The sequence below is a fragment of the Artibeus jamaicensis genome, unplaced genomic scaffold (assembly GCF_021234435.1).
Source record: "Artibeus jamaicensis isolate MK-2021 breed Jamaican fruit bat unplaced genomic scaffold, CSHL_Jam_final contig_476, whole genome shotgun sequence".
Classification (NCBI taxonomy): domain Eukaryota; kingdom Metazoa; phylum Chordata; class Mammalia; order Chiroptera; family Phyllostomidae; genus Artibeus; species Artibeus jamaicensis.
This window is the reverse complement of record NW_026521853.1, coordinates 801,515-873,603: the sequence shown is the minus strand read 5'-3', so window position 1 is coordinate 873,603 and position 72,089 is coordinate 801,515. Positions and strand designations below refer to the sequence as shown.

General features: G+C 38.1%; 2 pseudogenes; both read right to left on the bottom strand.

The window, feature by feature from the left end:
• Positions 1-37,683: 37,683 nt before the first annotated feature.
• LOC119039051 (mRNA (2'-O-methyladenosine-N(6)-)-methyltransferase-like) lies at positions 37,684-38,773 on the bottom strand (annotated as a pseudogene).
• Positions 38,774-55,564: 16,791 nt separating this feature from the next.
• LOC119039050 (rho-related GTP-binding protein RhoN-like) lies at positions 55,565-66,167 on the bottom strand (annotated as a pseudogene).
• Positions 66,168-72,089: the final 5,922 nt, after the last annotated feature.

Sequence of the window (72,089 nt, the reverse complement as noted above, 5' to 3'; positions counted from 1 at the left end):
TTGTGTTTGTTTTTATTTATGTGATGTATTACATTTACTGATTTGGGAAATATTGAACCATCCTTGAATTCCTGGGATGAATCCCAATTGGTTATGGTGAATGATCTTTTTAATGTATTGTTGGATGTGATTTTCCAATATTTTGTTGATGATTTTAGTATCTATGTTCATTAGTGATATTGGCCTGATGTTTTCTTTCTTTGTTGTGTCTTTATCTGATTTTGGAATTAGGATGGTGCTGGCTCCATAAAAAGAGTTTGCGAGTTTTCCATCATTTGGGATTTTTTGAATAATCTGTGAAGAATAGGGGTTATCTCTTCCTTAAATGCTTTGTAGAATTCTCCTGTGAAACCATCTGGTTCAGGGCTTTTGTGTGATGGGAATTTTTTGATTACTACTTTAATTTCATCTGCTGTTATTGGTCTGTTCAGGTTTTCTTCTTCTTCTTCATTGAGTTTTGGAAGATTATATTTTTCTAGAAATTTGTCCATTTCACCTAGGTTTTCAAATTTTTTGGCATACAGTTCTTCATAATAATTTCTTACAATCCCTTCTATTTCTGTGGTATCAGTTGTAATCTCTCCTTTTTCATGTCTGATTGTGTTTATTTGTGTCCTCTCTCTTCTTTTTTTGATGAGCCCACTTAAAATCTTGTCTATTTTGTTTATCTGTAAAAAAACAGCTGCTTGCCCTGGCTGGTGTAGCTCAATGGATTGAGCGTGGGCCTGCGAACCAGACAATCGCGGTTCGATTCCCAGTCAGGGCACATATCTGGGTTGCAGACCAGTTCCCTGCAGGCCAGTTCCCAGCAGGGGACGCACTAGAGGCAACCATACATTGATGTTTCTCTCCCTCTCTCCTTCCCTTCCCCTCTAAAGATAAAAAAAAAAAAATAGCTGCTGGATTAGTCTCTATGTCATTTAATTCTACTCTGATCTTGGTTATTTCCTTCCTTCTACTTGCTCTGGGCTGTCTTTATTGTTGTTTCTCGAGTTCTTGCAGGTGTAGGATTAGGTTGTTTGTTTGAAATATTTCTATCTTCTTTAGGTAAGCCCTTATTGCTATGAATTTCCCTCTCAGGACTGCCCTTACTGTGTTCCATAACTGTTGTTGTGAATTAATTTTCATTTGTTTCCAGAAACTTTTTGATTTCTTCCCTAGTTTCATTCTTGACTCATTCATTGTTTAATAGCATGCCATTCAATCTCTATGATTTTGGGTGTTCGTTTTTTGTTGTTGTTTTTTTTTCCCTTGGGGTTGGTTTCCAGTTTCAGTACCTTGTGGTCAGAGGAAATGCTTGGTATAATTTCAATTTTCTTGAATTTGTTGAGGCTCGTTTTGTGTCCTATCATGTGGTCTATCTTTGAAAATGTTCCATGTGCATTTGAAAAGAATGTATATTTAGCTTCTTTATGATGAAGGGCTGTCTATATGTATATATAATCAGTTAAGTCCATTTCATCTTGGGCACTGTTCAATTCCACACTATCTTTCTTGATATTTTGTTTCGAAGATCTGTCCATTTTTTACAGTAGTGTATTAAAATCCCCTACTATAATTGTGTTGCTGTCTATATCTTTCTTGAATTCCTCTAAGATTTTCCTTATATATTTTGGTGCTCCTATGTTGGGTGCATATGTATTTATGATGTTAATGTCCTCTTGGTGGATTCTTCCCTTGAGTATTATGAAGTGACCTTCTGGGTCTCTCTTTATGGCGCTTTTTTGAAGTCTGTTTTGTCTGATATGAGTATTGCTACCCTGGCTTTTTTTTTTTTTCTTGTCTGTTTGTTTGGAAATTTGTTTCCAGCCCTTCTCTTTTAGTCTGTGTAGGTCTTTTGTCCTGAGGTGGGTCTCTTATAGGCAGCATATGTGTGGGTTATGATTTCTTATTCATTCAGCTATTCTATGTCTTTTGATTGGAGCATTTAATTCATTTACATTTAAGGTTATTATTGATAGGTACTTATTCATTGCCATTTTTACAGCTGTATTCCTCTCTGTCTCTCTTTACCTTTCTTAAAGCAGTGCTTTTAGCATCTCTTGCAGAGTTGGTTTGATGGAAGCATATTGTTTTAGACTTCTTTTGTCTTGGAAGCTCTTTATTTGGCCTTCTATCTTGATTGAGAGCCTTGCTGGGTAAAGTAGCCTTGGTTGTAGGTCTTTGGTTCTCATTACTTGGAATATTTCTTGCCATTCTCTTCTTGCCTGGAGTGTTTCCATTGATAAGTCAGTAGCTAACCTTATTGGGGCTCCCTTGGATGTTATTTCCTTTTTCTCCATTGCTGCCTTTAAGATTCTCTCTTTGTCTTGGAATTTTGCCATTTTGATGATGATGTGTCTTGAAGTGGGCCTCCTTGGGTTCCTCTTGATTGGGACTCTGTGTGATTCCTGGATTTGTGTGACTTTTTCTCTCATCAAATTAGAAATGTTTTCTCTCATTACTTTTTTGTATAGATTTTCTGTACCTTTTTCTTCTTCTTCTCCTTCTGGTATCCCTATTATATGGATATTATTACATTTCATCTTGTCTTGCATTTCTTTTAATTCCTCTTCATTCTTTCTGAGCCTCTTTTCCTTTTCTTGCTCTTTCTGGGAATTGTTTTTCTACTTTGTCCTCTAAACTCACTAATTTGATCTTCTGCTTCATCGATTTTTCTTTTGATTCCTATTACTGTGTTCTTCAATTCAGAAATTGTATTCTTCATTTCCTCTTGTCCCTTGCTGATAGTTTCTATTTCCTTTTTTCATGTCGATATAGTTTGTGGTGAGATCATTGTAGCTCCCCTGTATTTACTGGTAGCTCATTGTGAGCTCTTTGAACTTTGTGATAACCAGTGCTTTGAATTCACTATATGATAGTTGATTAGCCTCTATTTCATCTAACATTCTTTCTGAAGCTTCTGCTTTTTCTTTCATTTTGGGATTGTCTCTTTGTCTTCCCATTGTTTGTGAGACTCTTCTTAAAGCCTCAGCTTCTTAAATTGATTTGTTATAACTTCCTGGATTTATGGTGTGAACTTCTGTGGTTGAATACCTGTGAAATTCAGTGGTGCAGTCTCCTTCAGTTATCCTAGGTTTCTCTCCTTCCACCTACTCCTTTTTTTTATGATCATTTGGATGGGGAGGCTGAATGGTTTATGAGAGTGAGAGAGTATTTTATGATATTTACATTCACAGCCAGTAGAGAAGAGATAGAAGATCTTTAGGCTCTATATAGTGTTAACCATAATTTTCAACCCAACTTGCCAATTTTAAGAGAGGATAGACACAAGATAAGACTCTTGTTGCAGAGGGAAGGCTAGTGAGTTGGTTCTAGATAGCAGTGAGATTGCGGTCAGTCAGATTCTGGGGCAATGTGAGAGTAAAGGATAGTAAATAGGTGTCATGTATGAGCAAATAGAATTAATTATTCCAGTAATAGAATTCAGGAAACTGTAAAGTGGACTAAGACCCAGGAGATGTGTTGTGTAGTACTTACAGTTTTATAGAACAGCTATTATTTACAATAATATTAGAGCAACAAGTATATAACAGACTCTATGTGATCTGTCTGCATAGGGGGTGTAGAACTTTGGGTAGTATGCTAAAGGAACACAAGTGATGTGAAGTATAGAAAATTAGCAATACACCGTGGAAGAGAGAACAGGGGAAACCTGTCAAATGATACAATATAACCAGCCAAGGAAATGAAGCCTATACAGAAAGAGGAGGAATACAAAGATACTATTAAAATATAAAAGAAGTGAGAATAGTGAAAAAAATAATTATTATTATACAAATATGCAGGAACTTGTGGCTTCTCTGCTATGGCAAAGTGAAATTTGTCTCTCTGACTCTATTATTGAGAAGCCTCTTCTTTGGGTCCAGCTGTGGTCTTTTCGCTGTTCCAAGTTGTTTGTGTCGCTTGTGGGTAAAAGAAAAAAAAAGGCAGGAGAAGGGAGAAAAAAGCGATAAGTTTGGAAAGACAGGAAGAAGGAATTAAACAGAAAAGAGGAAAAAAGTATCGACTGATAAAAATAATAAAATTAAAAAAAAATAAAAGATTACTTTAAAAAAATAAAAACCATCTCTTTTTGGTTTCAAACTGGCTAAACTGGTTTTTCTGGCTGTAGCAGGCTGAGGGGTGATTAGTGTGGTCTTTCTAAGAGTGCTTTCCCAAGAGCCAAACCAGCGCCTCTCCCTAGCACCCTAGGACTGGGATCTAGGACTTCCTCACAGAACTCTTTTCCCAGGGGTTACCACCATGGGCTGGGTTGTGGGGCATTTGCGCTGATCGGCCAGGCTGCCTGCTTCCTGCAGGTTCAAGTGCAGACCTGTCCCAGTTCTGTGGGGGAACTCCAGGCCCTATGCCCAACCTTGGGTTCACTGCCAGGTTTGGTGGGGAGCATACCAGGTGGCTGTGACTATTGGAGTCAGAGCCCCACACTGTGCCTCTCAGTTTTCTGGGGCTGGAGACCACAGAGTCCGCAGCTGATCTTGGCCCTTTGTCCTCAGCACCCTCTCTGCGAACTCTAGCAAAGAAGTGTCTCTTGGTGCCCAACCTTGCTTGGCCAGGGAGGGAGGGAGCTGATAACCCAGCTCTCTCCCAAGGACCCTTTGGTAGGCCCAGAGCTCCCAAAGAGTTCAAGGGAGATGCACCAGGAGCTGTTCTGAGCCCTGGGTATCAACTCAGGTGCGCTGGGCGCCTGCTGAGGTGTGCCAGGTGCTGTGCACCAGGCACTGGGCCCCAGACTGTGCACTGGCCGAAGTCCCTACTCCTCCTGTCTTTTCTCAGGTCCCTGAAACTCCACTGTACTGCCTCTGTCTCCCTACTGTATGGATCCTCTTTGACCATCATGATTTTTGGTCACTTATTTTCATTTGTGCTAGGAAACTGCCGACTGCCTGTGCTGCTCCTCTGCCGATCAGCCAGGATCCTCCCCCATGTGTACAAGGAGATGGAAACTGCTCCATCCTAATCGGTCACCATCTTCCCTCCCCCTAACTGAGCATTTTGAAATAATTTTTATACAATAAGGTTTTTTGATATTACAAGCCAGCTTTGGCCACCAATTATTAATTAAATGTTAATGTATATAAAAAGTTTTATACATTTTAAAGCATGGATCTTTTCTTCTTCATTTGTAATATCCTGTATTGTGTTAGTACTCTCTCTCTCTCTTTCTCCCTCTCTCCCTCTCTCTCTCTCAGAATATGGCTTAGGAAAATTGAGAGAGAAGAGAAAGAAATGAGAATATTTATCAGATAGCCCCAAATATTTCTTTATAATAACTGCAAACTCATTTTCTTTGAAATGCCCTCAGCAAATGTACTATCTGAAATGATTTCTGTTTCAATAAGCTTTGTTCAATAATAAAATGAAACTTTCACAATACTCAACCCTTATTAAAATTTATGGATAATTACATATTTGGCTAGCATAGTAATTCCTTTGAGGTTTAAATAATTTATTTGAAAACTTGGATTTTTCTTTTACTTCTGGCTTGAAAAACTTATAAGAAGAACATAGAATGTCATGCACAAAACCTGTAGACACAACAAAAAATGTAATGTAGACACTGTACAACAAATATGAATTATAGCATACAATAACCTTTTTTGCAAAATTAAAATAGGTAAATTTGCATTGATAAATGTCTCTCACCCAAAAAGTATTCTAAAAACTACATACATGTTTACCATATGTTTATTCTTACCAGTCTTTTTCGTTTGTTTACTTTTATTTATTTATTTTTTATAATTAATTTTATTTAGTTATTTTTCAAGTACAGTTTTTTTTTGTCTATTTTTCCCATCCCAGCCTCCCCCGCCCCTTGCTCCCCACCTCCCTCCCATTTCCACCCCCCTTAGTTCTCGTCCCTGTGTACTTCCTATTTGTTCCTCCAAATCCCTCCCCCTTTTTCCCCTTAACTTCCCTTCCTTCTACCCTCTGGTCACTATCCCCTTGTTCTCTATTTCAGTGTCTTTGTTGTTTTTTTTTTCTGCTTGCTTGTTTGTTTTGTTGTTTAGCTTCCTGTTAAAGGTGAGATCATATGGTATTTGTCTTTCAGCACCTGGCCTATTTCACTCAGCATAATGCTTTCCAGTTCCATCCATGTTGTTGCAAAAGGTAGTAGCTCCTTCTTTCTCCCTGCAGCATAGAATTTCATTGTGTATATGTAATCAAAACAGCCTGGTACTGGCATAAAAACAGGCACATAGACCAATGGAACAGAACAGAGAGCCCAGAAATCAACCCAACTCTCTACAGTCAATTAATATTCGACAAAGGGGGCAGTAACATAAAATGGAGTAAAGATAGCCTCTTCAACAAATGGTGTTGGGAGAACTGGACAGCTACGTGCAAAAAAATGAAACTTGAGCACAGACTTACACCATACACTAAAATAAATTTAAGGTGGATAAAAGACTTAAATGTAAGTCGTGACACCATTAAAGTCCTAGAGGAGAATATTGGCAAGAAAATCTCAGATATTTCACGCAGCAACTTCTTTACTGATATGTCCCCTAGAGCAAGGAATGTAAAGGAAAGAATAAACAAATGGGATCTCATCAAAATATTCTTACCCGTCTTAAAAGTACAGTTGCAAGCACTATGTTATATTGCATTAATTATAAAATTTCTGCATATATATATGTATGTTTATTGGTCATTTGACATAATTGGCAACAAAATTATAAAACAAGTGATTCTATATATTGATGAATAATTACACTCCTGAGAAATGAAAAAATTCAAATGAAACACATAGATTGTAATCAGTCAGCAAATATTAATACAAAAGCAAAGTGCCAGTCACAGTGAAAAATTTATATAATTAGAAGCATATAAATTTGGCATATGAAGAAATGTATACAATGATTTCTAGAATTATTTTAAGTCCATCATTTTATTTTTCACTGTGTTGCAAAATACACAAAACATAACATTTACCAACTTAATTTTTAAGAGTTCAGTCCAGTAGTTTTAAGTATATTTACATGGTTGTGCAAACAATCCCCAGACCTTTTTCATCTTGTAAAATCTGAACTCTTTATCCATTAACAACTCCTCATTCTACCCTACCACCAGCCTCAAGAAACCACAATTCTGCTTTCTGCTTTATTCATTTGATTACTTCAGGTACCTCATAAAAGTGGAATCATACAGTATTTGTCCCTTTGTGACTGTCTTACTTCACTTAGAACAATGTCCTTAAGGTTTGTCCATGTAGTAGCATGTGTCTGAACTTTCTTTACAAGATTTTGAACAATACCTCAAAATGTGTATGCAACATTTTGCGTATCTATTCATCTGTCAAAGGACACTGGGTTGCTTCCTTCTTTTGGCTCTTGTATGTTCATGTTGCTATAAACACAGGTGTAAAATATATCTTTCAGATCTTGTTTAAAATTAATTTATACATTTATGTAGAAGGAGAATGCTATTTCATATGGAAATTCTATCTTTATTTTTTTCAGCAGCTACTATACTGTTTCCTATTGTAGCTGCCACTGTAAATTTTCATCAATAGTGCACAAGAGTTCCAATTTCTCTACAACCTTGCCAACATAGTTATTATCTTTTTAATAGTGGCCATCCTAATGAGTGTAATTTTTTCACAAATTAAAAAAAGTATTAACAGATATTTTAGGTACAGGATAGTTGAAATAATCTGGCTGAGGAAAATTTACATGAAAAAATAAGGAAATGAAAAAAATTTTAGAAAAATGTAATTAAGAATAAAAAGAACACTAAAAGACCTCTGTAACCATTACTGGGGTGTTATAATGTGATGTGAACACAATCTTCCAATGACATATAAATTCACTCTAGAAACTTAAACATCTCAAAATAAATTGGAATCTCTGAGACAATAGGACTAAAGGAGCTATGTGGTTTCCTAGGCCATCACAGACAATCAAAATGTGAGATTATTTAAAAATTGCTAAACATTTTAAAATGTGTGTGGTTTTGAAACTAGATTATGGAGAAAAAATCTTAGCTACAGAATTATATAACTTGCCTTGTGCAAACTTTATTTCCAGCTAATTGTAGAGCCAGTGCTCACCTCTATGAAGAAGTGAAAAAAATGCTGGCATTTTCTTTAACCATAAAAAAATAAAGATAAGTAACTTTTCCTCCCCTGAAGTAGCTTACTCTGAGGTCAAGGTTATATATATGTATGTATCTCTAAGGCAATTGCATTGCCTGCTAATGGTATTTAGTATTTTGAAGCTTGTCATATATACATCGAAATTAAAATATATTTTAGATATACTTTACATTGTCTATATACCTAACCACATATTAATAAACCACTTGTGTTTTCCAGGTTCATTATGCAATTTAATACCGTATATAGTCTTGTTGGTGAATGGAATTTAAGAATTCTATTCTAAGAATTTATTTATTTAGATGTGGTAGCTATACCAGACATGACACTCTTTTACATAAAAGTATGTAAGTGCCTTCAAAATTATGTAAAAGAAATGTTACAGGAAGCCCGCATAAAAATAACTAAAAGTCATCTATTAGCCACACCTATGAGATAACTAATGTAACTACTTTTCCCTTTGCATCACCTCTCACTAGTTTCTAGATTCCAAATACAGAGTTTAGCTGTGTCTGCTCACACTATTCTCCATAATCAATCCCAGACATTCACACTCTTTCTCTAGTTCCCTGACTCCAGAGTTATCCTGGTTCTAAACCTGCATAGCTCCTCCTTACAGCAGGTAGAGCATATATGACTAGATGATGAGTAGAGTATAAACATTAGAATCACTCCCAAGGCAGTCTCCAAAAGAAGCACTTTTAGAAAAGATGAGAACATTTCTTATCCTATTTTTACACTGTAAAATAAGCACTACCTTTTACCAAAAAAAAAAAAATCTCAAAAAGTAATGCTAACTTCAAAAATTCATGCTATAAGACCGGAAGTCTATTTCAATAAAAATAATTAAAGAAGCCATGAAATTTTCCTAAAGCAAATTAAATCCTAAATAAAATATGCAAGTATTTCAGATATAGGTAAGTCTTTTTGTGGGAAAAAGAAATACAAATAAAATAAAATTCAGAATAACTTAAGTATAGATTATAATAGATATTTATTCCAAGCTTTGTATTTTAATGTTTTCAAGTTTAGTTAATGTTAAAATACCACAACCAGACATGTCCTAAAGGTGGTTAAGATGACTTTCCTATAGTAAATGGTTCCATGTTAGATACACTTTTTAAAAATGAAACCAGCTGGGCTAAGCTAGTTCCCATACAAATTCGACTTACTATGCTTTATTAATTCTGGCTGCCAAACTCTTGAAAATGATTCACAAAACCCAGGTACCAAGATTCAGATATACTGAGATGTTTTCTTTAAAAAAAGAAATAATGGTTAAATTGAGGATATTTGAACTGTCTTTATGTAATAACCATGAAGTACATTATACTGTTCAAATAGTATAACAATAAATAGTGAACATAAACATTCAAAGTTAATTTCTAATTTCTCTTTATTAAAATGGTAAAAAATCCAGTATGACATATCTTCTACATGAATTATTCTATTAAAAATATTTATCAAATATCTTCTTTGCCCCAGGCACTGTTTTAGGCACTGGGGATAGACAATGGATGTTCCTGGGACTCATAGTGATTCTTCTCATTCTTGTCTTATCCTACTGAGGCTAATCTTGTCATGTCAAATTTCACTTTCACAGGATGTTTTCTTATTTCTGTCACATATTACTATTTACAGAACAATTTAATCTCTATATCTGAATTTGTTCAAAGTTAATTTGAACTACAAAGTCTTCCTCAACTCCTGAAGAGGTTACCACTAACAACACTCTAAGAAGGGCCTGTGTTAATGACTTGCTGTCCTCTGAAAAGCTTCCTTTATGTTTAAATTTGCAGCAATTCTACCCTTCAATCCAAGCTCACAGTTCTTTGAAAATTATCCTCTGTTTCTTTGTGACATGTTCATACTGTAAAAATGGAAGGGATATTATTTTGCTGGCTCCATTATTAGAGGAACAAATTCCTGCTTAGGATATGAGTTGAGAACATGTTCAAACTGAACATAACCTTGGTTGCTATTATATCCTGTGTGATACCATAAGACATGACTTCATGAAGGGGTTCAACAATGTTTCTGTATAAGCACTGAGCCCCATTCTTACATGTGCTATAACAGCACATTTTGATAGCAAGAATCAACAATTATAGCCATCATGTTTTTTGTTATAATTTTTCCTGAAGTATATTATTTTGACAAAACTAAACAAGTTAAAAATACCAAGTAAAATTGAGTTGCAAAAGCATTCCAATGGGAAGATCATTAAATAAAATATACCCTCCAGGTGGGTAAGGAAAAGACCTTTGCTATAACCCCAGAGAGCAAATAAATGGACAGGTCATGGAAGAATGAAGCCAAGTTAGAGGACTTACATGATTTTTTTGTAAATTATATGTACTAGAATATAGTTCTTCCTCTTTAAAAGAGGCTGGATGAAATGGTTCTTGTGAATGTGTGTTATTTTCAATGGATTACCAAACAGGATACCTATAAACTGCTATCAGCATTAAAATAGGGGGAAAGTCAGAAAGAGTAGTAAAGTGGAAATAATAGAAAAAATTTAATTTTAGTCTAAATATTTGCTCTTTTTTCTAAACTATGAAATTGGCCAAGGAACATTTTGAAGTAGCTTCAGAAGACAACACCAGAAAAAATGCTGGAAAACACCTGGACCAAGACAAACCCTTAACTGGAAATACACAAAAAGAAGATAATAACACTTTCTAGTGAAACAAAAAGAAAACTATAGGTACATTATTACTCTGAAAAGAAAAAAGAAAATTATCCTGCAAATCAACGCAGAATTAATATTATAAGTACTGAATTATAAGCACACCTAGCAAGTATGTACCTAAATCAGACCTTTTCTCTATATAACAGAAAAAATTTAAATTTCAGTTTTTCAAGACCTATTATCCTATTGTAAATTTTTAATAAAGGCTATTGATGTGAACTTAAAAAAATGGACTTTTAGAGCTTTAAATATTGTACAAATCATACTAATGAAGTAATTCTTAATAATATATCAAAAATTACTCTTATGATTTTTAAATCTTAGCTAAAGTTTGTATAATTCATCTTTCTTTGTAAATCTAATTGACATTAGTCTGGGCAATAATTTGTTGGGGTAGAATACCAAGAGCACAGGCAACAAAACAAAATAAAAACAATAAGACCACAAAAAGCTAAAAAGCTTCCAAACAGCAAAGGAAAACAAACAAAATGCAAAGATAACCTAAGAATGGGAGAAAATGTCTGGACGTGATATATCCAATTGAGGTTAATATCCAAAAAAAAAAAAAAAAAAGAAAGAAAGAAAGAAACTCATATAACACAGTAGCAAAAAATCAAATAAACCAATTTAAAAATGGGCAAAGAACCAAAATAGACATTTTTTCAAAGAAGAAATGCAAATGTCCAACAGATATTATATATGTAAAGGCTCTCAATATTACTAAGCATGAGGGAAATGCAAGTCAAAACCACAATGATGTATCATTGCACATCTATTAAGAACCAAGTATCAGAAAAGACTAGCTAACAAGTGTTGATGAGGTGTGGAAAAGGGAACCCTTGTAAACTTTTGGTTGGAATGTAAGTTCATTCAGCCATTATGTAAAATAGAATGAATGATCCTCAAGACACTAAGTATAGAACTACCATATGACCCAGTGGTGCCACTTCGGTAAAAGAAATCAGTGGTTGAAGAGATTTCTGCACTACCATGTTGATTGCAGCACTATTCACAATAATCAAAATATGGAAACCTCAGTGTCCAGTTATGGGTGACTGAATTAACAAATAAGTCAGTGCGTTCCATGTTTCCATGCGTCTGGTTTTACTTTGCTTGTTTACCTTTGCTCTTTAGGTTGCCCTTATGGGTGAGATCACATGAAGGAAAATGGAACAACTATAACAGAATAAAAATTAAAAAAAAATAAATCAGTCAGAGAAACATAAATACCATATGATTTCACTTATATGTGGAATCCAATGAACAAAATAAACTAACAAACAGAAACAAACTCATAGCAATCAAAGAAATAGGGTAAAAGAGCTGGATGTAAAAGGTAAGGGGAATAAAAACATCTAATAAACAGACAACAATGTGGTCATTACCAGAGGGAATTGAGGGTGGGGAAGGAAGGAGAGGGTAAATGGGGGATAAATGGTCATGGAGGCATGATTTGGGGTGGTGGACACGCAATGAAATATATGGATGATGTATTATAGAATTGTACACCTTAAACCTATATAATTTTACTAACCACTATAAGCCCAATAAATTTAATAAAAATCACCTTCTGGAATCACAAAACAAAAATTTAAAGTTAAAAAACATGATACAAACACAGACATAGTTATTTTATTCAGCTCTATAAAAGAAGGCATTCCTGTCATTTCCAAGAACATGAATGAAATTTGAGGACATTATTCTGAGTGAAATAAGCCAGACACAGAAAGACAAATACTATGTGATCTTACTCATATATGTGTGATTTAAAAGAGTCAAACTCATAAAACAGAGAGTAAGTAGACCAGTGTGTACCAAGGGTTAGGGTAGGGGAAGAATGGGGGATGTTGGTCAATAAACATCAACTGCCAGTTACAAGATGAGCAAGCTCTGAAGCTCTAACATACAGCATGGTGACTATAGTTAATAATATTGTATTTTATGAATATACTTGAAATTTGCTAAGAGAGCAGATCTTAAATGTTCTTACCACAAATTTGATAATCTGAAAGTTTAGGTGGGGCTAATTTCCTTAGAATTGCTATGGAATGCCTTATGGAGATTAAAAAGTGTCTTGCATATGAAGTAGCTGAGTGGCCAGAGACATAGCCTGGAACAGGTGCTCTTTGTGAGGCAGCTTCTCCATTATTTGAAGTAGCATGCTTAAAGGTTTTGAAGCAGGAAAGAGTACAGATTTTCCAGGAAAATAAATAAATGGGAAGTTACTGATTTAGTGGTCATTGGGAGAGTATGAGATGAAGTTAGGGAGAAAGTTAGGGTTAATATTAAAATCTAATACACCTTGATAGGAAGTGTGACTACAATTATAAGTACACTGGGAGCCACTGATGTTAAGCAGAGAAGTGAAGCGATATAGTTGAGGTTTATCACTTTTGCTGCTTGCTGCATGGGAAAATAGATTAAAGAGGAGGGCAAGGAAAGAGAAAAGGACAGTTAGGGGTTCTTCCAATAGTTTAAGATCATAATGGCCTATGGACAGAGGAATTGTTACCAAACAGAGTTGGGGGGGCAATATTTGGCCCACCGAGGAATGCCAAAAACTGCTACAGAACAACAGGGGCCCCTCCCAAGGGTGGTATACTAATACCTACTGGGCTCGTCTGTCTGCTGTCAGAGGAAAGACATCTCTCAATGCCAGAGATTTGTGAAAAGGAAAGGAAAGGTTTATTTAAAGCTGTACATACTTCAAGTAGTGAGCTGATGTCCCCATAAAAATATCAAAGTACTTTACGATAACCACAGACGCCCACAGTGCTTCCTTCTCCCCCTGCCCTAATTCAGGGTACCGTATCTCAGAAAAAGAAGCACAGGTCTGTGTTTCAGGCTGCTGGCACCGTCAGCTGTGTTGCTGTCCAGGCAGGATCTCCAATTAATCCAAAGTCATGTGGCACCTTCTCATAGCTTACTGGCAAAGAGTTTTTGCACCCTTCTTCCAGGCAAAGTCTCTCCTGCTTCCCATGCCACATGGCCCAAGGGAGCACCTCAAAGCCGCATGGGGCTCTTCTACCAAAGCTGCAGGGGTCACCACTCTGACCAAAAGCGTGTGGCTTTCTTCTTCACCTGGTTGCAGGGATCTCCATTCTGGCAAAGCTGCGTGGCTCTCTCTTTCACCTCGCCAAGAGGGGGTCCTCTCTTTGCCCCAAACCGCATGGCTCTCTCCTTTCACCTGGCTGCAGGGGTCTGCATTCTTCCAAAACCGAATGGCTCTCCTTTCATGACTGCAGGGGTCCTCACTCTGTCCAAACTTCATGACTCTCTCCCTCAGTGGCTGCAGCGGTCTGCACTCTTCCAAAACAGGGTGGCTCTCCTTTCCTGACTCCAGGTCTGGGCTTAAATCGCTGCACCAATCCTTCTTTGCAACCCCATTTCTGATTTCTCCCACAATCAGTTACACCTGCCAATATTTCTGTATTATTACAAGTTTACTGGGCTGCCATCATATGGCCCCATGGCATAGAGCCAATCAACTCCAAGCTCTCACACAGGCACTGTAACTCGGGGGACCTGCCCCCTAGTTACATCTGGGGTGGAAGTCACTTCTATCCCCCTGGCTCAGAGCATGGCCACAGCTATTTAACATATCTATGAAACGAGTTAAAAGTTATAGATATGTTAAATGACCATTCTAGAGGTTAGCTGTGAAACTGTTGCTATGCAAAACAGCTCTCAATGGCCCTGCTCTATTTGTCCCTTCCCCTTGGGGAAGAGTGAGGACATCTTAATATTTTCTGGACACCCTAAGATCTGGACCCCATTACAAATTCTTTTTTGGGACCTCCCCTCCTGGCTGTGTCCTGTTACAGAATGGTAGTACGTAGGGTGATATATTTCAGATATATCTTGGAGGCACATTGGACAAGAGAATAAATAAAATTCACATGAAGGTGGAGGAGCGGAGAAACACAGAGTGACTACTGGTGCATGACTTAAAATATTTCACTATTAATGGTGCCATTTACTAGGAGAGGAAGGTATTTATGGAGAAGAATGTCATAGAAAGGGGACGTATGGGTAAGAGTAAAGTAAGCTTTTTGGAGAAATGTACTCACTTAATGAAACTGAGTAAAGGGCTTAGATTTGGTATAGCTTGATTCACCAAGCAACATTCTCCAATAAAGAGACTATCTTCTCTACTGCTTTACATATTTGTAAGCAATGGGTACAAAAAATATTTTCCTTATCACCAAATTTTACAAGTTTCCTAGTAAAGGAAAGGGCTCAGGTATTGGCACCTGATACTCTGAACCAAACTTTTGTTTATTAAACTCCTAACAGGGCAGCCAAAATGAGCATGCAGAGCTATCTGAATCTGGCTTTCCTCAGGAGTAGAGAAAAGAAAAGTATGGAAGGTACATAGGGTATGCAATAGAGATGGCAAGTAGAAAACAAAACATGGTAAGAAGACATCTAGGTTAATAATACACATTTGATATATACTATGTGAAAAAACCATAGTACTGATAGTCACAAACAGAGATGAGAGGGTTCAAAAGACTTTGACAAAGTTTAGTATAGTTAGAAGAGGAATGTCTGAGAAAAGAGAAGAGACTGATGAATTAGAAAGAAAACTTCAGTATATTTTCATGTAAAGTGAGAGTTGGGGCTTCAAGATGAAATTTGAGGTCAGCTGTATGCACTGCTGTGAACATTTTAAACTAATAAGACAGAATTCAACTGCTTACCAAAAAATGTTATTTAGTACTAGACAATTCAATAGACTACTGAAAATCGTAGGATATTGGGATTCATTTAGGAGCTAGAAAAATTTAGGCTTTAAAAATATTTCTTACTAGAGACCTGGCTGGTGTAGCTCAGTGGGTTGAGAATGAGCTGCAAACCAAAGGGTCGCCCGTTCGATTGCCAGTCAGGGCACATGCCTGGGTTGCAGTCCAGGTCCCCATTAGGGGATCCATGAGAGGCAATCACACATTAATGTTTCTCTCCCACTCTTTCTCCTTCCCTTCCCTCTCTCTAAAAAATAAATAAATAAAATATTTAAAAAATATTTATTACTAGAGATAAACTGAAGTCTTTATAGCTCAAAAATATATTCTAATGTTTGTCAGCTAAATAAGGAAGTTTAAAATTAAGTAAACATTTACCTCGATTATTTCTTTTGCTTTTCCTCTTATTATGATATTTGACCTCACTAGCTCTTGGTCTGAGAGTAGAATCTAAACTCATAGGTCTTGAGTTCCTTAGGCTACTGCTTGATATTCCCTAAGTCACATTAGAGTATTTCAAAGGACCAGTGACTTACATAATTTTCTCATGGGCCAGGGACCATTAAAATAAGCGTTGTAATTTTACTACATTTATGTCAATCTAGGCAAAATATTTCATTGAAATTCACATATGGGTTAATTTTATCATAAGGCTTAGGAATCAAGCCTTATGTGCATCTGTATCATAAGGCTTAGGAATGAAGCTAAAAAAATTCAGACATTGTGTATAACGATGCCCTTTGAAAAAAACCTCACTTAAAATTAATGCTATTTTAATAGCTTATGTCCTTCAATTGTCAGCATAAAAACCACACACAGTTTAGGTAAACTTCCAATACTAAGATGTTAAAATTTAATTTTATTTATTTATTTATTTTTTAAATATTTTATTTACTTATTTTTCGAGAGAGGGGAAGGGAAGGAGAAAGAGTGGGAGAGAAATATCAATGTATGGTTGCTTCTCATGCGTCCCCTGCTGGGAACTGGCCTGCAACCCAGGCATGTGCCCTGACTGGGAATCGAACCGCGATACTCTGGTTCGAGGGCCCGCGCTCAATCCACTGAGCTACACCAGCCAGGGCTAAAATTTAATTTTAAACACACAATTATTTGGTATTCATTTTGATGAATATAGTGAACTGTGAATTGCTAATAGCTACATCTCTCTAAAAAAGATTCACATTTGCACTCAAATGACATACTGAAGCATAAAGGTTTATCCAAATGTCTACTTTCTGAAATTAAACCTGTCTTAGTTTTCAAATAAAATAAATATAGATGGCTACCATCTTTGGTGGATTAACCAACAATGGCCAAAACGCTCTAAAGGAGACCTGGGTGTAAGATTAGTAGTACGAGGATAGCCTTAGTTATCTTTAATGAAGAGAAACATATTGAAGCAAAGGATTTATTGGACTCTATTGGATGCATGAAAGGGATAATGTTTCAAGAAGGAAAAAAAGATAGCAAGTGGTTTAAATAGGTAGCACAGTTTTTGAAAACTAGATAAAGACAACTGAACAGATTGATATTAGACAGCATACTCAGGAAAAAATGGGGAAGAACATGCATGCTGAAAAAGCAGCATTGTTTATTAGGTTCTACCACATGGAAATTGAAAACAATAATGGACTAGAATCTGACAGTGAAAGCTAAAGGAATGAACTTGCGGGAAACTAATGGCCCCTGTTTTGCAGAAATTCATAATGTAATCTGCATAAATGTTTTTTTCACAGTTAAGGCCCCACACATATACAAAAACTACAAAGTAAAATTATCAGTTGGGATTGGAAACCTATTAAAACTGACTGGGATTTTACTGGCGAGGAGAGGTTAGGCATTACTTAAATAACCAGAGCCCACTGGTAACACTTGTCTCTACCTCCCTGTAATATAAAACAGGACATATGATTATGACTACCAAAGACTAGAATCCATAATTAACTGAGATTTGCTCCTTCATGTAAATCCCAATCCAAGATAATGTCATATTGGTAAGGTCTTATTTTGTTGGAAGCTCAAGTCTAATTAATAAAATAATTGTTACTTTGTATAATTCTGGTTTAATTTGTAATATTATTTTTTAATAAAACTTCTAATACTAGTAATATTGGTCATATCAGATATCCTAGGATATCATAACCAGAGGCATTTAAATAAAGAACAAACTGACAGTAACCAGGGAAGGAGAAGGGTCATCAAGGAACATGTTTAAAGGACACATGGACAAAGCCAAGGGGGGTAGGATCAAGGGTGGGGGGTGGGGATGGGTGTGGTGGGAGGGAGTGGTGAAAGAAAATGGAGACAACTATACTTGAACAACAATAATAAAATAAAATGTACTGAAAAAAATAATAAAGTGAGTCTCTTGTAGACAGAAAAAAAATTCTTTCAAAATGGTCCCTGGTCAGAAGTTTGTCACATGGCCAAGTTTTACCAGAAAAGATGTTGAAATAGATACATTTTTTAATGAGTACTTTCAACAAAACTGAGATGCTACTAGTAAGAGTAAAATAAAGTTTATGAGATAGGCATAGCAGTGCCTGCCACCATCATAGCCACCAACAGAGCTAAAAATGGTAAAAATAGAAGTTAGAGACAATGGAATATAGTCATGTGCAGCTTAACAATGGGGATATATTCTGAGAAATGAAACATTAGCTGATTATATCAACTGTATGAACATCATACAGTGTACTTACACAAACCTGGACTATGAACATCATACAGTGTACTTACACAAACCTGGACTAACCTAGTACACATCTACACTATAATGCTATATACCACTGTCATGTATGCTATCCATCACTGAAAAATTATTCAGCACATGTCTGTATAATAAAAATGCTGAGAAAGGATGACTTTTGCTTTCTAGAAGGATAGAGTAGTTGATAGTAAACTCTAAGAAGTCTAAAACTCTCCTGGTTAAAATGGAAAAATTATGTTTGAGAACAGCATACAGATGTGGATATCAGGGAAACTGGAGGACCCGAGACCCCAAAAAAGGGATATCAATTTGTTAAACACAAATTAGCTTCAAATTTTACCTTTGAAGCTATTTCTGTAGTATTAATTTGTATGCTTTTTTCCTTCCACAATTGATTCTATTCATATGCACCCAATATCTGAGCAGAATAAAACAAGGACTGTAATTGCTAGTACATTTATTAAATTAAACTAATACTGAAATGTTATCTGAACCAACAAATGCAAAAAATAGAATATGAAAAAAAAAAGCATTCTGGATAAGATTTTATTTCATCTAATTTTAAATATATATTAATAGACATACCTATAGCTTTAATTTAATTTATTAAAACTAAATGCAAATTTACTTATATTTTAATAATTAAACATAGCCTAAATTAACTTTGTATTAATAAAAGATTGAACTTTTTGTATTAAAAAAATCTTTTTACTGTTATTCACTTATAGTTGTTTCAAATTGCCCTCCATTATTCTCCCCTGCCTTACCCAACATCCACCCATCACCTTCAATCATCCCCCCATTGACTTTGTCCATTGGGTCCTTTATACATTTTCCTTGACTTTACCCTTCCCTTCCTTTCCCCGTTATCTCCCACCTTTCTCCCCTTTGGTCACTGTCAGTTTGTTCTTTATTTCCAAGTCTATGATTCTATGATTCTGTTGTTCATTTGTTTATTTTTTTCATTAGGTTCCACTTATAGGTGAGCTCATATGGTATTTGTCTTTCACCACCTGGCTTATTTCACTTAGTTCTCCATTTCTATCCATGCTGTCATGAAGGGTAAGAGTTCCTTATTTATTTCTGCTATGTAGTATTCCATTGTGTATGGAATACACAATTTTTCCTTAATTTTATTTATTTATCTTTAGAGGGGAAGGGTTAGGAAGAGAAATATCAGTGTATGGTTGCCTCTTGTGTGTCTCCTGCTGGGAACTGGCCTGCAACCCAGGCATGTGCCCTGACTGGGAATCGAACTGCTATCCTTTGGTTTGCAGGCCCATGTTAAATCCACTGAGCTACACCAGCCATGACAATATACCAATTTTTTTGATCCCCTCATTTACTGATGTGAACCTATGCACCCCTTTGTTCATAGCAACATTATTTATAATAGCCATTGCTGGAAACAGCTTAAATATTGCCTTTTACTTTACAAAAGAATTAAGATAATGGACTTCCAACCACAGTGGAGGCATAGGTAGATACACTTTTCCTCCTTGCATAACCAAAGGAGGGACAACAACAAATTTAAAACAAAAAATAAACAAAACTGCCAGAAAATCAAACTGTATGAAAGTCCAACAACCAAGGAGTTAAAGAAGAAACATTCATCCAGACTGGTAGGAGGGACAGAGATGGGCAGCCACAGCAGGGAGGACTCACAGCAAGGCAGCAGCTGAGGATCAGGGTGGGCCAGGTGGCTACTAGTGGAGTGGGTGGTCCCACATTTTTGGGGGATAAACTGAAAAGATCAACTGGGGAGCCAGATAGACTGCACAAACCAGGGTTCCAGCATGAGGAAATAAGGCTTCAAAACTTCTGACTAAAAATATATGTAGGGGTTGAGGCAGCAGGAGAAATTCTCAGCCTCACAGGAGGAGAGTTCATTGGAGAGACCACCATATCCTAGAATGTATGCAAAACAATCACCTAGGAACCAGCACCAGAAGGGCTCAATTTACTTGTGGGTAGTGAGGGAAATGACTAAAAGACAGCTGAGAGCTGAGCAAGCATCATTGTTCCCTCTTGGACCCCTCCCTCATATCCCATGCCACAACACAATGACAAGGGTCCCCCCCTCATGAATACTTAAGGCTCTGACTAACAGGCACACCAAGGCAAAAAAAAAATGCACACATGAAAGAACTAATTAAAGCTCCAGAAAAAAAATACAACTAAGAGATGAAGAGATAGCCAACTTATCAGATGCACAGTTGAAAACACTGGTAATCAGGATGCCTACAGAAATGGTTGAGTATAGATGCAAAATAGAGGAAAATGTGAAGGCTATGCTAAGTGAAATAAAAGAAAATGTACAGGGAACCAACAGTGGCGGGAAAAAAACGGACTCAAATCGATGGTGTGGACCAGAAGGAAAAAAATAAACATTCAGGAAGAACAGAATGAAAAAACAAGAACTCAAAAGAAATAAGGAGAGGCTTAGGAACCTCTGGGACAACTGTAAACATTTCAACATCTAAATCATAGAGGTGTCAGAAGAAAAAGAGGAAGAGCAAGAAATTGAAAACTTATTTGAAAACATAATGAAGGAGAATTTCCCCAATCTGGGGAAAGAAATAGACTTCTAGGAAATCCAGGAAGCTCAGAGAGCCCCAGAAAAGTTGGACCCAATGAAGCACACACCAAGACACATCATAATCACATTACTCAAGATTAAAGATAAGGAGAGAACCTTAGAAGCAACAAAAGCAAAGAAGTTAGCTGCAAAGAAGTTCCTATAAGATTATCAGCTGATTTCTCAAAAGAAACCTTGCAGGAAAGAGAGGGCTTGAAAGAAGTATTCAGTGTCATGAAGGGCAACAACCAAACTTAAAAAAATAAACACACAAAAAGAAACTAAGCAAACAACTAGAACAGGAACAGATTCACAGAAATAGAGATCACATGGAAGATAATCAGCAGGGAGGGGGAGTGGAAAAGGAATAATGGGGGGGAAGTACAGGGAATAAGAAGCATATTCCCATCTTCTTATGGTAGGTACAAAATAGGGGGGGTTAAGAAATGTATGGAAAATGGAGAAGCAAAAGAACTTATATGTATGACCCATGGAAATGAATGAAGGTGGGGGAATGATGGGGGGGGTACAGCATTATGGGGAATAAAGGGGAAAATAAATGGAACAGCATAATCTGAAACTGGAAAAATAAATGGGACAGCATAATCAATAAAAATATTTTAAAAGTGAATATAATGCATTGTATGTGTATATTCTCAAATACATTATTCATCACATCTTCATTTTTTCTTTTAAAAATTGCTTTTTTAAAATTGAATTTATTGGGATGACACTGGTTAACAAAATTACACAGGTTTCCTGTGCATAATTCTACAAAACATTATCTGTACGCTGTACTGAATGTTCATCATCCCAATTCAAGTCTCCATTCATCACCATTTATCCTCCCTACACCCTCTTCCACCTCCCACCCCAGGCAATCACTATACTTTTGTTGGTGACATGAGTTCTTTTTCTTCTTTGTTGTTCAGTCCTTCCACCCTCCCAGCCAGGACACCTGCCAAAGCTGTCAGACTGCTTTCTCTCTATGAGTCTGTTTCTATTTTGCTGGCTTGTTCATTTTGTTCTTAGATTCCAAATATGAATGAGATCATATGGTATTTGTCTTTTTCTGACTGGCTTATGTCACTCAGCATAATGCTCTCCATGCCCATCCATACTGTTGCAAAGAGCAATAGCTCCTCCTTTTTTTTTTTTTTTTACAGTCAAGTAGTATTACATAGTGTAAGTGTATCACAGCTTCTTCACCTACTGATTTATCAATGGACACTTGGGCTGCTTCCAAATCTTGGCTATTGTAAATAACACTATAATGAACATAGAGGCATATATATTCTTTTGGATTAACATTTTGGGTTTCTTTGGATAAATTGCGTGAAATTAAACCACTGGGTCATAAGGCAGCCCCATTTTTAATTTTTTGAGATAACTCCATAATGTTACCTACAGTGGCTGCACCAATTTGTATTTCCACCAATAGTCCATGAGGGTTCCCTTTCTCTACATCTTTACCAACACTTGCTATCTGTGTAATTATTAATGATTAGTATTCTGACAGGTGTGAGGTGATATCTCATCATCAGTTTTAATTTGATTTTCTCTGATGATTAGTGATATTAGCATCTTTTCATATGTCTATTGGTTATCTCCATGACTTCTTCTTTGGAGAATTTTTTATTAAAGTCTTCTGCCATTTTTAATTGTATTGTTCATTTTTAAACATTTATTTAATTAATTGTTGTTCAAGTAGAGTTTTCTTTTACTCCTATCCCAGCTCATCACCCAAGTACTCCCCATCTCCCTCCCATTTCCACCCCCCTTACTTTTTGTCCATGTGTCCTTTATACTTGTTCCTATGAACTCTTCCCTTTTCCCCTGAAAGTCCCTGCCCTCTGGTCACTGTCAGCCTGTTCTCTATTTCAGTGTCTGGTTATATTTTGCTTACTTATTTGTTTTGTTCTCTAGGTTCCTGTTAAAGATGAGATCATATGGTATTTGTCTTTCACTGTCTGGCTTATTTCACTAAGCATAATGCTTTCCAGTTCCATCCATGCTATTGCAAAGGGTAGGAGCTCCCTCTTTCTTTCTGCTGCATGGAATTCCATTGTGTAAATGTACCATAGTTTTTGGACCCATTCATTTACTGATGGGCACCTAGGTTACTTCCAACTCTTGGCTATTGTAAATTGTGTTGCTATGAACATTGGGGTGTATAGGTTCTTTTGGATTGGTGTTTCAGGGTTCTTAGGATACACTCCTAGCAGTGGAATTGCTGGGTCAAAAGACACATTTATTTTTATTTTTCTGAGAAAATTTCATACTGTTTTCCATAATGGTTGTACCAGTCTGCAATCCCACCAACAGGGAACTAGGGACCCCTTTTCCCCACAACCTGTCCAATATTTGTTGTTTGTTGCTTTGTTTATAATGGCCATTCTGACCAGTATAAAGTGGTATCTCATTGTGGTTTTAATTTGCATCTCTCTGATAGCTAACGATATTGAGCATCTCTTCATGTGTCTCTGGATATTCTGTATGTCCTCCTTGGAGAAGTGTCTGTTCAACTCCTTTTCCCATTTTTTAATTGGGCAAGATGTCTTCTTAGAGTGGAGTCTTTTTATATTTTGGAGATTAACCCCTTGTCTGAGGTATCATTGGCAAATATGTTTTCCCATACAGTTGGTTGCCTTGCTAATTTAATACTGTTTTCTTTAGCCATGAGGAAGCTTTTTATTTTGATGAGATCCCATTTGTCTATTCTTTCCTTTATATTCCTTGCTTTAGGGGACATATCAGTAAAAATATTTCTGAGATTTTCCTGTCAATGTTCTCCTCTAGGACTTTAGTAGTGTCACAGATATATTTAAGTCTTTTATCCACCTTGAATTTATTTTGGTGTATGGTGTAAGTCGGTGCTCAAGTTTCTTTCTTTTTTTTTTTTTTTTTTTGCACATAGCTGTCCAGTTCTCACAACACCATTTGTTGAAGAGGCTATTGTTACTCTATTTTATGTTACTGCCTCCTTTGTTGAATATTAATTGCCCATAGAGACTTGGGTTTATTTCTGGGCTTTCTGTTCTGTTCCATTGGTCCATGTGCCTGTTTTTACACCAGTACCAGGCTGTTTTGATTACAGTGGCCTTGTAATATAGATTGATATCAGGTATTGTGATCCCTCCTACTTTGTTCTTCTTTCTGAAAATTGCAGCTGCTATTTGGGGTCATTTATGGTTCCATATAAATTCTTGAAGTGTTTGTTCTATGTCTGTGAAATATGCCATTGATACTTTAATAGGTATTGCATTGAATCTGTAAATTGCTTTGGGTAGTATGGGTATTTTGATGATGTTAATTCTTCCAATCAATGAACACAGTATATGTTTTCATTTGTTTGTGTCTTCCTTGATTTCTTTCTTCAGTGTTGTATAGTTTCTGTATACAGGTCTTTTACCTCCTTGATTAGGTTTATTCCTAGGTATTTTATTTTTCTTTTTGCTCTACTGAATGTGATTTTTTTCTTGATTTTTGCTTCTACTGTTTCATTGTTGTTATACAAAAACACCTTCAATTTCTGGATATTAACTTTGTACCCTGCTGTTTGCCAAATTCATTTATTAGGTTGAGTAGATTTTTCATGGAGTTTATAGGATTTTCCATGTTCATTATCATATCATCTGCAAACAGTGACAGTTCTGTTTTTTCCTTTCTGATTTAGATGGCATTTATTTCCTTTTCTTGTCTGATTGCTGTGGCTAAAACTTCCAATACTATACTGAACAGAATTGGTGAAAGTGGACAACCTTTTCTGTTCTTGATATTAGTGGAAAAACTTTTAGTTTTTTTTTTTTTTACATGGAGTATGATGTTGGCTGTAGGTCTCTCATATATGGCCTTTATTATGTTGAGGAGTGCTGCCTCTATTCCCACTTTGCTGAGTGTTTTTATTATAAATGGGTGGTGTACCTTATCAAAAGCTTTTTTTTGCATCTTTGATATGATCATGTGATTTTTGTCTTTGCATTTGTTTATGTGATGCATTACATTTACTTATTTGTGAATATTGAACCATCCTTGCATCCCTGGGATGAATCCCACTTGGTCATGGTGTATGATCTTTTTAGTGTATTGTTGGATTCAATTTGCCAATATTTTGTTGAGGATTTTAGCATTTATGTTCAGAAGCACCATTGGCCTGAAGTTTTCTTTCTTTGTTGTGTCTTTATCTGGTTTTGGAATTAGGATGATGCTGGCTTCATAAAAAGAGTTTGGAAGTCTTCCATCATGTTAAATTTTTTGGAATAGTCTGTGGAGAATAGGGGCTAGCTCTTCCTTAAATGCTTTGTAGAATTCTCCTATGAAACCATCTGGTCCAGAGCTTTTGTATGATGGGAGTTATTTGATTACTGCTTCAATTTCATCTGCAATTATTTGTGTATTCAGGCTTTCTGTTTCTTCCTCATTGAGTTTTTGTACATTATATTTTTCTAGAAATCTGTCCATTTCACCTAGGTTTTCAAATTTCTTGGCATACAGTTCTTTTTTTTGAAGTTTTTAAAATATATTTTATTGATTATGCCTTTACAGTTCTATTTCCCCCCTTCATTTCCCTCCACTCGGCACACCCCTCCCCCACCATTCCCCTCCTTTAGTTTATGACCACATGTCTCAAGTTCTTTAGATTCCATATTTCCCATACTATTCTTGCCCTCCCCCATCTATTTTCTACCTACTGTCTATGCTACTTATTTTCTGTACCTTCTTCCCCCTTCTCCTTCTCCTACTCCCCTGTTGCTAACCCTCCATGTGATCTTCATTTCTATGGTTCTGCTCCTGATTTAGCTGTTCTCTTAGTTTGTTTTTGTTTTTGGTGTGATTCTTAATAACAACTGTGAGTTTGCTGTCCTTTCACTGTTCATCTTTTTTATCTTCTTTTTCTTAGGTAAGTCCCTTTAACATTTCGTACAGTAAGGTCTTGATGATGATGAACTCCTTGAATTTGATCTTATCTGAGAAGCACTTTATTTGTCCTTCCATTCTAAATGAAAGCTTTGCTGGATAGATCAGTCTGGTTGTAGGTCTTTGGATCTCATGACTTGGAATACTTCTTTCCAGCCCCTTCTTGCCTGTAAGGTCTCTTTTGAGAAGTCCACTGACAGTCTGATGGGAAATCCTTTGTAGGTGACTGTCCCCTTATCTCTTGCTGCTTCTAGGATTCTCTCCTTCATTTTAATCTCGGCTAATGTAATGATGATGTGCCTTGGTGTGTTCCTTCTTGTGTCCAACTTTTTTGGGACTCTCTGAGCTTCCTGGATTTCCTGGAAGTCTATTTCCTTTGCCATATTGGGGAAATTCTTCTTTATTATTTGTTCAAATAAGTCTTCCACTCATGGCTGTTACTCTTTCCTTTCTGGTACCCCTATAATTTGGATGTTGGAAAGTTTAAAAATGTCTTGGAGGTTCCTAAGCCTCTCCTCATTTTTTTGAATTCTTGTTTTTTCCTCCATTTGTGTTTGGTCATTTTTTTCCTCTTTCTGGTCCACTCCTTTGATTTGAGTCCCAGTTTCCTTTAATTACTATTGGTTTCCTGTGCGTTTCCATTCATTTCAATTAGTTTAGCCTTCATATGTTCCTCTAATTTGTGACTATAATCAACCAGTTCTGTGAGCATCCTGATCACCAGTGTTTTGAACTGTGCATCTGAAAGTTTGGCTATTTCTTCATTGCCTAGATTTATTGGATCTGGGGATCTGAGTTGTTCTTGAGCCATGTTTTGGTCTATTTGTGCCTGTTACATATGAGGAGGTGTTCACCAAGGCAGGGCCACCCAGGTCACTGGTTTGTGATGCTGTATGTGGGGGCGGGGTCAGAGAGGGAGAATGATGGTCCCCTCTGCCACTTTCCGCCACTGGGGCCTGCACGGTCTGTCTCACCGCTCACTCTTTCACTGGTTTATCTGCACTGGAATGTGTGACGGTGGTCAGCCCTCAGTGAGTCCACCGCCTTGCGCCCTCAGTGGGTCTTCCTGCTGCCACTCCATACCTGGGATCCACCTACGGCTTCCAGTGTGTCTGGGTTGCGTGCCCAGGTCACTCCAGTCGATCTTTCCTGCCTGACCCTGCTCTGCTGCTGACCCTGCCCCTCTTACCGGTTTGGCTGAAGGGTTTATTGTTGTCAGACTTCTGTACAGTTCAATTTTCTATGGTTTGCCTGCATTTTTGTTGCTAAAACTTTGTTGTTTTTAAACTTGGTTGTGTGAGAAGGTGCAGTGCTTCTACCTATGCCTCTATCTTGGTGGAGGTCTCTGGCATACAGTTCTTCATAGTAATTTCTTACATTCCTTTGTATTTCTGTGGTGTCAGTTGTAATCTCTCCTCTTTCATTTCTGATTGTGTTTATTTGTGTCCTCTTTCTTTTTTTCTTGATGAGCCTGCTTAAAGGTTTATTGATTTTGTTTATCTTTAAAAAAACACCTTCTGAACTCATGGATCCTTAGAATTGTGCTTTTAGTCTCTATATCATTTAATTCCGCTCTGATCTTGGTTATTTCCCTCCTTCTACTTGCTCTGGGCTGTCTTTGTTGTTGTTTCTCAGGTTCTTGTAGGCGTAGGGTTAGGTTGTTTGTGTGAAATGTTTCTATCTTCTTTAGGTAGACCTGTATTGCTGTAAACTTCCCTCTCAGGAGTGCCTTGGCTGTGTCCCATAAGTTTTGGGTTGTTGTGAGATCATTTTCATTTGTTTCCAGAAACTTTTTGATTTCTTCCCTAATTTCATTCTTGACCCATTCATTGGTCAATAGCATACTATTTGTTCTCCATGATTTTGAGTGTTTTGGGTTTTTCCCTTGGGGTTGGTTTCTAGTTTCAGTCCCTTATGGTTGGAGAAAATGCTTGGTATGATTTCAGTTTTCTTGGTATTGTTTGTTTTTATGTGTGTTAAGTTGTATGAGTTTTTAATACATTTTGGTTATTAACAAATTGCAAATATCTTCCTCCATCTGTTAAGTTGTGTTTTCATTTTGTTGATATACTTAACTATGAAAAAAGGTTGATGTAGTCCCATTTGTTCATTTTTTTCCTTGCCCAACTCTCCAGATTCTTAACCACCTTTTACCTTTCCATGGGTTTGGGGCCTGCCCTTTAGCATCTGCATCCAGTCTTGATGTAGCTTCTTCTTTATATCCTTTGTTATAGAACTTCTGTTCAGCTGGTCTCAAGGTGACATTCAATGATGGCTGTTTTGTAATTTAGTTATACTTTTGCTGAGATTGTAGAAAGAGATGTACCTTAACACCAACTATTAAGTATGTAATGCCTTCCTTTCCTTATTAACTCGAAATGTTAACTTTAACATATATTGAATTCCAGTATAGAAAAGAATATATTTCTGGATTCTATTCTGTTTTATCAATCTATCTATCCATGCCTTGGCTCCATTCTATTTTAATTACAGTGGGTTTAAAACATATTTTGATATTTGTTATAGTAATCTCCTAGTTGTTCTTTATGCTAGTTATTTCTAATTTCACAGATAATGAAAAACTCTCATTAAGAGACAAGTACACAGAGTTATATAAAGTGGACTTTATCAGTAGGATCCAATTGTTGCCAGAAATACCTATGAACAAAGTTTTAAAATTCTGACCCCAAATAGGTATTTGTTGCTTTCCATTACTCTGTGATAAATATGATTTCTTTCATAATAGTTTGAAACTTAGGCAAATAAAGTTTATCTAATCTTAGTTTCCAGTAAGGAAAGAAAAAGAGAAGGTGAACTTAGGTTATAAGGGAACAGATTTAGGGTAAATTCCTACTAGAATATCCTTGTTGTGGAGAGAACATACATAAAACCTGCTATCTTTTCATTGTAAATCAGCTCGTTGTTTCACAAAGATGCCATGAATCTAGTTTCTTTCAAATGATGGAAGACAGGCTGTAAAATTTTTTTCCAAAACCTCAGTCACTCTAAGTCTGTGATTGTTCTGTTCTTTTAAGTCATGTTTCTATTCTATTTTAGATATTACAAATAAAATTGTATACAATAAATGGTAATTAGTAATAAAAATGAAAATAGGTAATTTAAACCATAAAACAAACTTTAAGTAATTGAAACCATACAGGGTATGTTCTTTATTTTTTTATTGCTGTTCAAGTATAGTTGTCTCCATTCCCCCCCCCCCACTACTCTCCCACATCCCACTGGCTCCCAACCTCAATGCTACCTACCTTTGGCTTTGTTACAAGGTTTGTTTTTTAAACATAATGTAATTAAACTAGAACTCAGTAAGAGAAAAATAGGAAAATCTCAAATGCTTGCAAAATAAGATACTTGTAAGTTGTTCATGAATCAAAGAGGACATCTCAAGAAAAGTTACAAATGAAAGTAGAATATATCAAAATGTGCTGGATTCACCTAATGCAGAGGTTAGAGGGAAATTGATGGCATTCAGTGCTTATATTAGAGAAGGGGAAAGATCCCAAATCATAATTTAAGCTTCTGCTTCAAGAAACTAGAAAAAAGAAGAACAAAATAAATGTTACACAAGTAGAAGGAAGGGAACAAAGATCAGTGAAGAAATCTCAAAAATTTAAAACAGAAACACAATAAGGAAAACCAATGCTGGTCCTTTGAAAAGATCAATAAAACTGATAAGCCTCTAGAAAAACTGAAAAAAGGATAAAAGATACAACCAATCAAGAATAAAAAAGGAGTCTGGCAGGTGTAGCTCAGTGGATTGAGAGCCAACCTGAGAACCAAAGGGTAGCTGGTTGAATTTCCTGTCAGAGCTCGTGCCTGGGTTGTGGGCCAGGTCCCCACTGGGGGGCACGTGAGAGACAACCAAACACAGATGTTTCCCTCCATATCTTTCTCCCTCTCTTACCCTCTAAAAATAAATAAATAGTATCTTTTAAAAAAATAATGTAAAAAGGGCTATCACTATAAACTCTGCAGATATTACATTGATTATAAACAAATGCTGTGAATAACTCTGAAAACATATTGGAGGTGTGTGACATGCCCGCTTTTGTGATTACAGTGAAGGTTTTACAGATATGTACATACATGAAATCATCAAATTATACACTTGCATTCCCCAATAATACTATTTCTAAAATAAAGCCTTTTGGGAACAGAAAATTAAGGCTTAGAGATGATTAGAACCTTTATTACACCCATTACCTACTGTCACAGCTGTCCTCACACTTACACGCGTAGCTTTAAATGTTTCTCCACAACTGGCTTTCTTAAATCACAATATTTTTTCCTAAAAAATCTAGTGTGTGCAATGATGTTATATATTCCACCCACTTTTCTTTTCTTTGCACTGAATTCTAAAACTTAAAATGTTCATGTTTACTGTTGCTTACGTATAATTTTTATTATCTAGTGTCATCCATTTTAGTAGACTGAAATTATTCTGAAATATGTTCACCAGCATAGTGCTTAAAAGTGCCTGTTGGGAGGGGATGCTGGGAAGATGGCGACAGAGTAAGATGGAGCTGATACTAGCTCCTGTACTCATGGGTGAAAATCCTGGAAGATCTATAGAGAAACAGCACAATAAACCATCGGTTACCCAGCATTTATTAAATTAAAAGACCAGAGATTGTGACCGATGCTGAAACACCAGATGGCGGCAGAGTCAGCTAGTGGAGCTGGGTCTCACGCGGCCCCTGTACTGCTGCCAGAGCAACAGGCCTGGGAGCCGGGGAGTCAGGTACGGGACCCGGACACTCCAAGCCCCTGTGATGGCCCTGGGCAGCAGAGGAGTCCTCTACAGGAACTGGGAAATTCCCAGCCTCTGTGACGCTGCCATAGTACGGGCCTGGGTGCTTGAGGAGGCGGCTACTAGAGCCGGGACATTCAGCAGTGGTAGGCGACAGACGCAGGGACCAGCACGAGGACCAGCATGAGTGTAGGTGGAGACGAAGAACATCAAGAAACTTCAAGGAGTCTGCACCACTGAACTTCACAAGGATCATACCACAGAAGTTTACACCATAAAACCAGGGTTTCAGAACAGATCAATTTTAGAAACAGAGACTAACAAGAAGAGTCTCAAAAAATGGGAAGACAAAGAAACAATCCCCAAATGAAAGAAAAAGCAGAAACTTCAGAAAGAATGTTAGATGAAATAGACACTGATCAACTATCAGACAGTGAATTCAAACACTGGTTATTATGAAGTTCAAAGAGCTCACAGTGAACTACCAGAAACTACAGGGGAACTATAATGATCTCTCTGCAAACTACAGCAACATCAAAAAGGAAATAGAAACTGTCAGCAAGAGACAAGAGGAAATGAAGAACACAATTTCCGAATTGAAGTACACAGTAGAAAGTTTCCAAAGTAGGAAAGATGAAGCGGAGGATAGGATGAGTGAGTTGGAGGACAAGGTAGAAAGCATCTCACAGAAAGAGCAAGAGAATGAAAAGAGGATCAGAAAGAATGAAGAGGGATTAAGAGAAATGCAAGATAATATGAAACGTAATAATATCCGAATAATAGGAACACCAGAAGGAAAAGAAGAAGAAGGGATAGAAAACATATTTGAAAGAGTAATGAGAGAAAATTTCCCTAATTCGATGAGAAAAAGTCACACAAATCCAGGAATCACACAGAGTCCCATTCAAGAGGAACCCAAAGAGGCCCACTTCAAGACACATCATCATTAAAATGGCAAAATTCCAAGACAAAGAGAGAATCTTAAAGGCAGCAAGGGAGAAAAAAGAAATAACATACAAGGGAGCCCCAATAAGGTTAGCTACTGACTTCTCAATGGAAACACTTCAAGCAAGAAGAGAATGGCAAGAAATATTTCAAGTAATGAGAACCAGAGGCCTACAACCAAGGCTACTTTACCCAGCAAGGCACTCTATCAAGATAGAAGGCCAAATAAAGAGCTTCCAAGACAAAAGAAGTCTAAAAGAATATGCCTCCACCAAACCAGCTCTACAAGAAATACTAAAAGGACTGCTTTAAGGGAAGGAAGGATAAGAGGGAGACAGAGAGGAACACAGGTACAAAAATGGCAATGAATAAGTACCTATCAATAATAACCTTAAACGTAAATGGATTAAATGCTCCAATCAAAAGACACAGAATAGCTCAATGGAACAGAAAGCATAACCCACACATATGCTACCTACAAGAGACCCACCTCAGGACAAAAGACCATCACACACTAAAAGTGAAAGGCTGGAAACAAGTTTTCCAAGCAAACGGACAAGAAAAAAAGCTGGGGTAGCAATTCTCATATCGAACAAAATAGACTTCAAAAAAAAGGCCATAAAGAGAGACCCAGAAGGTCACTTCATAATACTCAAGGGAAGAATCCACCAAGAAGACATTAACATTGTAAACATATATGCACCAAACATAGGGGCACCCAAATATATCAAGAAAATCTTAGAGGACTTCCAGAAAGATATTGACAGCAACACAATTATAGTAGGGGATTTTAACACCCCACTATCAAAAATGGACAGATCTTCCAAACAAATTATCAACAAAGATATTATGGCATTAAATAACACCCTAGAGGAAATGGACTTAACTGATATATATAGAGCCCTTCATCCCAAAGAAGATAAATACACATTCTTTTCAAATGTACATGGAAAATTTTCAAAAATAGACCACATGATAGGACACAAAACGAGCCTCAAAAAATTCAAGAAAATTGAAATCATACCAAGCATTTTCTCTGACCACAAGGGACTGAAATTAGAAACCAACCCCAAAGAAAAAAACCCAAAGCACCCAAAATCATGGAGACTGAATGGTATGCTATTAAACAACAAATGGGTCAAGAATGAAGTTAGGGAAGAAATCAAAACGTTTCTGGAAACAAATGAAAATGATCTCACAACAACCCAAAACTTATGGGACACAGCCAAGGCAGTCCTGAGAGGGAAGTTCACAGCAATACAGGTCTACCTAAAGGAGATAGAAACATTTAAAACAAACAACCTAACCCTACGCCAGCAAGAACTCGAGGAACAACAACACAGACAGCCCAGAGCGAGCAGAAGGAGGGCAATAACCAAGCTTAGAGCAGAACGAAATGACAGAGACTAAAACACAATCCTAAGGATCAATGAATGCAGTAGTTGGTTCTTTGAAAAGATAAACAAAATAGACAAGCCTTTAAGCAGGCTCATCAAGAAAAGAACAGACAGGACACAAATAAACACAATCAGAAATGAAAGAGGAGAGATTGAAACTGATACCACAGAAATAGAAGGAATTGTAAGAAATTACTGTGAAGAACTGTATGCCAAGAAATTTGAAAACCTAGGGGAAATGGACACATTTCTAGAAAAATACAATCTTCCAAAACTCAGTGAAAAAGAAGCAGAAAATCTAAATACACCAATAACAACAAAAGAAATTGAAGCAGTAATAAAAAAACTCCCATCACACAAAAGCCCTGGACCAGATGGTTTCACAGGAGAATTCTACAAAGCATTTAAGGAAGAGCTAACCCCTATTCTCCACCGACTATTCCAAAAAATCCAGAAGGATAGAAAACTCCCAAATTCTTTTTATGAAGCCAGCATCATCTTAATTCCAAAACCAGATAGAGACACAACAAAAAAAAAACTTCAGGCCAATATTGCTGATGAACATAGATGCTAAAATCCTCAACAAAATATTGGCAAGTCGCATCCAACAATATATCAAAAAGATCATACACCATGATCAAGTGGGATTCATCCCAGGGATGCAAGGATGGTTCAATATTCGCAAATCAGTAAATGTAATACATCACATAAACTAATGCAAATACAAAAATCACATGATCATATCAATAGATGTGGATAAAGCTTTCAATAAGCTACAACACCCATTTATGATAAAAAAACACTCACCAAAGTGGGAATACAGCGAGCATTTCTCAAAATAATAAAGGCCATATTTGAGAGACCTACAGCCAATATCATACTCAATGGGAAAAAACCTAAAAGCTTTTTCACTAAGATCAGGAACAAGACAAGGTTGTCCACTTTCACCACTTCTATTCAATATAGTATTGGGAGTTTTAGCCACAGCGATCAGGCAGGAAAAGAACATAAAAGGCATCCAAATAGGAAAGGAGGAAGCAAAACTGTCATTGTTTGCAGATGACATGACAGTGTACATGGAAAATCCTATAGACTCTACCCAAAAACTGCTCAAACTAATTAATGAGTTTGGCAAAACAGCTGGTTACAAAGTCAATATCCAGAAATCAAAGGCATTTTTTTATACCAACAGTGAATCAGCAGAAGCAGAAATAAAGAAAAAAATATCATTCGATATAGCAAAAAGAAAAATAAAATATCTGGGAATAAACCTAACTAAGGAGGTAAAAATCCTGTATGCAGAAAACTACACATCCCTGAAGAACGAAATCAAGGATGACACAAACAAATGGAAACATATACCTTGTTCATGGATTGGAAGAATTAACATCATCAAAATGTCCATACTACCCAAAGCAATATACAGATTCAATGCAATACCCATTAAAGTACCAATGGCATATTTCACAGTCATAGAACAAACACTTCGAAAATTTATATGGAACCATAAACGAGCTTGAATAGCAGCTGCTCTTTTGAGAAAGAAGAACAAAGTACGGGGGGATCACAATACCTGATATCAAACTGTATTACAAGGCCACTGTAATCAAAACAGCCTGGTACTGGCATAAAAACAGGCACATAGACCAATGGAACAGAACAGAGAGCCCAGAAATCAACCCAACTCTCTACAGTCAATTAATATTTGACAAAGGGGGCAGTAACATAAAATGGAGTAAAGATAGCCTCTTCAACAAATGGTGTTGGGAGAACTGGACAGCTACGTGCAAAAAAATGAAACTTGAGCACCGACTTACACCATACACCAAAATAAATTCAAGGTGGATAAAAGCCTTAAATGTAAGTTGTGACACCATTAAAGTCCTAGAGGAGAACATTGGCAAGAAAATCTCAGATATTTCACGCAGCAACTTCTTTACTGATATGTCCCCTAGAGCAAGGAATGTAAAGGAAAAGAATAAACAAATGGGATCTCATCAAAATAAAAAGCTTCTGCATGGCTAAAGAAAACAGTATTAAATTAGCAAGACAACCAACTGTATGGGAAAACATATTTGCCAATGATACCTCAGACAAAGGTTTAATTTCCAAAATATACAAAGAACTTACACGACTCCACTCTAAGAAGACACACAACTCAATTGAAAAATGGGAAAAGGACTTGAACAGACACTTCTCCAAGGAGGACATACAGAACATTCAGAGACACATGAAGAGATGCTCAATATCATTAGCTATCAGAGAGATGCAAATTAAAACTACAATGAGATACCACTTTACACCAGTCAGGATGGCTATCATAAACAAAGCAACAAACAACAAATGTTGGAGGGGTTGTGGGGAAAAGTGGTCCTTAGTTCACTGTTGGTGGGATTGCAGACTGGTACAACCATTATGGAAAACAGTATGGAATTTTCTCAGAAAAATAAAAATCGACCTGCCATTTGACCCAGCAATTCCACTGCTGGGATTATATCCTAAGAATCCTAAAACATCAATATTAAAGAACCTATGCACCAGAACGTTCATAGCAGCACAATTTACAATAGCCAAGAGTTGGAAGCAACCTAGGTGCCCATCAGTAAATGAATGGATCAAAAATTGTGGTACATATACACAATGGAATTCTATGCTGCAGAGAGAAAGAAGAAGCTACTACCTTTTGCAACAACATGGATGGAACTGGAAAGCATTATGCTGAGTGAAATAGGCCAGGTGCTGAAAGACAAATACCATATGATCTCACCTTTAACAGGAAGCTAAACAACAAAACAAACAAGCAAGCAGAAAAAAGAAAAAAAAAAAAAACAAAGACACTGAAATAGAGAACAAGGGGATAGTGACCAGAGGGGAGAAGGAAGGGAAGTTAAGGGAAAAAAGGGGGAGGGATTTGGAGGAACAAATAGGAAGGACACAGGGAGGAGAACTAAAGGGGGTGGAAATGGGAGGGAGGTGGGGAGCAAGGGGCGGGGGAGGCTGGGATGGGAAAAATAGACTAAAAACTACTTGAAAAATAACTAAATAAAATTTTTGAAAAATGAAAATTAAAAAGGGGAAAAATAAATAAAAATAAAATCGCCCAGTAACTTTACAAGTTACATAAAGAGGATCCAGAGCTAATAACAAAGAGTTAGAATGGAAGAAGGGGAAATATTAACCTATAAATTCCCACCACCCTTGTTGCTTTCATCTTGAAAAGCTTTATTGAGGAGCTGGTCCCAAAAAAGAGTGAATTTCTACTGCTGACATCCTGAAAGGGGGAGGGTCTCAGTTCAGAAGCTGAACTATGTACTTGTTTTATTCAACATGAACTGAGGGTGTACAAGGCATGGTGCTCAGTGCTATGGTCATCCAAAAGGGATATTTTGAGTCTAAAGTGAAATAATAAAAGGTTTACTATATAGAGTTACAGGTTTATTCACATGCATAAGGAGACTCTCTGTTTAGAGTTTTCCTCTACTGTGCGCAATGACAAGTTTATAATTGGAATAAAATAGAACTTACATTAAAAAAAGTGCCTGTTGGGTACTTTTATTTTATTTTAAGATTTTATTTATTTATCTTTAGAGGGGAAGGAGAGAGGGAGAGAAACATCAATGTAGGATTGCACCCCATGCATTCCCTGCTGGGAACTGGCTTGCAGGGAACCAGCCTGCAACCCAGGCATGTGCCCTGACTGGGAATCGAACCACAATCCTTCAAACTGCAATCCTTTGATTTGAAGGCCTGTGCTCAATCCACTGAGCTACACCAGCCAGGGCCTGTTGGGTACTTTTAAAAAGCAAGTTGAGTCTCATAGACAAATCCACAGTCTTTACTGCTACAGACTAGAGAATTTTAAATGATTACATTTGGTGGGTTGGTGAGATCTAAGTGAAGCTCATTCCATAAAAAAACCCCAAAAAACAAAGACACTGAAATAGAGAACAAGGGGATAGTGACCAGAGGGGAGAAGGAAGGGAAGTTAAGGGGAAAAAGGGGGAGGGATTTGGAGGAACAAATAGGAAGGACACAGGGACGAGAACTAAGGGGGGGGAGGAAATGGGAGGGAGGTGGGGAGCAAGGGGCAGGGGAGGCTGGGATGGGAAAAATAGACAAAAAACTGTACTTAAAAAATAACTAAATAAAATTAAAAAAAAAAAAGAAATGCAACCTTGGAACACATCATAGCATGTAATTACAGGTTAGAGCTCTCTCGGGCATACTATACTTAGGCACTGTGAAGTTTATCTCTTACCACTCATCTTTTTAGTTAAGCAGATATGCAATTTACATGTCCTTACAGCTTATCAGTAGTTTCTCCTTTAGACACAGTCCAGAACAGCATACAATGTCACATACTATCGCATTCCCCATTTTCAATGTGCCATGAACACTTGATGTTAGGAGGTTAGAGTATAGAAAGACTGCACAGAGTGAGCCTTCTTTTTGGTGTGAGCTTTGATTCCCTCACTTCTGTGTTGCTACAATCTACTCTGAGCTTCCTCCTCCTCCCTCTACCTCCTAATTTATTATTTTTTCCATTATCTTCTTTTCCTACCTTATCCTTTCTGTCACTGAATAGTTTCAGCATGTTTGCTGTCTCTTTGTTCCTTCTAAAACCAGAGACACAAACACCTACTCTTGTGCAGAATGGTGTGTTGGCCTCAAAAGAACCACTCATTGGGGAGAAGTCCAGGAGGGTCCTGTGGGAGCAAAAGTATCTGTCATGGGAGGTAGAGCAGTACTGGCAGAAATAGCAATGAAGGGTCTAGGCAAAGTATTCTGGGCCTTGAAGTCAGGAGGGCCTGACTTTAAAGACCTCCAGAGTCAGTGGAGGACCTCAAAGATATGCACCATTAATGATCCCTGCAGATCCATCTTCTTGTAGAGCTGCACACCAAGTATCATCTGGTACTATCAGAGAAGACACCAGACTCGAGAATGGAACCTCTCAAAGGCAGAGTCATCAATGCACCTGTAGTGGTAAAGAAGCCATAGCTTACTAAAGTAGTTGTGGCTCACCTCAACCATCTCTCACTTATACCAAATGCATCAGCATGCTGGGAATGGGGGGGGTCCAGACACAGCCAGCAGTCCCGGGGAGCAGTACACTAGGTGGGGCTCCTCCTCTGTAGCATGAACCCTCTCAGGGATGGCAAAGCACCTTTTTTGGATACATTTTACATACTCCAGGGGGATATGGTAGATCTTACTGCAAATGCTCTCCATGGAATCTCTCCATGGAACTGAGACATGGGAGTTTGGGCATGCTGTTTCTGCAGATGTGCCAGGTGATTCAAGTTTTTCTCCTTGGAGGTTTAGTGGTTCTTCTGAAGCCAGTGAAAAGTGTTTGCTACATTATACTTGACCATCCTTCTGCTCAGGGGATTCACTCCTGGACTCAATGAGCCACTTGGAAGCCACGGCACATTGAGAAAGCAAGCATTTGGTTTCCTACCTAAACTTAATTCTGAATAATCTGATAGGATCACAATTTTGAAAAACATGGAAGATGATCTGACTGGTTCACAGTTGTGTGCAAAAAGGGTTCAAAGCTTTGGTCCACACCTAGTGCTCCAGAATTCAATGGTTGAGATTCCCAAGAGGTCTCTGTGCCCTCTTGCTGCTGCCATAGATCCTGGAAGTGTTGCCAAAGCTTCAGGATGAGCAGGTCCACCTTAGGATGTGGGAGGCACACCTCTGAAGGACCGTGGTTCTTGATGACAATGTTGGTCTGCATATCCATATCCCTCCTGCTCCAGCACTTCTCCCAGTCCACACATGCAAGCTCCCCTGGGGTGTCATGCACCAGGAGGATGAGCTTTGGAGAACAGGGCTGACTCTGATTAGAAGTGGCTGGGGAGTGACTCAGCAAGGACAGTTCCTTCCAGGGGCTGCTGTTATTCTCACTGGCCATCTCAGCACCCACACCAGACCCTCTGGGGTCTGTAATGCTAGTACAAGTGGGTTTTCTCTCCACCTTGATGGACCCCACATCACAAGGTCCCACATAGGCAGGGGGTTGGTTGGCCTCCAGAAAAAGTCATATCATCTCCAATTTGACAGCTACAATCTCCCCAAATAGCACAACACCCTCCTATTCCATCCCCATGGGAATCACCTAGTTGCTACTAGATTGAAGGAAGACACTTCCAGTCTAGTCAATGGTGCCTCTGCTACCACCACTGATTTCACTGGCAGTGAGTACCCAGGTACAGTCCTGAAGCAGGCCCAGTCTGGAACAGAAACATAAAGGCTGGAAGTGGAAATGGGAAGATCTTAGTATTAGATAGTTAGTAGTGATAGTTACCAGTGACAGTTGGTAGCAGTGGCATCTCAGAAGACATAAATTCAATTTAAAACAAAAAACTCAGCCCTCTCTACCTGAGGAGCCAAAATTGGAAGTCCCTGGGAGTAGTGCTGTTAGGTGATGACTAACGTGAGTAACTGAACTCCTGAGAGGACAGATCAGCCACAGACACATTGGGCCTAGGTGTCATGACCTGCTCCTTAATGGAAGCTCCACAGCTGCTTTGAGACTTTCTGCTGTGCTATTGGAGAACATGGCCTTTCCATGAAGATGAGTTGCAATTTGTCTAATGTTGCCCCAGACTTGGATCTGAAAGCATTGCCACTCCCAGCATCAGAGTCAAGTTAGGAACAGGAAACTGAGCTAGGAGCAATGGAGCGGGAGTCACCTGTCCCCTGGAGTTGCTGAGCTGGGATTCTCTGTGCATGTCACAGTTGTTAATTGAAGTGTCTCAGAGGTGCTACAGCCATACCAACTGCCTGGAGGCTCCACTCTCTTGGGTCTTCTGAAGGCTGGGATGGCAGATGGGCTCACAGCCTTGGGTCTTCCTGCTGATGCCCATACTGCTGATGGTTGCTTTCAACACTGGCTGGGTTTAACTGCCCAAGACTGAAGAAGAGGACTTTAAAGAGCTGTACATGCCAACCTGGAGTCCAGCCAAGACTGAACAATGCCTTGTGCAGGCACATTTTACCACTGATGGCTCTTACCACTTCTCCATCTCCAGGAAGAGCACCAAGGTCAATTTTGCCTCTATTTTATTGATTTCCAACCCTGCCTCATTTCTCTCTCTCAAAGTTGCTTGAATTTCACATACACAGATTAAAGATCTTAATTTTTTAATTCATTACAAATGTCTGACATGTGACTGCTTCTTCTTACCTTTTTAAAAACCAGTCACCAAAAAGAAGAACAGTGAGAAAATAAGGAAACATTTTGAGGGCAGGAGCTGTTGTTGGTGGAAATTGGACCCACACATAAGAAGCTATCATCTGCAAAGGTTTATTCAGATGGAAATCTGCCCCTGGGTTACCAGTGTCTCATCTTTGCCTATCCTGCCATGGAAAAAGTCTAATCATGTCCTTGCAAGGCCAAAACAAAAGTCAGTGTCTGGAGTTTCTGTTTCATATTAAAGTTCAGTTTACAGAGCTTGCAGACAGCTGCTTAGCAGTCTCAGTCCCCATCCAAGTAGCTTAGTTTGTTTCCACCTGCTCCAGTGGCACTGGTGCATCCAGGAATGTTTTGAAGTCAGCACAGCTGCTGGCTGCTAAGGCCACAGGGCTATGTAGAAAAATGTGCAAGTGCACAGGTGAGTAAACTCAGTCTTTAAACAAACCAAACATCTAATGAACAAGCAAGCAAAATATAGCCAGAGACATTAAAACGAAGAACAAACTGACAGTAACCAGAGGGAAGGGGAATAACGGGAAAGAAAGGGAAGGAGTGTTAAGAAGTATGTGTTGGGGACCCATGAACAAAGCCAAAGGGGAGAAGGACTAGGGGGTGGGAAGGTCAGAGGAGATTGGTGGAGGGAAAATGGAGACCATTATACTTGAACAACAATAAAAAAAGATTTTATAATAAAAAATTATTACTTTGAGTAGAACTTCTAGACAACTGTTGAATGATGTCTATGACTTTTATCTATTTTATGGAATCATCTGTAGTGTGTTGATTCTTAATCTATTTTTGTCATTGAACCTTTTGTGTTTTTTTTACTTACAATTTATTTTTTCCATGTGAACATACATTCACATTTTAGATAATGTATAAATTAATGTATAGATTACTTCCAAATTATAATGCCAAAAATGAATTCAAATATGTCAATAGAAAGAAGCCATCATATTATCACCTGTTTAAAATCATAACTTGTAATGTTCTAATGCTATTACAATTTAATACTAGTATCAAAAATATTTACAATTATTTTCTTTCTTTTTTTGCTTTTTTATTGCTATTCTTTTACCAAAAATTGTGATTTATTGTTAGTGTTATGAGAGCAAAACAACAGAATATTTATTAACCATACTACACTTAGAATATTTTAAATTTAAGATGCATGAAATTTAACATGTAAAATTGGAGAAATAATAATAACCATATAAATTGTGATAAGAATCAAATGGACTAATGTACATGAGATTGCTGTGTAAATTTTAAAGTTCTGCCATTTACTATCAGATTATGTATCTCTATTTCTTAGGACTTTCCTTTCATATGTGCATTGATCAGTATTTATCACTCTTTTTATTCTTACTGTGCTTTTTAATCAATAAAAAGTTACCTTAAAGCTTCTTTTCCAGTGCTATAATTCTGTACAATATATTTATATAATTGAAAATGATAGATAAATAGAATTTGGACAGAGATTGAGAAAGAATTGTTTGTATATGCAGGGTATTTTGTGATTCTATATGAATTTTAGGATAATTTTTATGGTTATTCAGGAAATACCATTGGATTTAAAAAATATTTTATTTATTCATTTTAGAGAGAGGGAAAGGGAAGGAGAAAGAGAGGAAGAGAAACATCAATGTGTGGTTGCCTCTCATGCACTCCTTAATTGGGAACCTGGCCTGCAACCCAGGCATGTGCCCTGACTGGGAATCGAACCAGCAACCCTTTGGTTCTCAGACCAGCACTCAATCCACTGAGCCATACCAGTCAGGGCAGGAGATAACACTGGATTTCAATAAGGTTTACAGTGCATCTGTGGGTTATTTGGGGCGTTTGGACATTTTAATAAGATTTTTGAAATCCATGAGCATGGGATGCCTTTCTATTTGCCTTCTTTAATTGCTTTCATCTGTTTTATAATTTTCACTGTGCAAATCTTTCAGTCTTGGTTAATTTTTTATATCTAAGAATTTAATTTAATTTACGGATCCTATTATAAATGAGATTTTCTTAATTTACTTTTCACATAGTTATTATTCTTGTATATATACACCATGAATTTGATAATTGATTTTGTATTTGCAACTTCACTGAACTCAAAAGTTCTAACAAATTCTGGTAGACTCTTCAGGGTTTTTATATATTAGGTCTTGTCATTGTCAATCATTACATTTTTAAAAATCAGCAGGTTTCCTCTGGCATCTGGTAAGGAATGTCAGTAATCTTTTAGAATCTCAGAGTGTTTTCTGGCTAATAGCCAGAAATGAAAGAGTCCTACATTTATAAGAAACTAAATTCTCCTAACAACCAGAATGAGCTCCAGAGTAAATTCTTCCAGAGCCTCTACTTAAGAGTCAATACTGGCTGAAAACTTGTTTTCAGATAGTGAGACCTAATCAAAGAACCTGGCTGAGCACACCAAGACTTCTGACCATAGAACTATGATATAATAAATGGGCATTATTTTAAGCTGCCAAGTTTGTGGTAATTCCTTATGCAACAATAGAAAACTAATATACAGTTTGTTTTCTCAGAAGATAGGATGAACATATTTTGTTAAAATACAAATAAAACACCTTTGTTTATAATGATATTACCACATGTTTTAGACTTTTACTATTTAATACAAAAAAAGTTTTGTTCTCAGTGTCCCAACAGAGTCAAGAATGTTATAACAGGAATCCAATAAGAGCCCCCAATTTCTGCACAGAGGGTACATTAAAAAGGTAACAGAGCAACTTTTTTTTTCTGTAGCCCTCCCATTGTCAAACCTGACTACTTTTCTATACAATGCAGGCAAAAATCTTTCTGTGTTCAGCCACTGTAACCAACAAGTTGAGGTCTGTCAGTTTGACATCTAGAACTGTTGGGACCATCTGTGAATCTTATTTTAAAAGAGTTGAAAACATGGTAATATCTGGATATTGTTTGTCATTTTACTGAGGAGAAAATAAGTGATAGTTAAACCATTTGGGCTTGCTGATAAATTTTCATTTGTTTGGACATTAAGAAGCAAAATACAAGCCTCTAGTGACTAGAAACTTCAGAATTTTCCAGGGTTTACTGCATCTAGGGACAACAGTCTTATAGTTTTGTTGTATTCTCAAAATGGAAAACCATGTCTACTCCATTTTCTTTTCTTCTTTAAAAAATTTTATTTAGTTATTTTTCAAGTACAGTTTTTTGTCTATTTCTCCCATCCCAGCCCCCCTTGCTCCCCAGCTCCCTCTCATTTCCACCCCCCTTAGTTATTGTCCCTGTGTCCTTCTTATTTGTTCCTCCAAATCCCTCCCCCTTTTTCCCCTTAAATTTCCTTCCCTCTCCCCTCTGGTCACTGTCCCCCTGTTCTCTATTTCAGTGTCTTTGTTTTTATTCTGCCTGCTAGTTTGTTTTGTTGTTTAGCTTCCTGTTAAAGGTGAGATCATATGGTATTTGTCTTTCAACACATGACCTATTTCACCCATCATATGCTTTCCAGTTCCATCCATTTTGTTGCAAAGGGTAGTAGCTCCTTCTTTCTCTCTGCTGCATAGAATTCCATTGTGTATATGTACCACAATTTTTGGACCCATTCATTTACTGATGGGCACCTAGGTTACTTCCAATTCTTGACTATTGTGCTGTTATGAACATTGGGGTGCATAGGTTCTTTGAAATTGATGTTTTAGGATTCTTAGGATATAATCCCAGCAGTGGAATTGCTGGGTCAAAAGAAAGGTAAATTTTTATTTTTTTGAGAAAATTTCATACTGTTTTCCATAATGGTTGTACCAGTCTGCAATCCCACCAACAGTGAACTAAGGACCCCTTTTCCCCACAACCTCTCCAACATTTGTAGTTTGTTGCTTCATTTATGATAGCCATCCTGACTGGTGTAAAGTGGTATCTCATTGTGGTTTTAATTTGCATCTCTCTGATAGCTAACGATATTGAGCATCTCTTCATGTGTCTCTGGATCCTTTGTATGTCCTCCTTGGAGAAGTGTCTGTTCAACTCGTTTTCCCATTTTTTAATTGGGTAAGATGTCTTCTTAGAGTGGAGTCTTTGTATATTTTGGAGATTAACCCTTTGTCTGAGGTATCATTGGCAAATATGTTTTCCCATACAGTTGGTTGTCTTTTTAATATAATACTGTTTTCTTTAGCCACACAGAAGCTTTCTATTTTGATGAGATCCCATTTGTTTATTCTTTCCTTTATATTCCTTGCTCTAGGGGACATATAGGTAAAAATGTTGCTGCACGAAATACCTGAGATTTTCTTACCGATGTTCTCCTCTAGGACTTTAATGGTGTCATGGTTTATATTTAAGTCTTTTATCCACCTTGAATTTATGGTGGCGTATGGTGTAAGTTGATGCTCAAGTTTCATTTTTTTGCACGTAGTTGTCCAGTTCTCCCAACACCATTTGTTGAAGAGGCTATCTTTACTCCATTTTCTGTTACTGCCCCCTTTGTCGAATATTAATTGACTGTAGAGAGTTGGGTTGATTTCTGGGCGCTCTGTTCTGTTCCATTGGTCTATGTGCCTGCTTTTACACCAGTACCAGGCTGTTTTGATTACAGTGGCCTTGTAATAAGTTTGATATCAGGTATTGTGATCCCTCCTACTTTGTTCTTCTTTCTCAAAAGTGCAGCTGCTATTTGGGGTCATTTGTGGTTCCATATAAATTCTTGAAGTGTTTGGTCTATGTCTGTGAAATATGCCATTGGTACTTTAATAGGTATTGCATTGAATATCTATATTGCTTTGGGTAGTATGAACATTTTTTATGATGTTAATTCTTCCAATCCACTAACAAGGTATATGTTTCCATTTGTTTGTGTCTTCCCTGATTTCTTTCTTCAGGGCTGTGTAGTTTTCTGCATACAGGTCTTTTACCTCCTTGATTAGGTTTATTCCCAGATATTTTATTTTTCTTTTGGCTATATCGAATGGGATTTTTTTCTTGATTTCTGCTTCTGCTGATTCACTGTTGGTATAAAAAAATGCCTTTGATTTCTGGATATTGACTTTGTATCCTGCTGTTTTGCCAAATTCATTAATTAGTTCTTGCAGTTATTGGGTAGAGTCTATAGAATTTTTCATGTACGCTATTATGTCATCGGCAAACAGTGACAGTTTTGTTTCCTCCTTTCCTATTTGGATGCCTTTTATTTTCTTTTCTTGCCTGATTACTACGGCCAAAACTTCCAAAGCTATATTGAATAGAAGTGGTGAAAGTGGACATCCTTATCTTGTTCCTGATCTTGGTGGAAAAGCTTTTAGTTTTTTCCCATTGAGTATGATATTGGCTGTAGGTCTCTCATATATGGCCTTTATTATACTGAGGAATGCTCCCTATATTTCCACTTTGCTGAGTATTTTATCATAAATGGGTGCTGTATCATATCAAAAGCTTTTTCTTCATCTATTGATATGATCATGTGGCTTTTGTCTTTGCTTTTTTCTATGTGATGTATTACATTTACTGACTTGTGAATGTTGAACCAACCTTGCATCCCTGGGATGAATCCCACTTGGTCATGGTGTATGATTTTTTTGATATATTGTTGGATGTGATTTGCCAATATTTTGTTGAGGATTTTAGTGTCTATGTTCATCAGCGATATTGGCCTCAAGTTCTCTTTCTTTGTTGGGTCTCTCTATCTGGTTTTGGAATTAGGATGATGCTGGCTTCATAAAAAGAATTTGGGAGTTTTCCATCCTTCTGGATTTTTCGGAATAGTCTGTGAAGAATAGAGATTACCTCTTCCTTAAATGCTTTGTAGAATTCTCCTGTGAAGCCATCTGGTCCAGGGCATTTGTGTGATGGGTTTTTTTTTTTGATAATTGCTTCAATTTCTTTTGCTGTTTTTGAGGTGTTCATATTTCCTGTTTCTTTTTCAGTGAGTTTTGGAAGATTATATTTTTCTAGAAATGTGTCCATTTCCCCTAAGTTTTCAAATTTCTTGGCATACAGTTCTTCATAGTGATTTCTTACAATCTCTTCTATTTCTGTGGTATCAGTTACAATCTCTCTTCTTTCATTTCTGATTGTTTATTTGTGCCCTGTCTGTTCTTTTTTGATGAGCCTACTTAAAGGCTTGTCTATTTTGTTTATCTTTTCAAAGACCCAACTACTGCATTCATTGATCCTTAGGATTGTGCTTTCAGTCTCTGTCATTTAGTTCTGCTCTAATCTTGGTTATTGCCCTCCTTCTGCTCGTTCTGGGCTGTCTGTGTTGTTATTCCTTGAGTTCTTGCAGGGGTAGGGTTAGGTTGTTTGTTTGAAATATTTCTATCTTCTTTAGGTAGGCCTGTATTGCTATGAACTTTCCTCTCAGGATTGCCTTGGCTGTGTCCCATAAGTTTGGGGTTGTTGTGAGATCATTTTCATTTGTTTCCAGAATATTTTGATTTCTTCCCTAATTTGATTCTTGACCCATTTTTTGTTTAATAGCATACCATTCAGTCTCCATGATTTTGGGTGCTTTGGGTTTTTTCCTGTGGGGTTGGTTTCCAATTTCAGTCTCTTGTGGTCAGAGAAGATGCTTGGTATGATTTCAATTTTCTTGAATTTTTTGAGGCTCGTTTTGTGTCCTATCATTTGGTCCATCTTTGAAAATGTTCCATGTGAATTTGAAAAGAACGTGTATTTAGCTTCTTTGGGATGAAGGGCTCTCTATATATATCAGTTAAGTCCATTTCCTCTAGGGTGTTGGTTAATGCCGCCATATCTTTGTTGATATTTTGTTTGGAAGATCTGTCCATTTTTGACAGTGTGGTGTTAAAATCCCCTACTATAATTGTGTTGTTGTCAATATCTTTCTTGAAATCCTCTAAGATTTTCTCTACATATTTTGGTGCTCCTATATATGTTGCATATATATTTACGATGTTAATGTCTTCTTGGTGGAGTCTTCCCTTGAGTATTATGAAGTGACCTTCTGGGTCTCTCTTTATGGCCCTGTTTTTGAAGTCTATTTTGTCTGATATGAGAATTGCTACCCCAGCTTTTTTTGCTCGTCTCTTTGCTTGGTTAATTTGTTTCCAGCCTTTCACTTTTAGTCTGTGATGGTCTTTTGTCCTGAGGTGGGTCTCTTGTAGGCAGCATATGTGTGGGTCATGCTTTCTGTTCCATTCAGCTATTCTGTGTTTTTTGATTGGGGGCATTTATTCCATTTACGTTTAAGGTTATTATTGATAGGTAATTATTCATTGTCATTTTTGTATGTGTTTCTCTCTGTCTCTCACTTTTCCTTCCTTTCCTTAAAGCAGTCCTTTTAGTATTTCTGTAAGACTGGTTTGGTAGAGGCATATTCTTTTAGACTTCTATTGTCTTGGAAGCTCTTTATTTGGCCATCTATCTTTATTGAGAGCCTTGCAGGGTAAAGTAGCCTTGGTTGTAGGCCTTTGGTTCTCATTGCTTGGAATATTTCTTGCCATTCTCTTCTTGCTTGGAGTGTTTCCATTGAAAAGTCAGTAGCTAACCTTGTTGGGGCTCCCTTGTATATTACTTCCTTTTTGTCCCTTGCTGCCTTTAAGATTCTCTCTTTGTCTTGGAATTTTACCGTTTTAATGATGATGTGTCTTGAAGTGGGTGTCTTTGGGTTCCTCTTTATTGGGACTCTGTGTGATTCCTGAGTTTGTGTCACTTTTTCTCTCATCAAATTAGGAAAGTTTTCTCTCATTACTTTTTTGTATAGTTTTTCTATCCCTTATTCTTCTTCTTGTCCTTCTGGTATTCGTTTTATTTGGATATTATTATGTTTCATATTGTCTTGCATTTCTCTTAATCCCTCCTCATTATTTCTGAGCCTCTTTTCCTTTTCTTGCTCTTTCACAGAGTTTTTTTGTACTCTGTCCTCTAACTCACTGATCTGATCTTTTGCTTCATGGATTCTGCTTTTGATTCCTTCTACTGTGTTCTTCAAATCAAAAATTGTATTCTTCATTTCCTTTTGTCCCTTGCTGATAGTTTCTATTTTCTTTTTCATGTCGATATAGTTTGTGGTGAGGTCATTGTAGCTCCCCTGTAGTTACTGGTAGCTCATTGTGAGCTCTTTGAACTTTGTGATAACCAGTGCTTTCAATTAACTATCGGATAGTTGATTAGCCTCTATTTCATCTAATATTCTTTCTCAAGCTTCTGCTTTTTCTTTCATTTGGGGATTGTCTCTCTGTCATTCCATTGTTTGTGAGAATCTTCTTGTTAGCATTAGCTTCTAAAATGGATCTGTTCTGACTCCCTGGATTTATGTTGTGAACCTCTGTGGTAGAATACTTGTGAATTTCAGTGGTGCAGACTCCTTCATCGTAACCTGATGTTCTCCGTTTCCACTTACTCCTTTTATTGTGTATGTCTAATCAGTTGGAAGGGGAGGCAACATGGTTTATGACAGCAGAAGGGTTTTTTATGATATTTACTATCACAGCCGGTAGAGAAAAGATAGGCAATCTTTAGGCTATATATAGTGTTAAGCATATTCTTCAGCCCAACTTGCCACTTTTACAAATGGATGGACAAAAGATAAGCCTCTTGTTGGGGAGGGAAGTCTTGTTAGTTGGAACTAGGAAGCAGTGAGTTTGCAGACAGTCAGATTTTGAGGTAAGGTGAGTGTGAGGAACAGTAAATAGGTGTAGTGTGTGAGCAAATAGAGTTAATCACTATAGTGATAGAATTCAGGGACCTGTACAATGGGCTAAGATCTGGGAGATGGGTTGTGAAGTATTTACTGTTGTATAGATCAGCTATTATTTACACTAATATTAGAGCAGCGCTCATATAACAAACTCTATGTGATCTGTCTGAGTAGGGGGTATAGAGCTTTAGGTTGTGTGCTAAAAGAAAACAAGTGGTGTGGAGTATAGAGGATTAGCAAAGCATTGTGGAGGAAAGAACAGGGGGGAGCCTGTCTAATCATACACTATAACTACTCAAGACTGAGAAGCCTATACAGAAAGAGGAGGAATACAGAGATATTATTAAAATATAAAAGAAGTGAGAATAATGAAAAAAATATGCAACACCTCGGGGCTTCTCTGCTATAGGAAAGTGAAATTTGTTTCTCTGTCTCTACTGTTGAGATGCCCCTTCTTTGGTCCCATTGTGGTCCTTTCACAGTTCCTAGTTGTTTGTGTCTCTTGTGGGTAAAAGAAAACAAAGCAACCAACAAACAAACAAACAAAAAGGCAGGAGAAGGCAGGCAAAAGCGATTAGTTTAAGAGGAAAGGAAGAAGGACTAAAACAGGGGAAAAGAAAGGATAGGAACAAAGTATAGAAAGATAAAGCAGTGATAGAATTTAAAAAATATATAAGATTACTAAACAAACTCACAAAAAAGTTACCAAAAAAAGGAGGGGAAACCACAAAAAACAAACAAATAAACAACAAAAAAAAAACGCAATAACAACAACAAGAGAGAAACCCTTCCCTTGTTGGTTTCAAACTGCCCAGACTGGTTTTTCTGGTTGCAGCAGGATATGTCTGTGGGCTGGGATGCCAGCGCAAGTGTGTGCACCAGCCAGGCTACCAGATTGGGGTGTGGGTGCCCGCACACTCGCCAAGCTGCTTGTGTCCCACGGGTTCTGGTAGGGTCCTTCCCAGTCCTGTGGTGGGACTCAGAGGCTTCTGCGCCTGTGCACACTGGCCAGGTGAAACCAGCAAGGGGCTTCCCAGTCCTGTGTCAGGGAGTCAGAGGCTTCTGTGCTTGTGTGCACCCTCCAAGCTGTCTGGAATCCGAGAAACCAGCAAGGTGCCTCCCAGACCTGTGGCAGGGAGCCAGAAGCCTCGGTGCCTGCCCGCCCCCCCCCCCCCAGCCATCTGGGACCCGAGAAACCGGGAGGGCACTTCCCAGTCCTGTGGCACGGCCCCAAATGCCTTTGCTTTCCCCCTGGGTCGTTGCAAGGTCGGGTGGGTAGCAAGCCAAGCTGCCCTGACAGGAGAACACCTCAGTCCACTTTCAAAAAGAAAACAAAAATCTCCAGATGGCTTGCCTCTCAGTCCAGCCCAGTCCCCAGCCAGACCAGTGAGGCCAATGTGTCTCTCAATTCTCCCAGGCTTGCAACCACAGAGTCTGCAGTTGAACAGAGCCCTGTGGCTTTGTTACCCTCACTGATAATGCAAACAGGCAAGCAGACAGGTTTCTGCCTGGTGTTGTCCGGTTTTGCTTATACGGGGAGCGGGGGAGCTGCTGGCCCGCTCTGGTGGCCACTTGGGCCGCTGGGTGCCCAGGCTCCAGTGGCAGACACCTCTGGTGTTGGTCTCAGACCAATGGCTCTGGACCCTGACTGTAGAGGCAGCACCGGGGCCACCTGGCCTGGGGCGCCGGCCACCACCGCTGCTTTTTCTTACTCCAGTCCTAGAGATCCCAGTGACCTGCCGCTGTCTGGTGTTTCATTATCCGTCACAATCTCTGTTCTTTTACTTTCACAAATGCTGGATAACCAATGGATTAGTGCGCTGCTTCTCTATAGATCTTCCAGGATTTTCACCCAGGAGTATGGGAGGTAGAATCCGTTCCCTCCTACTTGGTCACCATCTTCCCCCAGAACTTATTTTCAATTATTAACATTCTTATGGTGAGACCATATTATTTTCACCTAATAGAAAATTGACTTATGCTAGAAATCTTTTCCTGAAACAAGTGAGAATGTTAGAAAAATTTAATGGTAATACTGTGAAATCTGCTAAAACTACATTTTATTATGGAATAAAATAATAATGTAGACCATTATAATATGGCCACAATAGTAATGTAAAGTAATGTGGAAACTGAAAAGATGCCTAAATGTTAGCCAACTGGTAGATGAAGATCTGTCAATAACTTCAAAAGCATTAAAATATTTAAAGCATATTTTTAACAGAGGTATAAAGAGGTAATTGTACATGTAGAAAAGCTGAATAGCTTTGAAATGAAAGTCTCTGAGCATGAGTCATGCCATTTGGAGAACTTTAGATGTTGGGAGACAGGTCTAGAAATGATGAACCAAAATGCTATTTTTCACAAAATATGAAGGAAGGGGAACACACTTTTCTTTTTGTCTTACAACTGAGCTTATTAATGGGGATCAGAGAAAATAATAAAAATTTGTATGAAATTTCACTGTTGAATATACATTGCCTGGATCTCATATTGAAAGAGGTAAAGACAATGAAAAGTTAGACCTAAGGAAAGAGCATGAGGAGGCATTTATAAAAGATGTTGGAAAGAAAGAATAGAGAGGTGGTAAGAAAAATCAAATTAGTAAGTGGTAGATTGGTGTTTCTAGAGATGACAGTCACACATCTAAGTGTTCTTGTAAAGATAAAAATGTATGTTTATGCATATATACACATATATAGTTTAAAAGATAATTGTATATGTGTTTTCAGAAGAAAACTTGTCTCAAATATTACCTCAAATCATCTTCCATGTCAAAATATTTTATAAATTTAAATTATATTTACTCCCTACCTTTTTATATTTTGAGAACCATGATATGAAGTAGGATACCCTAAAAACGACAACATATTTCCCTTAAGTAATATGTAATAAATCATGTGCAAATACATTAATAGAAAGTAAAAGTAATAGGAGGTGGTAGGTGGTATTTAACACTCAGCTATAATATACTGACATGAGGCTATGAAAACACCTATAATCTTTAGAAATGGGATACCCTTCATGCAATCTTCAATCTAGATCTTTAGGTTGTAATTTAGGTTTCACAGATCATGTTGGAAGAAAGCCATATAACTTTGTTCTGTGTCTAAAGCTGTTTATGTTTCTACTTTCATTTTGTATTTTAAATTGAATTATGATTGACATGCAATCCAGATATTTTTCTTTTTCTCATAGCATTATAAATCATAAAATTTCCAAAATCTATGTATCTTATGTCATGGCAAGGTGGTGGGGTAAATAAGAAAAAGGTTTTGTTAAGGTTGAAGAAAACCTTATAATCACACAGATAGCCATGCAAATCAGTGACTAGAAATTTTAATTATTGTGCCACATGGTGGGTGGCTGATTGAGTTCAGTCATAGTTGTTTAATAATCACAGAGGAGCTGATCCTGGCCTATGATGCAGTAGTAGGAGTTACAAGGTGTTGGTTATGGTCATGTAAAAAAAAAAAAAGACATCATTCTGTAAGGAAAGAAGGCATTCATGTTGGCATTTAGCCAGGGTCAAATTTGTTGCTTTTGTTGTTTTAATTTCCCCCCTTAGGAAAAGGTGAAATTGGATGGAGATGCCTGCACCTGTTAGGATATTCATTGCACATCAAGCCCTTTGCTAAAAAAATTACTTAATGTATCTTACTTAATATCTATAATCATAGTTGTTTTGAGCCTTTCTCCATATATGTCATATGTGGTAAAGGAAAATACATTTTAAATTTTATTTAGAAAATTAGCATTTCTTAAATCACATGAGGTTTTTTCAGGCTAAATCAGCTTATGCTCTGGGTGGGTTTCCATTTGCAAGATGATGGCTTAAATACCACAGCTGAGAGAAGCCAGTGTATCAGCTGAGACACTAGACACTTCCAAGATCTGGGCAGGGTCATGCTACAGGGATCCTTGTAGTCACTGGCTGCTTCATTACCTCAACAATGTTGTGGCCTTCTTTATCTGATGGAAATGACATATGCTTTAGGGTAGGAGATCTGACTGCATCTTAGAAGCTTTTTGATAGTTAGAATATAATTTTTGATATTAGTAGAAAAATGGAATATTTGATAGAATAATACTGAAGATTGTTATAATATAAATTAATAAATCATCACAAGACTTAGCACTTGTTAGATTATTCTTTATTACAATTTTTCATTTGTTGTTCTGCATCTGTACAAGGTCACAGTCAGAAGTTCTCAATTCTAGGTATACTTAATAATCACATGCAAACAATTTTTTTAAGGTGCCAGTGAAAAATTTGTACCCCAAACTTTATCTGCCATCTATATAATATTGAAAGATTGTCATAGGACAGCAATGTTCAACCTTTTTTACCTCATGGAACATGTAAAGTAATTACTACCATTCTGCAGCACAAAAAAATGTTTTTTTGCAGATCTGATAAAAATATATGTAATTTTGATTTATTCACACTGAATGGCTATTATGTATTGGGTATTATCATTTTTTTTTAATTTGTCAATCTAAGGGAAAAGAGTTCAGTGCCCCTAACTAAATAGTCAGGTATTGCATGTTTTACACTTTAGTTTTGCTTTTTTTGTTTTTTTCTAAATTTTATTGATTATGCCATTACAGTTGTTCTATTTCCCCCTTCATTCCCCTCCACCCTGCATACCCCCTTCCCCACCATTCCCCCCCTTTAGTTTACGACCATGTGTCTCAAGTTCTTTAGAGTCTATATTTCCTATACTCTTCTTGCCCCCTATCTATTTTCTACCTACCATCTATGCTACTTAATTTCTGTACCTTCTCCCCCCTTCTCCTCCTACCACTACCCTGTTGCTAACACTCTATGAGATCTTCATTTCTATGGTTCTGCTCCTGATCTAGCTGTCCTCTTAGTTTGCTTTGTTTTAGGTGTGGTTGTTAATAACTGAGTTTACTGTCCTTTCACTGTCCATATTTTTTATCTTCTTTTTCTTAGATAAGTCCCTTTAACATTTCATATAGTAAGGTCTTGATGATGATGAACTTGAATTTGATCTTATCTGAGAAGCACTTTATCTGTTCTTCTATTCTAAATGAAAGCTTTGCTGGATAGAGCAATCTTGGTTGTAGGTCTTTGAATTTCATGACTTGGAATACCTCTTTCTAGCCCCTTCTTGCCTGCAAGGTCTCTTTTGAGAAGTCCACTGACAGTCTGATGGGAACTCCTTTGTAGGTGACTGTCCCCTTATCTCTTGCTGCTTCTAGGATTCTGTCCTTCATTTTAATCTTGGCTAATATAATGATGATGTGCCTTGGTGTGTTCCTTCTTGGGTCCAACTTCTTTGGGACTCTCTGAGCTTCCTGGACTTCCTGGAAGTCTATTTCCTTTGCCAGATTGGGGAAATTCTCCTTTATTATTTGTTTAAATAAGCTTTCCACTCGTGGCTATTCTTCTTCCCCTTCTGGTACTCCTATAATTCAGATGTTGGAACATTTAAAGATGTCCTGGAGGTTCCTAAGCCTCTCCTCATTTTTTTTGAAATCTTGTTCCTTCATATTTTTCTGATTGGTTGTTTCTTTCTTCCTTCTGGTCCACTCCATTGATTTGAGTCCCAGCTTCCTTTCCATTACTATTGGTTTCCTGTGCATTTTCCTTCATTTCACTTAGTGTAGTTTTCATTTATTCCTCTAATTTGTGACTAAAATCAAACCATTTCTGTGAGCATCCTGATCACCAGTGTTTTGAACTGTGCATCTGAAAGTTTGGCTATTTCTTCGTTGCTTAGAATTATGGACTGTGGGACTTTGAGTTCTTCTTGAGCCATGTTTGGTCTGTTCGTACCCGTTAAGTATGAGGGGCAGAGCCTTAGGTGTTCACCAGGGTGGGGCTGCCCAGGTTGCTGGTTTGTGATGCTGTATGTGGGGGCAGGGTCAGAGTGGGGCAATAGTGGTCCCTCTGCTGCTTCCAGCCGCTGGGGCCTGCTTGGTTCACCTCACTGCTCACTCTTTCGTGGGTCTATCTGTGTGGGAATGTGTGACTGCAGTCAGCCTGCTGCCTTGCGCCCTCAGTGGGTCCACCCATTGCAACCCCACGCCTGGGGATTTGCCAACCGCTGACTGTGCACCTGGATTGGTCTGACCAAGTTTTCCTGCGGAACCCTGCTCCACCAGCTGCTGGCCCTGCCCCTTCTACTCGTCTAGCTGAAGGGTTCCTTGTTGTTGGACTTCAGTAATTTAATTTTCTGTGTTATGGCTGGGTATTTGCTTTACTAAAACTTTGTTGTCTTTAAACTTGGTTGTGCGAGAAGGCACAGCATCTCCACCTATACCTCCATCTTGGCAGAAGTCTCCTAGTTTTTTTTTTTTTTCCCCATGGATTTGGGTTTTGTTTTGAGACTGTTTGGGGAAGAGAAGAAGAAACTAGGACTGGTGGATATATGTGTGGAGGGGCTTCTTAACTTGTTTTTTAATTTAGTGCATGTTTCCTGGCGGGTGATAACAACTCTGGAAGTGAGATGAGTGGAAAGAGAAGGTCATAGAACAGACACTTTCCTTAGGGAGGGAAGTCAGGACCAGGATATGGGGACTGGCATCAGGGAGGGAAGGCACCCTTCATATACAGAGACTCAACCAAGGTTGCTGCTTGATACCAGCTTCCCCAACCCCACTGCTCCCTCCATGCTCCTGGCCCAGATGCCTGCCCTGCTAGCTCCTTCAACTTTGTATGGACAGGAGGGGAATGAGGATATGGGGAATTGTGGCACCTTCTGCCTCTGGGCCCCTTGCCTAGGAGAATTGTTCACTCAACCTATCTTAAAGTCCCAGCCACAGTCATGAAGTTAGGAAGCCAGGGTGGAAAAAGGGAGTAATTGTGCCATTCATTATTCTTCCTGACACTCTTCCACGGCTCCTCACATGAAATTGCAACTCTTGGCTCAGTCTTTGTGTATCTTGTCTTTCTTATAGTTACCCTATTCTGGTCGTCTTGCCAGCAGAGCAGATGACTGTAGTCTCCAGAGTGAGTCAGTATGGTGTAGCTGCCTATGACCACAGCTGAGAAAGGCCAGTTTGTCCATATGGAAGACATCCCTGATGCTGCACTCAAAGGACTAAGAGGAGCACTCCATGTAGCACACAACTGACATTTGTGTGACCAGCACAGGTCCCTGCTCAGTTGTAACAAGGATAAACTTCTTGGACATGTCTTTCAGTGTGGCCAGGTTGGTTTGCATGTCCAGTTTATAGTCAACCAGAACCTTGGCACTGGAGTAAAACCCCTGAGACTCCCCTTGCCATGTCTTAAGGACACTGTCCAGTGTTTCTGTTCAGCTAATGACAAAGCATATGAGCACAGCCTCTGACTCAGGGTAGGCCAGGGACTAGATGTTATCCTGGTAAGAGGAAACTAAAGTGTCCCTCATGTTGAGCTAAATTCCAATGCTTGTCTATCACAAAGCTTGCGGTATAGTTCTCAACAGATTGGGTACATAACTCCTTGGGTAGACATCCTTGGCAAAAACCTTCAATACTATCTTATAAGTGAACAATCAGTGAGGGGGGGTCCTACCACTTGCTACTCATAGGCACAGACACAAGAAAAGCAAAGGAAAAATTATTTCTTTAAAATATACACAAGACATTTCTCGATGGGGACATCCTGTTGGCAGAGGAGCATGAGTATACCTGGCAGATGGTTTTGGAATGTTCTGGCAGGGGCACAGAGAATCTAACCAGCAAGGTCCACAAACTCAGGAACCTCAGTGCCTCAGCTGCAGACCCACCAGCCAGGAGATGGGGGAGCAAAAGTGTCTGGTATCTCTGAGTGCTCTGCTTTTAAAGACAGCTTTACAATCCCCCACATGGCAGAGGTAGATGGATACATTCATTCCATCTAATCTCCTCCCCAACCTTTGATGGCAGCCCTATGTGCCTCTTTTTGCTGCAACATGTGCATGTTGTACCAGTTGCTGGGGTGACACATGATTGGAATATCTTCATTTCTTCTCCACTCTTTCATATTACCCCATTATGATTCCCTGCTTTAACATTTTGTATACTTATAATCTTACAAAAGCAGATGGATGAAGGTCTTGCTTTTCTGTAACTACTTCCTGCTAGACAAAGAACTTAGGCCTACCTATCTGCTGGTCAAAGGCCCTAACGAAGGCAGGTCTGGAGTGGAGGCGAACCTTTACACAAGGGAGAAGACTCTTGCAAAGTCAAGGACAGTTGGTTGTCCCTGGATAGCAGCATGTGAGACAACCAAAGGATGGCATTACTGGATGAGTTGGCATCTTAGTTGTATTCTGGACATGACAAATTGTTCAAGAGAGTTAGAAGGCACAATCAAAACTATAACAACTAAATAACAAAGGTGCAGACTAATTGTACATTGTCCCTGATCAAGAAAATGTGGCTTCTTTGGAGGAAGGTGTGTAAGGTGTGTTACACCTGTCTGAAGCCCTATTTCCTACTACTTAAATTAGGCTGAGGGGAATACCCTGAGGTTCCCCTCTTTAACACTTCTAGACCCCTTTTATATGAACCATTTTGGCATAAAAAGAAAATAGTTTTAAAGTGAAACTTATAGGCTGTGCAGCACTTCACCAACTCTACTGTTTAGTCCAGGAAAACCAATGAGTACCAGGAGGCAGCAATGTAGATGGGTTTCTTAAGTAAGACCTACACTGTCTGTAAGTCTGCAAGACTGTTTTGAGAAGATGTTCACTAGCAAGGTGTTTGCTGGAATGATCCTAAGCTGTGATAATTTGATATCATCAAGTGAAACCAGATCAACTCTCAAGTGAAAACAAACTTTGAAGATAGCTACACTAGAGTCCAATGTTCATGACTGAGCATTGTGATTTTCCTTAAAATCTGATTCCTCTCCCTAAGATTACCCTCATTGTCCTCAAAAAGGCTGCCAGTTTTCAATTTTGCCTCATTGTTTACATAAAAATAACAAGAGCAGCACTAAAGACATAGGCTTTTAAAAATTCTACTCACACAAGGAACTTTAGATTGAACCTTAGTCTATTCTTCATGTCACAGAAGACAAGCCACAGTCCTCCATATGGCTTTATCTGTAGTACCTATATTCTTCAGGTCCTTAAGGTTCCCATTTGTTTTTAGGATACTCCTTTTCATATTTCAGGAAGGCAACTCCTGTTCTTTCCCTAGAAAGATTTCCATGAACCACACCACTAAACAACATACTAGGCCATTACTCTAGGGTTTTTTTTTTTTTTAACTTTCAAAGTCAGTCTCTGTTCCTCAAGGCTTTCTGGTAACAGCCAGAGCCCAGGAATGCACCATTCAGGCATGGCATTCCAGTCAAAGTCTTGGTTATTAAAACTACAATTTGAAAATGGTCTTACTGGTTTCATGCAAAGGGAATTTTATGTCCAAAATTTAGAGGGATTGGGTAAGGATAATAACACAAAGCAAAAATCCTTGTTCTGTCAATATCTTTCCAAATTACATTTCCATGTCTTTTATCTTATGTTACTTTCTTTCCAACTTAATATAAAATTCTTGACAGTTAGAAATCCTCAATTTCTTTTAAAACATAAACAAAACAACAAAAACAAATAAAAAACCCAGAGTTCTGAAAAAAAAAAAGATAAAAGGGGACTAAAACTAGCCTTAGAATCTTTTCTCTCACCAACCAGTCATACAAATAACATTTTCCAGGTCTAAAATTGCATGAAGCCCCAATGGTAAGACATTCTCTCTCCACATCCAGTACTAACTGGTGCTAGGTGACCTTTCCTAAGTCCATATGACATAAAGCCCCAAAGACAGAGGTATGTTTCCACCTCAGCCAGATTCTACCTGGTACCAATGGCATGGAGCCCCAATGGCAGAGGCATTCTCTCACCTACCAGTGCATCCACTGGTTTTCTGGCAGAGGTATGACATCTTACCAACTGGTTTTACAGCAGAGATGTGCTCTCTTAGCCCAGCCAGCTCTAACTGGCATAGGACAACCTTTCTTAGGTTCAAGTGACACAAACCCTCAAAAGGCAGAGACATATTCTCAGGCTAACTGGTAGCTCAACTCACCTCTATGAGACCCAAATGACATGAAGGTTCAATATACACATAACAGCAAAGTTCCCAAAGTCCCCAAAATATCAGAAAGCAAGAAACAAAACAAAAGCTAAAGCAAATAATTCAATCCAAGCACTGAAGTTTCTTTTCTTTAAAAAAAATAATTTCATAGCCTTCTATGACCTCTACAACCTTCACAAACATTTTATTCAGCTTTATATATGCCTTATACCTTTCTACACACTTGATGCAAACTTCATAGACCTTCTTACTCAATCAGGAATAACAATAACACTTTCAATTTTTGTCTTTTTTAACAATGGAATGGACCACCCCCAAACTCCACATCTGGCACCTAACATCCCCTAAATCTGCAAATATATAAATAAAGTACAGTGACATTGTCACTTTGCATTGGGGCCCACTGCATTTTTCTGAAAGAGAAATTTTAAAGATCCTTTCAGAGTGCAAGTCCAGCTTTCCTTTTCAGCATCACCCACAAAAGCAGGATTCAAATATTCCTCAGGTGGTACCCATTTTGGCTGGATTCCTGTGTCATGGATCCATGGCTTAATTCCCACAAGATTTAGAGAAGAGTGTGTTGTCAATAGGACATTATAGGGAACAGTCCATTGCTCGGGTATCTGCTGTTCATGTTCTTGAGTCTTCCAAGTTTTTTTAGTAAGCCTTAATCTCCTGGGTGGAATGGGTGTAAAGGCTCATCAATGAGTAGGCAGACTTGCAGTTAGGAAACTTGTGCAAAATTCTTAGTTTTCCCTAAATGTTGTACATATTGCTTAATTTTCCATTTATGCTTCAAATCTGGGGGGCACTCCCAGAACAGATTTGGAAGGGTTTCCCATAAATTATTTCAAAAGTTCTAACTTAAGCCCACTTCTGGGTTCTACCCTAATCCTGAGCAAAGCAATGGGAAGTGCCTGGTCCTATTTCAAATATATTTCCTGGCATATTTTTGCTAGGGTCTTACTTTTTTTTAAATATTTATTTATTTATATTTAGATGGGAAGGAGAGAGGGAGAGAAACATCAATGTATGGTTGCCTCTAGTGCATCCCCTGCTGGGGACTGGCCTGCAGGGCACTGACTTGCAACCCAGGCATGTGCCCTGACTGGGAATTGAACTGCGATCCTCTGGTTCGCAGACCTGCGCTCAATCCACTGAGCTATACCAGCCAGGGCCCAACTGGGGTCTTATTTTTTAGGTGATTCATTTTCTTAGTGTTTCTCATAAATTGAGGTCTCCAGCATGCATGTATTTCCATCTTCTTTGCAGTGCCTGTCCAATGTTCTGAGAGATCTCTGAAGTGAATGATGGTCCATTGTCACTCTGAATGCTATAAGGAAATACAAACATAGGAATTAATTCTTTAAGAAGTTTTGCTACCTCAGTCACCTTATCAGTTCTGTTGGGGCATTCCTCTACACATCCAGAAAAAGTGTTCACAAAAACTATTAAAAATTTAAAATTCCCTCTGGTTTTAGGCATTTGTGTAAAGTCTAGTTGCTAGTCTTCAAATAGGCATAACCCTTTATATGGCACTCCCTATTTAGCTGGGGTGTGTTCTGTCTTAGGATTGTTTCTGGTACATATCTGATGAGCTTGGGTAATCCTCTGAACAGTCATTTGCAAATGGGGGCACTTCAAATGTGGCCTAATGAAGTTCATCAAAGCATTCCTTTCATAAAGGGTCCCTTCATGTAGGTGTTTGAGGATGGGATACACTAGAGCCTGGGGAAGTAAGATTATACTATGGTGTAAATCATCCATAGAGTTGAGATCAGAGTTAGTGAATCCAACTAATTCCTGAGCATGTTCCTTATCTCGTTCTCTGTAATGGGATTTAAAGTTTGACAATTCAAAGCAGGAGATCAAAACCCCTAATCATAGCAGCCTTCCAGCTGCTTGTTTTGCTGCTTTATCAGCAGTTTTGTTCCCCTGGATCATTTGGCAAGCATCTCTTCAGTGTCCAGGGTAGTGCATTGTGGCAACCTGGTCTGGTAGATCCATTGCATCTAGCAATTATACAATATCCTCTATATGTTTAATGTCCTCGTTCCTTGAGGTTAAGATTCCTTTCTTCTTCCATATTGTTCCATGGGCATGGACTACCATGAAGGCGTATTTAGAGTTCATGCAGATGTTAACCTTCTTTTTCTGGGATATTTCTAAGGCTCTTCTAAGGGCTATCAACCAAGCCTTTTGTGCTGAGGTTCCTGGTGCAAGCAAGGGCTTGGCCTTCTATTACCTTGTCTATGGTGACTACCATGTACTAAACTCATCATTGTCCATTGTCCATGAAACTGCTCCCCTCTGTATATAGCTCCCAGTGTGGTGCTACCAGCACTGGTCAAGTATATCCAGCCTGCTAAACTAAAATTGGTGTATGATTTACAAGCAGTCATGCTGGACAGCTTTCTCTCACTCTGAGTCAGAATCAGAGTAGCTGGATTCAAACTTGTGATAGTCTGCAGAGTAGCATTTGGGTTATCCAACAGAATGGATTGATATTTCCCATGTGCCTTGCCATCAGCCAATACCCTCCTTTCTGTACCAATAAAGTTAGGAGCTGATATGGTACCAATACAATAGTAGGCCAATCCAAAGTAAATTTTTCAGCTTCCTGTAAAATTTTACAGGTAGGTGCCACTGCTCAAAGACATGGTGGCCATCCTTTTGTCATGTGATCCAACTTTTTTGAAACATAGGCTATGGGTCTGAGGATGTTTCCCAGAGTCTGGGTCTTTACACCCTGTCCAATCTCCTTCCTTTAATGAATATACAATTTGAAGGCTTATGTAAATTGGGAAATTCTAGCATGGGAGCAAAAAACAGCTTTTCCTTCAAGGTATCAAATGCTACCTGACAATCCCATGTCCATTTGAAAGGGTCAGAATTCTGTCCTTTCAAGGAATTTTACAGTGGTTTTGCTGTAAGTCCAAAGTTTGGATTCCAAATTCAACAGAACTCTACAATCCCTAAGAACCCACAAAGTTCCTTTTGGTTCTCTGGAGTTTTCAGTGTAGCAATAACTTGTCTTTTATGCACCGCCAAGCTCCTAGTGCCCTGTTTCAGTTGAAATCCCAGGTATGACACCTCCTGTTTTTAAAGCTGGGCCTTGTGGGGAAATACCCTATATCCCCTTTTTGCCAAATGATTTAGAACTGTCATGGTGTTGACACCCTCACAGGTATTACTAGTTATGAATGTCATCTACATATTGCAGAAGAGCTCCTGATCTTAATTGAATACACCTTAAGTCCATGGCTAATACTTCACCAAATATAATCAGGGAGTTCTTAAATCCTGTGGCAGCACAGTCCAGCAGTACTGAACAGGGTTTTTGTTTCTGGGTTCTGCCATTAAAAGGCAAATAGTACCTGAGCCTGTTAATCTATTGGGATGCAGAAAAAGGCATCCTTCAAGTCTAGGATTATTTGTTATCTTTAGGCACCATAGAAAACAGAATATAAGTGTTGGGCACTACAGGATGAGTGTCCTGTACAACATGATTTATGGCTCTAAAATCCTGAACGAGTTGATATTTGTTAGTGTGAGGCTTTATGAATAGCAGAATGGGAGTGTTATAAGGAGACCAGCATGGCCAAATTAGTTCTGATTTTAAGAACTTCTGAAATATTGGCAGAATCCCCTCTAAAGCCTCTTTTTTGAGGAAGTACTGTTTCTTTCATGGGATTAGTACTCCTTCTTTTAAGTTTACTTTTGTGGGTTGCATGTTAACCACTTTATCTGGGGTTCCATCAGCCTAACAGTTCAATAGACCTTTTCATAGATCTCAGGTGGGGAGAGTTTACCTCTGGGACCTTCCAGGCAATTCAAGAGCACCTGGAGCTGGAGAGCATGTCAAGTGGGACGTCTATACATAGTTGCTGCTTTTCAGGAGAAAAAGTTATGTGTGCATGCAACTTGAAAAGTAAATCTTGGCCTAGCTGTGGAATAGGGCAGTCTGGCATTTAGAGAAAACTATGTACAATGTTTTGATCCCAAAGCTGGCATTCCAAGGGTGGAAGGAATACCTGTTTTTGTAATTGTCTAGTCACTCCAGTACCTGTTACTGTATCCAAACTTTCCTTGGTTACTTTTTTTTTAATTTAACAATAAATTTAAATTTATTTATTTTATTCAGAATAATTGAAATGTATCATATTCAGACAGAACCAGCTACAGAATTTGTGGGGTCAGTATGAAATTAAAATGCAATATTTCATTCAAAAATTACTAAGAATTTCAAGATGGCAACAGCTGAACAGGTCAAATGCCCATCAAGCTGGCCCTTGTATTTAACAATGCGTATGAATCTATAGGGTATCCCATAGCTACAAGAAAATTACATCCTTTTTCTCATCATCAACTGTATCCATAGGTTCTGTGGGGAAATAGTAATGGGTTGGGAAATGTCCAAGGGAGCCCCTGGGCATCTTCATTTGTCATCAGACATTCCTCACCTTTTTAGCATTTCTCAGTGAGGGTTTTCATCCCTACTTTGCCTTTTGAATTTTGGGCACTACTTTCTCCAGTGGCCCTCTTCCTTGCAATAAACACATTCATTGGTGCTTAGTGGGCCTCTTTTCATCTTTTTAGGGTCCCACCACTTCTGGTCTCATCACCCTTTTTCTAAGAACACCATGGCCTGCTTTATCTTTCTTGATTCCTGGGCCTTGTAGACTTTAAAGGCTATGTCTACCAGCTGAGAAGGATTCATTTCCAATTTCCATCTATACTCTGGAGTGTCTTTCTGATAAAGTTTCTACTTTACCCAGTAGTAGTCATGTTCACCATCTGTGCATTCTCTGGTGCCTGTGGATCAGCACCAGTGTGCCTTCTACAAACCTTATAGATCCTCTCTAAAAATTCAGAAAAGTCCTCATCTGGCTTTTGATGAAAGGCCTGTATCATATTCAGGTTCTTTGGCTTGGTCACTCCTTTCTTAAGCCCTTCCAGTATACACTTTCTGTAATGTTCCAGGAAGGCTAGCCCCTGACCATTTGGGTTCTAGTCAGGCTCTGTCAAGGGAATTGCCCCAGCTGGGTTGGAGATCCTCTTAGGATTCTCTTGGTGGTGGTGTTGAGCCTCTTTATAGGCCTTATTTATAACCAGCTGTCTCTCATCCACTGTTAGCAGGATTTTAAGAAGAGCCAGTATACCTGCCCAGTTTGAATGATGAGTGGTAAAAATGGAAGTAATAAGGTCTGTCATTTTCTGAGGACCCTCCCTATATAAGGGGTTGGATTTCTTTCAATTCAATCAATCTGAAGTGGAGAACAAAGTATGGGCTCAGGACTGGACTTCCTGAGTTATTCCACCTATGGTCTATTGCCTCAAACACACTGACTCTCTCCAGATTTGATTCTTCGCCATACTTGGATTGGGGCTGTTGTCTCTTAAGACTCCATTTTAATGATACTTATGGTGGGGATGGCAATGGAGGGGTTCCTCTTGCTCTGGACCTTGTATGCCTTGCTTTCAAGGCACTAATGGGATCTATTTACTCATTCTCCTATCTTCCTGTGTACTATCAGACAGAGGTTTTAAGGACTTTTGCCGTCTCTGCACCATTAAATGGACCTCTCTCTCCGGTGAAATTCTACTCTGCAATTTACATAAATGTCTTGACATAACTGCTTTAATCCCATTTATGCAACTGTTAGCAATACTGTTTCTGTTGCGCAGTAGTATAGTAATGTAGCAGACCATCCACTGGCCACCTTTCCCTACAATCCAAAATGTAAGTAGATTACACAGTATTACAGTAATAAACCAATACTTCCTTGGATTTTGGATATGGGTGTACATTCCTCAGTCCACTAAAATCCTACCCAGTGGGCTCACTCCAGGAATCAACCCAGAGTGGCCCCTTTTGGCCTGGATATACAACAGGCCCAACCCTATCAACAAAAGAAGCCAGGCAATCTGGGAACATACAGAGAGAACTGGCATCCATGACTTTATTATTCTAATAAATGCTCAAAAGAAAGTTTTTTTCTTTTTACCAGTGATCTCAGTGACCCCAAGCAATGACCTTCCAAAAACTCAGTGAGTTTTCACCAAGACCCTGGGTTGTAGCCCTAAAACTCAGGTGATTCTTCCTTCTTCCAGAGGCTGTTCCCTTCCCAGACCTGTTCCCTTTCCACCTGCCATGCATGTTCAAGCAGCTAACAGTTGTGGACCACTCTGCCTGGTTTCAGAAATTGTAACTAGCCCCTGTGGCTGGGGCGACTCACGGGAAAAGTTGCCCCCACAGCTGACATCTCTTGTGGGTGTGCAGAGAAATTCCTGGCAACTGGGAAGCCTCACAGTCACACTTCTTGGGGGGGGGGCAGAGGTTGACCAGCCATAGGCAGCTAGGGCTGCATATTGGTTGCCACTATTGAACCAGACAACCAGTGCGGTCCTACTACTTGCTGCCTATAGGCAAAAAAAAACCCAAACAAACAAAAAAAAACCCAAAAAACTCCAGTGACAGAGGCTGGTGGAAAGGAAGAAAGGAATTTTTATTAAAAATATACACAACGGGTTTCTTGATGATGCTCTGCACCCCCGTGCTGGAGGAACACACTGACAGCTGCCACTGCGGGATCCCGCAGCTTCATGCATGCTGGAGATGCACATTGTTTGCTACCTGGCCACACCAGCTACTAGGACCCACTGGCCCAAGCCTACCACCCTCCTCTTACCAGCCTAGTGCCTTCAGTGCTCTTGTTCATGCCTGGAGCTCTCAGAGTGGGGCATGGCACCTGTCCCTTGGCAGTGCTGGAGCCACACCTGACAGGTCAGCACTGGTGTTTGCTGTGGGCAGGCAACAGCTACCATAGCTTCCCATTTGGGAAAGGGGCTCGGGGCTTCCTGGCCAACCACGCCCCCTGAGCCCACCAACCTGAGCTACCCTCTTCCTTCTTACTGGAACCTGTTGCGCTTAGGCAGGGGCACAGGGAATCCTCCTGACAAGGCCCACCTGCTCAGAAACCTTTCCCCCCAGCCTCAGACACTCCAACCTGGCAATGGGGGAGCAAAAGCACCCATTGTTTTTGTGCACTTTGCTTTTAAAGAACTGCACATAATCCCACCATGGTAAAAGGAAATACCATGTCCCTCCCATCCAATCACCTCCTTAGATTTTGACACCAACCTATGTATCTATTTTTGCTGCATCATGCTCACATTGTCCTGGTTGCTAGGGTGATGCATGTATGCACCACCTTCGTTGCTTCTCCAAACCTTCTTATTTCTGGGGAGGTCTCCCCATGGCAATATTGCTATAATCCATGTCCCTGACCACTACAATCTTACAGCTGCTGCTCTGCCCCTCCATGGTCCTGGCTATGTACCCCCCCGTTACCCCATGCAGCCCCCCTGATGAGCCTCACTGCTACCTCCCAGAGCTTCAGCAGTAGCCTCTTCAGCCTTGGGTATCTCACAGGCCATGTGGAACTCCCACCTAGGGCCATAGCCCTCCTCTGTCTCCCTCTCAACCCCTTAAAATCTTTCACCATATACCAGTGTGCTTGCTCTGACACGGTGGTTGAAAATTGCTTCCATAGGAGATTCAGTGCAAAGTCAGGGTTAAATACGTGTGTCCTAGCACAATGCTGAGGGCTCAACAAATGAAATGTTGGTTAATTAACTATGTAGTCATAGGATGAAGAGGCATGATGAAAAATTTTGCATATAGGTATAACACATAATTGGCAAGAACTGTAGGCACATTGTGTCTTGTGTAATGAGTCTAAAAGAATAATAGGATATTTTCTAAAATTGTTAACATTTATTATTAACAACATTGTAGACTACCTGCCAGGAATATCAGCATGAGTTTTTCTTTGTCCTCTTTTTCCTTTCCTTTTTCTTTTAGGTTTGGGAACTAATAATTAGCAGTAGAAACTATGTGCTTTATAACAAGAAATAAAATGAAATTTTAAAAGATTTAGTTCTTTTTATATTTGGAGCTGTGCACTGACCTGAACAGTCTGTGCCACTCCCTCTAACATTTGATGACAATACTTTAAGAGAACAATCTAAGAAGGTATAAGACCATGTCAAAGATTTAATATCAAAATCAAATACAACTTTAATTACTCTCACACAAATATGATGAAACAGCATTATTTCTTACAAAGGCACAAATGGTCAGCTCTTTACATAAAATATTGAGTATGATTTTGATGTTATCTAATTAAGTTTACATATTCGAAACAAACCTTCCTAGGGTTAGCTTGGGGAAGAGGTAGTTCCAGAGTAGGTGAGTTTGAGACTTCTAAAACACCCTTTCATGAATAGATTTCCTTAGTTATGTGCTCTGGCATTTTGACTGGGTATCTTAACAAACAGTTGTGTCTTGACAAATGTTTGCATATAGTGAGTTCAGTGGAAAGAAAGAATTCCGAAAGAGTAACACTGAACTGGGCAGCCACTGAGAGAAAGGAATTGCCTGGGGCATGCAGCACTGACTTTTACAAAATGTGAGCACTTGTTTGTGCTCCTGCTGCTGGGCAGCTGCCTGGAGCAAGGAGGAAGAAACTTGTAGGGTCTGAGCCAATACAGTGCTCTAGGCTCTGGGAACTCATTTGCTCAAATGCTATTTTATTTCAGTTCATCTACACAACAGTGCTTTTAGTGTTTCCATTTCACTAAGGAGGAAATTGAATATCTTGCCCTTTAACTCAAACAAGGACACACTGCCAGCTTGTCACACAGTCAGAATCTGGACTAGGCTTGTATAGCACCAAAGCTCAGCACATTTCATGAGCTCAGTTTACTAAGTCCTGTTTAGAGAGTGTTTCAGAGAAGCGTTACTGGGACTTATAGATGACACCTCTTCTAGAGCAGCAGACAGAGGGCTGTGACAGGAAATCTGGCTCCTTCAGAGTTAATGTCGTGCCAGTGTGAAGCAGCCTAGAGTGAAAAAAAAAGGAGGTTCCAGAGTACCTTAGCAAGGTCTTCATCATTTCACAATATAATCCTTCCTGATCAAAATAGGCCCAATGTCTGTTTCTATACAACTGCCAGTTAAGAATGTTATACTACATACTTAAAAGTTTTTTTAAAAAACACTGTATGTCCTAAGAATGTATATTACCTACAAATCCTAAAATATTTACTAGAGAATGTCGATCAAACCATGAACTACCACATTTTTCTGTACCTTTTAGAAAAGAAAAATTTACTACAAGAAATCTGGTAAATTTGAGATTCTCAAGTTAAGATGACAGTTGAAGCCATCAATTTTAAGCAATGAGCTCAACCTCAGACTGTATTTGACAGTTCATTCATTCATTCATTTTCTAATCCTCTTTATTTCAAAAGAGGATTATACATGTATAACACAAACATAACATCATAAATAGTTGAACAAAGGAAAAATTAAGAAAAAACAATAATGTAAGTTTTGGAAGACAAGAAAAATATTGTGGCATATCAGTAATTGTACTCCCCAATCTTCCAAATGTACTGATGCAGTAATAGTCATTTCCAGATTCTGGAAAATTATATGATTGATATAAATGTTTCAGGAGATGTCAATTGCTCCCAATTACTTACATTGTCTACAGAAGTTTTTTATAGAGTATTTGTTATTAAATGATTACAAATATGAAGTCTGTCAGGAAAAAGTTGAGCCATTGTTAATATAATGAGAATGGTTTGCACAATATCAATGTAACCAGTGACAGCCAAACAGAGTGAACTGAAAAGTGTTTGTGTGAACAATGATGACTACTTCACTGTATTAGTTGGTGGTGGCAGCAGACACTGCCAAGTGAGCATGTGTAACCATGTGGCCATCTGACTCAAAATGGCTGAGCAAGCAGAGCAATGAATCTGCATTGAATTTTACATTAACTATAGTTTGCAGAACGTATTCAGATGATTTAGAAGCCTTCAGCTATGGGCAACTGGTGATTTGCAGTTTCATCACAACAATGTGTCTGTTCATGTATCACATCTCATGCACAGTTTTTCTGTGAAACATCAAATCACTCAGGTGACAAAGCCTCCTACAGCCCAGATTTGGCACCCTCAGACTTCTGGATTTTCCCTAAACTAAAATTACCTCTGAAAAGAAAGAGATTTCAGACCATTGGTGAGATTCAGAAAAACACAACGAGGCAGCTGTTGGTGTCTGGGAGAACTGTATGAGGTTCCAAGGTACTTACTTGGAAGGGGCCTGAGGCATCAGTGCCCTGTGTTCAATGTTTTTTATATTTTGTATCTTCTATAAATGTGTCTATTTCTCATATTACATAGATGGATACCTTCTGGACAGACTTTTGTATACATACATTTTTCTGAGTTGGTTTTTCATTAAATACTATACATAATTCAAAGAAAACTGTCTTCATTGATATCATGATTTTTGTTTCTCATTTTCAAATTTTCTAGTTTCATGCAATCAGGATTTGCTATTTTTTGATATTTTTCTTTTTTTATTGTTCAATTACAGTTGTCCTCATTTCCCTTCATTACTATAGACTACATTTTGTTAATATGAACTATGAAATGAATATTGAAACTGCCAGTTGTAAGAGGTCTTTAAAACCTAAGACTATGTAGGAAATGAGGGGTGGAAAAAACTAATGTCTTGAAAACCATAGTATCACCAGAAACAATATTTTTTTTGTAGATAGGTTTCACATGGGTTCTATTTCTCTTTGAAGCATTTGAACAGGTGTAGAACACATTTAATGACTTTTACTGATGCAATAAAAATTTTCCTAATTAACTCACATGTAAAGCATGTAATAGTAAATATAATAATGTTAAAAGGTATTATGTACAGAGGAATAATAAAATTATATCCAAATTCATTGTAAGTTTTAGTAAATCATATTAATCAATTAATTTTTCTTGAATATAAGAAAACTGTGATTTTATTCCTTTCTATGGATGTTTGCCAGTGTTTGATTTAAAAAAAGAAAACATGTACAAAATAATTTTAAAGGTGTAATATACTGAGGAAACTACAGACAACAAATAACTGAATCATGAAGATGAGGTACACAATGAGTTACTATAAATGAGAAGAAAGTAGACCACATTTAGCTGCATTATATAATGAAATAAGAATAAAAGAAGGAATGCCATTATTCATGGTGAGTCACTGCTAATGTTACCATATATTGTGAATCTCTGTTAGATATTAACATCTTGTACAGTCTTCTTCTTACTATTTGATGAGCAAGTGATATGTCTATGGATAACATTCAGTAAAAGAAATAAGATAGTTCAGGGAGATGAGCAAATAATTGCTTTCAAATCTGAATAAAAATGTGTGTTCAAATGGATTAATGGTCATTTGGGTTTTCAACCTAGTGACTATAAAGACCCTGTTTAAAATTTAACAAAGCCTATATTAGAAGAGCATCTCAGAGCTTATCTCATTTGAGGTATCTTTAGCTTTTCAGTCTCTTGGTCACCTTTGCTTGGTCTCTTGGGCTCCTTATATATTTAAACCCTAACAGACATTCAACCTGACGTATGTCATTTGGAAGATTTGAATTTTCAATGTTTCATTGTTTATTTCTTTAGAGAGATGATAATTTACCCTGAAGACAGTTTATAAAAATAATGAAAAAATGCCTACCAGTCTTGGTAATATATATATATATATATATTTTATAAATGAGCCTCGTTCCTTAAAAAAACCCAAGCTAGTCTTCTATTGTTTAAATGTGCACACAAAGAATATAAGTGCTGTTGTTCTTACATTAAATGCTATACTCTCAGGAGGTATGGTTTTCTGATTTCTTTGAAAACTGATTGAATTGATCATTTCCATCTATATTCTTCCATGAAAAGTAAGGTTGCCATTAGCTTCTGAAAATTAATTTTATAGCATTATAGAAAAGTTAAATATACCTATGTATTTAAATAATACAAACACTGTAGTCACATTCCTTGTAAGTTATCATTGTTCTGTTGTGGTAGGAATTTTATTATTCCTGTGCACCTGCCACTTCATCCTTATTCCTCCCAGCAACTTCAAGCATCCAGGTCCATCCTGGTGCCACTGTATCCTCCCTGTTTGTCAGGCGAGGGAGCCGTTGACTTGGCTGTCTTCCAAGACCCCTGCAGCATGCCTGGAAGGCACCAGACCTGGAGCTGCAGCAACCCTGGTTCCCATGCTGGTCCCAGGGACCTTACTGTCCCAAAGAAATCTCCCTACTGTCTATTTTTCAATGTCCTCTGTAATTTTAGCCCCCCACCTTCATATATGCTGGGATATCACTGGGTGTTCATTTTGTTCCTCAGAAGATCAGCCAGGTATACCACCTGTGCACAGGGGGCTCTGACTGCAATTTTTATAGATGAGTTTCATGTTTTTTGAGGAACGGTAAGTGCTTAAATATCCCAGGGGGAGAAGAAAACTTTTCTTGATTGTCCTTACAAGAGAAAATAAAACAATAAGGAAATTTTTACATGGCCTAATGAGTATTTTATAGTCAAACTCTTTTATGTTGCAGAGCGTGTACCAAGTAAAAAGGTCCAAATGAGGCTCCTGAGAGCAGAGGCAAGAGAATATTTTATATATGACAAGGTGAAATGGAAAACTTTCAATGACCATAGAGAATGTCATCTTCAGGGAAGGCGAGAGGATGAGTTGTCACAGAAGCTGATATTATATAATGAACATCATTTGTCTAGTCAGGATCATTGTCCTAACATAGCTAGAACAGGGTGTCCCCACTCATGGGAGATAATTGATATTTGCAGATGAGAGATTTGCATCTCGTTTTCCCAAAATGCACCAAAAGTCTGTGCAGAACTCTCAATAAATTCAGAGAAAATGCAATTGTTAGTTAAATAACCCTTGTGATATTATCCCATGATATATCACAGTAATTTTCAGAAATAATTAATTGCAGATGTTGCTTCACACATAACTCTGAGAATATAAGAAAGGAAGAAATTTTCAGATCTACTAAGTGATGTATAAATTACATGTGCTAAATTCCTTCAGGTATCCCAGATCAAGGACCTTCTTGTTGCTTCCTGGGTATCAACCACAGTCTGTCAGAAGGAGTCTATGTGAACTCTCTCCTGCTGAAATATATTTTTAGCTTTAATGGGTTTGTTCAGTTTGCTACTGGAAAGAAACTAAAATGCTGATGAAAACTGCATTGTTTTCAATTTTATAAATGGCATTTAGGTTCATGATAATACATTTTGAAACCATAGTTCATAAATTTTTGTTTAAGCACATAATTCTTATTTTGTTTACTTCCTCAAAAGTCTTAGTATAAAATGTTACTTTCATAATTCTAGACCCTTACCTTTCAGCTTGAATTAAAGGTAGTCTCCTTTTTAAATATTTTAAGAAAAACCTGTTGTTCAAAAGCACTAAACAAGCAA